Here is a 71,644-nt window from a genome sequence, read left to right on the forward strand (position 1 = left end):
TTTTATGCCTGGCTTCAAGACATGCCCGCTCTTTCCCTCAGCTGATTTAATTTCATGGTCACTCCAGGAATACCAGGCTGTGGTGTTTTCCCAGGCTTCCCAAAGACTTCAGGATATCTGCTGATTTGGAAATCAGTGACCGACTTTCCGTGACTGCAAAGCATTTCAGCCTTGGCTGGAATTCTGTTTCTTCTGGCAGTACAATGCAGTCCTGAGCCACATCTCCAGTTTGGCTGTGTCCTAGGTCGGGCAGGCCCCTGAGCCTCCTGCCACAGAGGGGAAAGCATAAAGCAGGGACCTGTCAGGAGACAGACTGTGCTAATGCACTGGAGTTTTCTCTGTCCATCAAACACTCCTTTTACTCTAGTCCAAGCTAGGATTTTCTGACAGTTTTTGGTGTGACTGGGGACAGAATCTTTAGGGCATCTGGCGTGACATGCTTCCTCTACCTGTAGAAAATAGAAGTAGGCACCTGAGGGCCTCCAGCAGGAGGCTGGTGCTCCCTTGAACAGAGGGGGTGCATCCCATATCTTCCCATTTATGCCCTGATGCTTTGAATTGGGAAAAAAAGATGTCTGCTGGATCAGATGGAAATGGTGTGTGACCTGGGCATATTCCTGAATCTATGGGTTGGGACACTTGGCAAGAAGAGGGAAGGCATGACTTAAAACTTCTGCTTAAAGAAGAATTTTAAATAACCAAGCAGCCATTTAATACAATCAAAGAATTCTTTTCTGCCCACCCTCTGACAGCAAAACTGGGCTGTCACACTCACAACTTCTGTGTGTCCTAATCCAGATTTGATGGTACTACCATTCAGATTTTGACCCCTTTTATAAATATGAGCTCAGGCTGGTTTTGCTCCAGAATAGCTCCAAGCCTGGCATTCAGGAATCTTCCTGGTGGCTGAGGAAAAGGCATCACTGAGCCCTGGTCTCTCCAGCTATCTGTGAGTCCTCCCCCTGCTGAGAAAACAGAAGGTGGAACTGGCCCTACAAGAATTTGGTGGAGAACTCCGAGTAGCATGAGGCAATTTCAGGCCTCTCAGAGATCCCCAGAGAAGTCTCAGGAGCTTTCTTAGCTCTGACTGGCAGTGGGGATAGAACCAGAGACCTGGACGAGATAGCTGTGAATTTTCAGGTTTCTTCCAGGCAAACTAGGTGTGCCTGTGTTGTCCCAGATGACCAAGGGTAGAGCATTGTAATTTTGACTCCCTTAAATGAAAATAAAAGCTCATCTAACAGGAAACTTTTCTCTCCATTCAGTAATGCTCTCTGCAAAAGTTCTAAAGGAATTGATAGTTACCAGAAGGAAAACTTAATCTCTTCTCCTGTCTGTTTTATTTTCTAATAGGCAAATTATCCTAACAAAGGCAACAGAGGCCTGATCTTGGAATGGTGTGTGGATTCTCCCAAGAAGAAATTTGGGAAGAGGAAGAGATCTTCCAAGGCAGAATCAAAACCTCATTAAAATAAATTAATTCATAGGAAGACCACAGACTGTTCTTTCTGCAGGAAAAAACTGTTTCAGTGTCACTCCTTCTCTCCAGGCTCAGTTTTCCACTTTCCACATGTCTATGGCTCACATTATCTTACTTCTGCATTATTTTTAGTGATTCTCCAGCAAAGGTGATCCTGGGAATGGTCAACTCTCAATTTTCTGTGTTTTCCAAGCATAAGCAGACAAAGAAATCACTTTTCATTTTTTCCTTCCTTTTCTTTCTCACGTTGGTGTCTGAAGTGACCATCACCGCTTAGACCAAAGCTGGCATGAAAAGTGGTTTGCCTTGTCTTGGGAAGAGTGACAAGTGTCATCTCAAATATGTGCTCCTTAAGCTGTCCTGCTGTGCTAATGCTGCAGAGAGGAGGAGGGAAAAGCTGGTTAAAGTTTTCTCACTGTCAGATCTTTGATTGTGCCAGTCCTGACTGGGCATTGTGTTCAGCCAATTCAGCATTATAATGAGGTTGTGAAAATTAGTGACAACATTCAAAAGACTTTGAATTTTGAACATTGAAAATTCCAGAGAACTGGGATGTAATCTGCAAACGGTATGAGTGAGGGAAGAAGGGGAACAACAACTCTCACTAGGAACACATCAGTTTTATTTGAGGATCTTTCCCCAGAGATTTAGCAAGAAGGAAGATAATAAAGCATTTATTGAGTTGCTAGGTGGAGACTATTTGCTCTGTTTTAATTGAAATTATTGTAGGAAACTCTTTGCAAATTTGCAAGTCTTTCAATTAATAGGAAGGGGGAAAATACCCAAACATCTTCTTGTATTTAAGTAATCAATCATAGGTGGAAATTAGAAGTTTGAGTAAGACAATATTTGAATCAATTATTGCAGTAGGTAAGTGTTACTTTATGGGTAGAAGTACCTTTGCCTAAGCTATGTTAAAATTTCAAATAATAAACATTAAAAATAAAGAAATATGTAGGAATCAAGTTGTTTCAAATAATTAATGAATTTATCCAACTGCAAGGCAAGAAAATGGAAATGCTGAATAAAGGTATGAACCTCAATCTTTCACCTCTTTCTAGGCTAAACTGCAGTAAAACATATCTAGTCTAAGTCAATTTTCATGGAAGTTGTATTTTTATGTAGGTTTTTTTGTGAAACAGTGTGAAACTTTTTTTTTAGGACATTTTCTTTCAAATTATTTGGCTATGTGAGATCAAAATATTCTGGCCCTGCGGTATGAGGCATTCAGAGCTCATCTTGCTCAGCTTGTTTGAAAGAAGATCAAGATGTAACCTGATCACTGGTAAAAGGAATTTCATAGTGGAAAATAGGTCTGGCAGTAGGGGATTACAATCTTGTTGACACAAACATCCAGAGATCCTACTGAAGCTGGATGGCATTTCTTGAAATGCAATACTGTTTCCTTGCTGTGAGGGGAACAGAGCTTTTGTTGCATACACATCTAATCAGGTTCCCATCCTGGAAGTGTCGTGGTCTCTGCTGTCCTCTGCCTTTGATTGACTGAAATGTCACAGCCCTGGGGCTTGAGAAAAGGTATTTGATTGATTAAGGGTGTATGAAATTTAACTTCTCTGAGAAGATGATATGACAGTCCTTTCAAAGCCTATAAAAGATACCACAATATTTTGTTGAACAGGTTTCGGCTTGCTTGGGGTTTTTTTTTCATAAAATTTTGAGTAAATAGTTTGTTATTGGGATTTGGAGGCTTTAAAAATTGATGTAATTGCTTTACTGTACTAAAATTCTATTTATTTTCTTTGTCTACTTAACAAAATCCCCCAGGAGCATTCACACCACATTTCAAAACTGATCTCTGTCCTCTTATGAACCCGAAACATTTACTGTCTTAATTTCCACTTTCCTCCTGCAGCCATTTTCCAGTGTTGTACTGGAAATGATGTTTCACCATCTGCAGGTTGAGTCAGGTATAGATTAAATGTAGGGGTTTTTTAAACTGGGATTTTTTTGGTGGGATTTGCCTTTGATATTCTCCTCATGCAAATTCCCCATCCATCTTTCAGTGGCCGAAATACCTGGCTGGCATCCCAATAAACTCAAATTTTAACTTCAAATTTAAACTTCAAATTTTATTTTTTAAAAATAAAAATGTTTTTAAATTGTACGGTAAATTTGAAGCTGAGAGGCTGCGCGTAACATGGATTGGGCTGATATTTATACAGTTTCTCGTTCTCTATCTAAGTCACACCTCCAGCTGCTCCTGCTGGTTCCAGCCATGCCTGTAGAGGCTGTGCTTGTGGCTGTAGCCCCCAGCCTGCCCTGCTGCTGGAGGTACATGTGTGTGTAAGGGACAATTGTTCACCTGAGCAAGGAGATCATTGCTGTGCAGAGCAGAGCCCTGCACCCCCAGGTTATCAGGGTGCTGCAGGGTACAGGGCCATGCTGGAAAGCCTGGCAGAGACAAAAGGCTTGGTGGGATCCCATCAACTCTCTGGATATTTCTGAGGTTAGGGCTGTCAGGGGAGCAGCCACTTTAAGCAGGAAGCCAATCTCCTGCCCTGGCTTCCAAACTCTGATTGGTTTTCTGGGGAAAAGATGGTTTGAGTTTTCCTGGTCTTCCTGGTCTTCCTTTCTTTCTGGGAAAAGATGGTTTGAGTTTTCCTGTTCTTCCTGGTCTTCCTTTCTTTCTGGGAAAAGATGGTTTGAGTTTTCCTCGTCTTCCCTTCCCTGCAAGGAGGGAGGGACAGCGCCGAGTGCTTGACAAAGGATCTTTTTCCTTTATGCATTTCCACAAAGAGAAGTACGGAGGACATAGAAGGCTTGGTTCATGGTAGAATAGAGCAGCTCATTGTATGTATTTTGTAAATATTAGAGGGTTCAGAGAACAGAATAATAATGCTTAGCGATAAAATATTTATAGTTTATCTATTTATAAAGCAGATAAACAAGTAATATCATGAAACCAATTTAAATTGTCCTTTTATTTTTTAAAATCTCAAATTGGTTCAGCTCCCAGGATAACTTCTGCTGTAAATTTTATGTTGCATATTTAATACTATTTGGCTTCAAGTAATTATCTGTTTTAAATCCTACTGTTGCAGTTTCCTTGTATGCCCTAGGGCAACTGTGTATAAAGTTATCAAAAAGATACTGTATTCAAAAAGAACAAAATATGTAAAGCTTTGTCATATTTTTACAATCCCATGTATATTTATCATAGTTTCTAATTATTCTTTTTGCTTTACTGCATATTATTAGTTTAATTGAACCATAAACTTTAGACTAATAACACCAATTTGTCTTTCATTATACTTTGCTCTATTAACTTTTACAAATGGGTTCATCTCAGCCACTGATTGATGGGCTCACAGCAACTGTGCTAGATTTCTTGCCCAAACAGCCACATTGCATTTTCTGCTCTTGGAAGATGCTTTTTATTTTTTTAATTTTTCCCCTTCCTCCCTCCCCCATATAGAAGATGTTGTTCTTTATTCTTAGGGTTTAAATACAAGACACACTTTGTAACTTGCCTCTTCCTGACCTTCTGACAGAAACTACCAGCAGTAAGAAGAGATGGCGTTCTCAATTACTTTAAGAGATCCTTTTCAAAATAAAATTTGGTTCAGAGTCCCAGTAAAGCCCTATTATCTTCAGAATCTGAGGAATTTGAATCTCCTAGTGATCTTCATAGGCAGGCATCTCTGTTAAGTGATGGGAGTTGCATGAAAATATAAAATCACATATCTATTGGAAAAAAAAAAAACCTCATAAAAATACCAAAAAACAGAAAAAAAAGCAAATGTGAAAAGCTAATATAGGGCCACTAGATAAATTAATAGTTTGGTTAAGGCCCAGACTTTTTAACAGCACAGTCCTCATATCCCCTTCGACTGTATTCACAAATCTAATTAATATGCAGGATGAAAAATTAGCATTGAAAGTAATCTGGTCTCTCCCAGCTGGGTCAACTCGTATCTCTCTAAGCTTCACAGGCTCAGTGATGCTCTGCCTTGCACTGTCCTGTCACTGCAGGTCAATTCCTTGATCACTGCCCATGTCCTGTCAAGACTCCTGGTCCGACTGTCACATCTTTGAGAAACACAGAAGCAGACAATCCCCGGTCTTTGCTATTGTTATTGAGGTTCTGTTTCTCAAATATCTTGTGACATAGCTTTCCCTCACTCATGGTTTTCTTCCACTTAGAAAAACATTTTCTCTTATGTACTGTCTGTCCTGCTGCTTTCATGCAGGCCTCAAATACAGTTGTCTTTCCAAGAGTCCTTTCAGGCAGAAAAAGAAAGGAGCTCCAATCCATCTTTAGCCAGGCAGGCAACATTTGTAGTGTCACCTAAACATGCAGGAAAATTCAGCCCCTGCCAAAGAGAGCTTCTGGAGTCCAAGTCCCACAGAATATTATGGGAGATATCAAGCAATTTGAATAAAGGAATATGTGTGACAAGTTGGAGATACATCTAAAGTTAGCTGTGTATCATCACATTCACGATAAAATTAATGCAAGCTGAGGGAAAAAAGGGTAGGGAATGGATGAAAACAATGGCAGCTTGAGAGACAATCAAGCAGAATGAGAAGAACACAGGAACAGAGAAGAGACCTGAATGAAGAAATTAGGAAGGAAGAAGAAAAAGAATGAAAGTTAAAACCCCTCCAAAAGATGTGTGAAGAGGCAGGGGAGAAGAAGCAGGGTGAACTGCAAGCCATGCAGTATTATGGCATCCAAAGATCCTCTTCTGCAATAGAAATATGGTAGTTCCTTACTTGGCCAGCAAAAAGGCAAGTGTTCTTGTTCCAAAGCCATGGCACCCTGGGAGGAGTGTCCCTAAACAGCAGCCTTTCCGAGACGGGGGAAAGTTCCCGTGGGAATTTGATAATCCTAACAGTAATATCCTACAGTAATATACTGCTCAAAGCCAGTGTCTCACCAGATAGAAAACTGTGACATGCTTCTCAATTCAGCTTTTACTTGTTATGGGGTAGTAGCAATTGTTAGAGATTGTTACTACCCCATAACAACGTGGGTTGAAGCTCTAAATGTACAGCAAGAAATAGCAGAAAAGTAGTATGGAAGGTTCTGCATTTTCCCATGTCTCCATCACAGTGTTTTAATGTACTGAGATTTCTTCTTTTCTGCACAGCTTTTGCTAGAACCTGTCTGGAGTTCCAGAGTTTGAGCATTTCCAGTGGGTGTCCAGTGTTTTGAGGAAATGTTGTAATGACTGGGCTAATAGCTAGAAAAGAACACATCTTCTCTCTTGTTGGATGGTGTTCTCTGTAACTTCAAGGAGCATTAGTCTCAGTTTAGTGTGGAAGGCAAGGATAACGAAGAGGAAGAGAGCAAGGCAGAGCTGTGTACTGCCTACAGTAATTGCTGTGGCACAGTAAAGCACTATAGTGGCATTTTATTAGGTTAATTTCTATGTCACTACACTCAGATATTCACAAACGACGACCCAGGCTTGTAAAACAATTACATCATTAAATGAATTATGAGACTTGGTAATAAATAATGCATCTGGAGTCTCTGCATTTGCCATCTGTGTTTTGAAAATACTCATAGAATACTGTGAGGCTTCATTTTCAAGTACCTTCGTAAAAACAAGTTTGGCTGCAACCTGCTTGTCTAAACAAAAGCAGAAATTCCCCAATAATCTCATATCTTTATAGGTCATGGCTTCAGAGTAAATTTCAACAATATCACGGTTCAAGAGAAAGCTGTGATAGCTGTCAAGGTTTCCAATCTCCCACAAAGCATTTTTTATGTGTATATGATAGGTCTTCACTGTGTTGTAGCCTCTCCTCAGATTTTGAAATCTAACATGTAATATTGAGATTTTAATGGATTCTTGAATTACCTTATATGCTACTATTCTTTGGTGGCTTTTAATTAGGAAAGCAGCTATAACTATTATGAAGACAAAGAGGCTTCCTTTGTCTGCAGAAGTCACCACACCCTGTACGTCACATAAAGGGACAGCTAGTGAGTGTAAAACCTTCTGCAACAAAACATATCCTTACTGTATCATTGACCACCAGACCGTGTGGTTTGCCAAGATACATTTGTATGTAGATAATCCTATGATCATCTAATTCTTATGTAAAGTAATTATATCTTCACTACCTGCACACTGGAAATGAGAATAAACTTTTTACTAGGCATTTGTTATCTTCTGATGGTGTTTTCAGTATCTATATTTAAAAGGAGAATTGTGAATATTTTTCAATAAATCAGCTATTTTTATTATATCTACAGAATCTGCAGATACAATTTACAGTAGAAAAATATAAGCATTTCTTCTTTCACTTGAAAGAAACTTTGTGGTTATGGTATGTCATAATATCTCTGTGTTTTTCTGACACTCCCAAATCAGTTCAGCTTTACATATGTAAACTTTTATTCTGCTCCTAATCTTAACTGATCAAAATGAAATATTAAATGGGATAAAGCACTCACTGTATTATTCTGAATTAACTGAAATCACTGTAAATGATTTCTTTCCATTTTTAAAAAATTCTCTTTTTCTTTGCCTCAGTTTCTGTGTCATTCTTCCTGGTGGCAGTGGCAGAGGCAGAAAATGGAAAGTGTCATTTTGCTGGAACAGAACATACAATTTTCTGATTGAATTGCTCACTGAGGCCATCCATGTCCTTATTAGTAAGTAATGTAAAGTTCTTACAAAAGCTTATTCTTAGTTTTTAAAGGGCAATATGAGTAATCATTGTTAATAAACAGAATTTTGATCCATGCTACGTTAAAGTGAGATGGAGGAATTAAGCATCAGGAAAAACCCCCATATTATAATAAGTGAAATATATAGGTCCTTAGTTCTTATTGAAACATATACTTAATTCCTATTATTGTTGCTGAAAGTGTATTTGACCTGTCAATTATTTAAAGTGCTGGCAAAGTGTATTGCTGAATTTTCCCCCAAAAAATGTTTACCTATTGACTTTTAAGCTGGCACAAAGTTTTTCACATGTGTAATTAGGAGAGAGGTAGATTACTTCTTCCCATGGAAAGAGCATTTTTTTACTGTGCATCATTTAAACAATTAGTTTTTGGACATAGGCTTTTTGACTCAAAAATTCTGCAGCTTATGAAGTTGTTTGTTATTTTGCTGTGATTTTATACACAATGGAAGGGTGAGAAAAAGGTCAGCAATAACTCTGCTGTTGCATTTTCACTGGGAAAAACATAATATTGATCGATAAGAAAATGGAAAAAGCACAACTATTAGCGTCTTACTTGATCTTCTCCGACCTTTACCCTGCCATGTTGATTTTATTCTTAAATGTTATGTCTGTTGCTCCAAAGGTTTGTCCTGTTTAGTCTTTTATTTAATTAATACATGATCTTATTTACTCTTTCTAATGTTAAAACATGAAATTCATTTTTATTCCTTGTTGAACCATTGTCCTCTTTACTCTCAGCAATCCATGCTGGATAACAGCTCCATGTAGAAATTAGCCTGCTTAAAGCTACTCTTGCATCATAATCGATGGGTACTTAAGTTCACCAAACTGTTTTTCAGGTTCATAGGATTATTAGATTTAAGGATGTGTAAACTCCTTAGAAAGAAAATTTAAATCTCATGCTCTGAATCTTCCTGGGTGTAGACTGACAAGCAGAATATATGGTATTGAGCCCCAGTACTTTGCTAAACATCAATGTACCTGCTGGTAATGGCTCCAACATGTACTCAAGGAAGAAAGAGCTGTCCACTGCGAGGACAGTCTGCATACATTGCTGTATTTGGTACATGTTCAGTAAAGTACACCCTTCTAGGGGTGGGATGTCCACCACTTCTCTGAGCAACTTGTGCCAGGGTCACTGCGAATGTCTTCCTAATATTGAATCTAAATCTACCCTCTTTGCATTTTAACATGCAGATGTTGGGCTTTTTGGGTTGCACCCCTTGCTGTGGAGCACGTTGTGGCAGCATGGAGCTCACACTTGCTGGGAGCAGGGCACGCCTGTGTCCCTGCACTGCAGGAAGTTGGGCATTCTTGTCCCAGCCCCTGCCCTGGCTGACTCCTTCTTATCCTCACACTCCTTCAGCCCATGAAGCAACCATCGTGTTTGGCAATACTTACAGAAATAAACAAAGCAACCAAAACCTCAGATGGTGAACCTCACAGTATTTACTCCTTCCCCCTCTCCTTGCACTTCTATAAAGGGACTGAAACCCAGCCCCAAACTGACCTGAGTCTGAAGTCATGTGTTTGAAATTCAAACAAAAATATGAGGGATTCCATGTGTCAGTAGCTGGGCTTGTAGTTGTGTTCTAAGTTGGGTTTATAACTTCTTACTTCAGGTGCTCTGTAATGGAAAAAAACCCTGGTCACAAAGTCATTTGCACTGTCAGAAATAAATGAGCTTCAGAAACAAATTAAGCATCCATCATGAGGGCTTTTTACAAAGGAATCTTTGTCATTTAAATCCAAGTGTTTCCAAATAATTTTGAAGGTTGTTCCTGGTAGCATTTTAAAATTTCAGAATGGCAGGGAAATTCTAAAGGATGGCAGGTAAATTTGTACTTTAAAATGATCATTACAATAAACCTGTAAAGATGACATGGAGTTTATCAAAATAATAGGATAATTGATATGAAAAATAAAGGATGAGATTACAATTCCTTTCAGCTGACTTAATTTTATTTTAACATAAAGCAGTTTATGCTGGCCTCATTTCCTTTCTTAAGAGATGATGAGCTGATTAAAGGTTCGTTTATTATTCTGTTCAGGCTGAATATCTGTGCAGTTTTTCACATATTACTACGCAAATTTCTCACTATCATGAGACGATATGATATGTGATATGTGAATGATAAATATCCAACAGAGTAATTACCAAAGTATCATAATTAAGTATGCTTCCACTGAGGCCTCACAGAGACCAGCTCTTGCTCTAGTGAAGCCACAAATCATTTAAAAAAGCATACAAGAAGTATAAAAGAATTGTTGATAAGGTTTGCAGGTGCCACAGAAACAGAACCTCTGATAAAAAATTCATGAAACTGGGTTGCTGGGTTGTCTGTACATGATCCTCTTAATTGCTTAACAAACTAGGGAAAAAAATGACATATTTTAATACAGCCAAATGTAAGACCCCCCACACAGGAAAAAAAATTTGAATATTTAATATTAGGGAGGGAATACTTTGAGAAGCACTGAGTCTGGCAAGGTAATAATACTTTTTCAGTGGAAATATTTTCTCATCTGGCGCTACAGCCAAGAGGATTAGTATAAGTCTGTGGATTTACAAACAAGAAATCATGGAACAAGGGAAGAGAGCTGTGTTCTCTCTCTCCACAAAGTATTGACACCGTTGCCAAAATGCAGTCTGGTATCTATTCTTCAAAAAAGATTTTAAAATCTCACAGAGTGCTCAGACAAGGAACACTAGTGCTATGGGAATGATTTTACAGACAGAAAATTCCACTTTGCAAACAAACCAACAGGAAGCTTAAAGTTTTTAATTTCTCATAAAGAATCATACTCAAGAGATGAATGTGCCCTGTATGTAGTTCTCTAACTACCAGAAGTATTTCCTTTCAGTAAGGCACTTCAGAAGACAAAAATACTCATTCCAGTAATCAGAATATAATGTGATAACACTGCATATAGAAAGACTATTTATTTTTTTAATTTTAACTTGTACATCAAAACTGAATGTTGAGGTTTTATTCTCCTTCCTAAGTGATATTTTGCAGTCAGTCACAAGCCTTTAAACACAACACAATACTAGATGAAATTAAATTGATAGATCATAGAGAAAAACAGATGGTATTCTGGTTTTTAAAATCTATTAACCTCAATGAATCTTGCATAAACCAACACTTCTCTGTAAAAGTCTTTGGCATAATGCCAGAATAAAGGGCTGAGCTTATCATCCGTATTTGTTCACATTATTTTTTTCTCAAAGGTGAACAGTTGTTAAACAAATACCACAGGCTTTTTTTGCAAGAGTGTACTCTTCTGTCATCATATCATTATTTCCCCAGCTCTCTCTTTTTAAGTGCTTGAAAGTTGCTTTAATTGCAAATTACCAGGGCAAAAAGAAGATGGGCACTGAGATCTCTTTTTATGGAACACGCATCTGATTTTAGTGACCTGTGATCTCAGATGTTTGTTGTAAATAAGGGTTGTATAATAAAGAAAGGGTTGATAGAAATATTTGATCTACTGCTGGTTATTCCTCATGAAGCCTGATTTGTTTTCCTCCAAGGTTTTGCATATTTCTTCCACTGTGTGAGGTTAGGAGGAAGAGCCACAGATAAGAAAGTATCTGGAAGACTCAACAAGTTATCTGCCTTGACCTTTGGAGAGCCTTAAAGGGAAGTGTTGTCACTCTGAGGAGATGTAGAGGTCATACTAGGCACAGAGCCAGCCTACAACTTTTTTTAGAGTGTGTCAGAGCCAGGGCAAAGTGAAGACAGACTAGACTTAATCCTTTAACCTAACCTGTCAAAACTGCATCAAGTCAGCACTGCCAAATCTGCAGCCACCTCATAACTCAAAAAGGTATGCATGAGTGCATTTATGAATTTGCTTTTGAAAAGCGGTTTTATGCTTTGGTATTCACAGCATTATGAAACCTGGGCACATCACTGGCTATGCAAACATAAAGCTAAATGCTGCCAGCTGCATGAGCAATTCATCCCACTGAGGAGTAAGATGATATAAGGTTATTGCAGAAGATGATTGTTTTTAAGGGATGTTTACTTCCAAATGTAAAAATTGCAGACTTCGAAGAAACCAGGTTTGTGTTGTTTTAACAAAAATGGTGAAAATAACCTATTTGTCAAAACCACAGTAATAGATAAAGCACACAGCACATTAACCTGATATTTTAGAATCACTGAGTGTGCAAAAAATACTATTCATGTGTAGTGATGATTTTCTAAAAGGAGCAGGGGATTTTAGTTATTTGGGAAATTTACTCATCTGGATGTGTGCGTGCTGGCTTCTGTGTATGTATTTTCTGTGCATTTTGTGTGGACCTGCCAATATTTATAAAAGGAAGCTTCCATGTGAAAAATAACACAAATGCATGCAAAACACGGGGCCATATCCTTACCACTGCAAACTAGCTTGGCTGACAGTGGCACCAGAGCCACGCTCAGACATGACACTTGTCACAGCTCTCTATGTGTCCGTGAACTTTAAATCATGAATATACCATGATGCAAATGAAAAGTGCTAGAAAGGTAATTTTGTGCCATTAATCCTTGAGGTTTTCCCTTAGATGGGTAAAGCACAGTAACAATTTTACCTCTCCTCAAGGAGAATGTTGTGAAAGCTATAGCCTGGGCACAAAAAGGGTCTAAAGTATATAACCTTCTCTTGAAAGGTAGGATTGTAACCTGCAAAAAATGAAAAAATCTAATTTTTTGATCCTGTGTCTGACTCGTGCTGAAAACCTACAACCAGGTGTAAGAAAGAGATCACCTTCCCTCCTTTATCCTTGGGGGTTTACATGCTCAGGAGCATCCTGCAAGCCACAACATAGGCTCCTTGTCTGACACTGGGCCAGGCCAGGTCTCCAGCCCGTGCTCCAGTGCTTGTTTAAGACTTTAATGTTGGTTCCCTGCAGCACTGCATCCACCTTGACCCACTGAAGTAGATGGAGAACCCAAGTGGACCTTGCCAGGTCCATCTGCTCCCTCCCAATGCAACAGCTGCCACATGGAGGGCAAGGCAATTCCTTCTTTCCCAGGGCTGATGGTTGATACAGTGTGGGGGTTTGTAGGGATTGAGGAGCCTTGAAGAGATTCTGTGTGTGTGTGTCTTGTGGGGAGCTGTGCTGTAAAGAGATGTGTGTCTGTGAGGGACAAGGACAGAGCACAAGTGTGATCTCTGCCTTAATGATCAATTAAATAGGAAATTGTCAAAAGGAAACACAAAAATGTCAAAATTTTGTTAATAGTTCTTGCTTTTGAGCTCAGAAGCGCTGTTAATGGCACTTTGAGATTTTCATGCTGGAAACATCAAAACTAGAATGTGGTCTTCCTCCCTCTGAGAAAATGAGTGTGCTCTCATCTTAATGAGTCACCTGAGCAATTCCAAGACAGGATGAAGAAATCCTGATATTTACTTTCCACATGGAACATGACAAATCTGGAAACCTGTGAAAAGTAAACCAAATCAAGAAAAGAAAATGGAAAAGAAAATATAATGCACTGTTGAAAAGAACTGATGTCTGAGTTATGAGTGAAGTCGAATAAAAATTATCATAAACACATGTGCCAGGGATTTTAATTCATGTGTATCACTGATCTCATGAGTAAATTCCAGTGAGTAATAAAGAATTCACTTTCAGAAGGAGAAATATGTTGGCAGATGTTGCCTGCAGTCTTCATGCTTTCCTGAGAAATGACTGTGACAGTCTATTTATATATGATAGTACAGTGATCATATTAGGCACAAATATTAACTTTTTCAAGTGGATACAAATTGAATAGTCTAGCTGACTGCTAGCAGGAAGAACACAAGAGCCTGTTGCCATCAAATCAGAATAGGATTGAAAAATACTCAGTATCACTGCTATTACTAAGGAACAGAAAGTGTATTGTTTCATGCCTAAATTACTGAGGATATTTAACAAAACTTACACATAGAATAGATATACAGGGATATGAATCATAGTGCTGCCATAAAAGTGAAACCTAGATTATATGTTACTATTGCTTTTGTATAGAAATGAGTCATTTTGAAAGAAAAAGAGGTTTCCAACTTCAAATGCATACAAAGGACATATTTTGACCTACTGCAAGAAGGCCAGTCCAGGTCTCTGGGATCACTGGCAACATAACCCAAGCCATAACTCCTCAAGCCTCTAAAGAGGAGACTTAAAAATTGCCACAGACCTGAATTTATACTCAGAGCTAAGGGTTTCTGTAATTCAAAAGATATTTCGCCTGTTTTTCTCATTCTCCAAAGTCTTTATTCAGGCTTCTTTCCTGTGCCTTTTGTAGAAAACAACTCCTCTTTAGTGAGAATGAATGCTATGAAATGCTTTTTTGTTTGGCAAGTATTAAAGAGCCACATCACATGTTTCACAAGCAATTCAGTAAGAATATCCTGTAAAAAGGCAGAAGTTTCCCCAGGACAGACATTGCAACTTTGGACAGTTTAGAAGGTATATAACCATATGTAAAATTATTCTACAGCTAATACTACTGGTGTAGAAATAAATTCAAGGTGGCTGTGGATTAGAAAGCCTCCAGTAGCTGTACCTCAATTGCACCTCAATATGAAATTATGGGCTTTGTTACCTTGGAATGAAGAGTGGGATAGAAGGCCTTGCCATACTCCTGTTAAGTGTTTGGGTATCATCCAGTAACTTGAGAATGATAAAGAAGAAAATTAGTTTTTATGTGTCACACAATGATTACACAATGAAAATGGAGCTCAAAGAAGACTTTGGCCATGCAAACCTATTTTAGTAAATGGAAAATCAGACTGGGCAAGTTTACTATTTCTAACTTGTTGTCTTTTGTCTTGCCCAGGTACTCCAATGACAATTATCACTAGCAACTAAGCATAGCGTTCATACTATCTAAAGTATACAGAGGAAAGAACTATTTACAGGTGTGACTCAAAATGTTGAATGTGGTGCATGTTGCTTTACTGAGAAAGTTACACAGGAAAAGATATCAAGAGAAAACCAGGGATGCTTATCAAACAGCTTCATGGATGTAAATGTGTATTTGCTTCAGGTTTTTAAAAGTTTTTAACAGGTAGTCCTGCAGCTGAAACAGAGAAAAACGTGTGGTAGCAGGAGGAGCAGCTATCGGCCACCCAGTGCCATGGGGTGGTCTGTGCTGGCAGAGCTTGTGCTGTTCAGCTGGCAAAGGAGGAGGCATCTCCTGTGCCAGTGAGAGATGGTAGCAGGAAAGCTCCTGTGTGGGCAAAAGTCCCAAACTCTGTCCCTTTTGTCTCTGGAAATAAGAGGTTATTCCAAGGGTCTTGGTGTGCAATGTAAGCCTTTGTTGTGAGCCCATTCCCAAGGGTGAGGTGGGTTCTTCCTATTCAGAAATTGGTGGGTTTACTTGACATTATTCCAGGGAGACAAACTTTTTATTCTGATCAGACTCAGAAACACCCTCTTCCACCTCTGACAGGAGCCTGATTGCTCTAGTGCTTTAGATCTGGGTTACTTGAAGATATCAAATGAAGCTGATCAGATGCTGAAGGGCTGCCAAGATTACAGGCCCCTCGTCCCTATCACTTTTGTTATTAATTATGATAAAGCTGTACAAGCTGCAACCTGGTCCATTCAGTGCAGACACTGGGACAGCTTTCCTCCCTTATAGTCCCCTCTTTTCACTTCTCCAGCTATTCTTAGCTTGGGGAACAGTCCCTTGTGGGATGATTGTCATCTGGTATATATACATTGCAGCAGCTGACTCAGATAACCAGGAAACTACAACCAACTCCCTCCCTGTGCTGGGAACTCAGCAGTGGAACAAGAACACAGCCATGGACTGCATTTTATGGAATAAGAACAGGTGTTTCTGATGCTTCATTACTTTTCAGATTAAGACCATAAAGACCTTTGCAAAGCAGTGAAATGTAGACAGATACCCAAACTGCAAAAATGAGATCCAGGTTTATACACAAAGAGATGTCCTAGGGACCTTGATGATGTTTCTATGATTCCTACCTTGTATCATCACTGGCAGGTGATGGTACAAGAGGTCTCTGCCTCTATTTGAATTATAAAACCAGCATACCTTTGAAAGTCCTGCTAGCTCCCTTACACTTTCTCCTATTGGTCTTCTTTTATGATTCTATGATCTTCTGTTAGTGTGTCTGTTCATAGCAAAGCAAGCAGGGCAAAATTATTAAGTCATTAATAACCCCAATTGCACAAGGTTACCCCATCCACAAGACCCTTTTCTGAAAGTCTGCATTACTAAATTCATTCTGGTCTGACTTCTGAAAATATGTCTTCCATAAAAAAACCTGAAGGAAAGGAGTAGAAGGGTTACAAACAACAATGTGGCAGGATCTCACAAAGATGTTGGAGCTTTGAAGCTGGGAAATTCCCTTCTTGTGTCAGTGAACAATTCTTTCAGCTTGAAATGGGTGTGTAACTTCACCCCAAGGCTTTAGCTTCACAGGCAGTTGGGCCCACAATGTCCTACTGCAGGCAAAAGGAGGAAATCTGGTATCCCCCATCCTGGATTCCTATCCTCTTTCCCCTGTTCTTCCTCCCCTGACTCATCTTCCAGTGTCTGCTCTTTTTGGTTCCTGTGCTGATACACATCATCTCACTAAAAAAGGAAAAACCCCTTTTTCCCCCATAGGTTACCTTTCCACTGTTTTGGTGGACTAAATTAGCTGATGCCAGAGCACCCTTGGCCTCTGTATTTTGACCCACAGAGACAGCTGAGTTAGAGCAACACCCTTCTATCCCCTGCAAAAGTGGGAGAAGAGGCTGGGGCACTGTGCCTCCTGCTCCTTGTCCTTTCACTGCCTAACAAAGGTTTGGTTGCTCCTTCTGTTGCACCTGAAGGATGGGGGTAGGCTCAGCCCTTGTTTTATATAAAACCCCTGGCTACATTTGAACTTGAGGTCTTCCTTCTATCAGCCATTCCAAATGACAGCACTGCTGTTTAAGCAGAGCACCAGAAGCAATTAGAGGAAGTGGTCAGGGCAGATCCATCACAGCCCTCTGTGCAGAGTCCCTTTTCCTGAAGATCTGATAGAGCTGCTCTCCTTAGTGGCCAACGAGCTGTAATTTCAGACTTCTCTTGACAGCAAATATTCCTGCCAGCTTTGCAAGTCTCTGCATTGTTCTTGTCACAGGAGCCATCCTGTCACTGTTTCTGCTCTGGGGTTCCTACAGCTTTCTGTTTGCAAAGTAAAAATCCCTGGTAGTTAACCTGACTTGGTCCTGGTACTGCCTTTTGCTCTCAGCTTTTGCTCATTACTGTCCAGCATTCAGCTAACTTCTGTTCCTTTTGGACTGACCTCACAAACAAACCCTGCATTTCAGCAGAGTTACAAGGCAGTCAACACACCAGGGCAATGTGCCTTAAGGGCCAAGTCTAGAACCCAAGGGTCAATGAAATTGTCTCCTCACATTCAGAGATGTCCCCAACAAGCTCTGGCCAATCTCCCAAAGCCTCAGTGCACAGATCTGTGCAGATCAAATGCAGCCTGTGGACAATAAGCAGCAGTGGGCAGCTGTTCACACTCTGGAGGAGTAGGAGGCATGAAGCTGTCACAAGGGAGCATGGCCAGTCAGGAGCTGGTATCAGCTTTTTCTGCTTATCACTGCTTGCCTTCATCTGTCCTCATGTCAGGTTCAAAACACCCCTTTTCCTCAGGTACTGAACAGTAAAAACATAGATTTTTTTTTTTTCTTCTTTATTGTAGGGCCATTTAAAGGAAATTACTTGCTTAAGAAGCCACTCAGCTTTGAGGAGCTATTTACAGCTACCACTGTTATGAGTGAATGGAATCTGGGGAGAAATAAGAGCAGCTGCAAATGAGGTTCAGGCAGGGAAGTTTCTCTGGATATAAAAGGAGGTAGAACAGTGACAGTGAGGAACTGACAGAAGAAAGAACAGCAGCATACCTAGTGGGAACAGTGCCAGTCCAGAGCTAGGATGAGCGATAAGGGGCATGGGAAAGGAGGGAGAAGAAGAAAGAGAAGATTATGATTCATGAAAGCAAGCCAATTCACCCTTCCTAATTCTGTGGCATGTTCCACTTTGAAACCTTTAGTGTGGTATCAAAGCAAGGGCTGTATCACACAGCCTGAGCAGCCACCCCAGTTGCAGGCTAGCAGGAAAGGGAAGCAGTAGCAGCACGCCTGTTAGGATTGCAGGATGCTGATAGCAGCCTTGCAGGGTGGAGAGGTATGCTAGCAATGTCTCCCTTATTTCAACGGGTGTGAGAGGTATTTAGCTCCTGGCTTTACTTGTGAAGATTAATGCTGCTCCCTCTTAACTATTGCTTTGGGGAAAGTCCAGATCAAAAGACACAAACCAGCTCAACAGAGAGTGCTGTTCAGGGAGAGACAGAGAAATGGCCACCACATGTCCAGATTATTTCATACTTAGGTATTTTATTTGAAGCAGTGCTGAGAGCTCTGTGTTTGAATTAAGAGAAGTTTGAGAGTGCTGCTGGAACAGCTTGGGAGGAAGCTCCAGCCAGGCTGGGTTACCCATAGGGGATGTGTCCTGGCAGCCATGTCAGGGGACCACACCTGAATGCCAAGACAATCCCTGTTTCTTCTGTCCACCCTATTCTGCCCTTGAAGGAAATCTGAACAAGCAAGGAAGGAGTCAAGATCTGCTGCAGCAATGCCTTGCTGTCGGTAGTAAAGGCACTGGGGCTGGGAGAGTGAAGGCACAAGCCTTCAGCTCAGACAAAACTTCAGTGGCAGCAATTCTGCTGAGGTCTCCTGTCCAGCTCAGCTCCTGGGACTTCCTTCTGAGTGTTGCTAAAAAGAGTTTCAATAAACGGATCTGTATTGAGACAGACCAGCATGTTAGAATGAAGCAACAGCCAGTGAATAGGAAAGCCCTGGAAAGTACTTTCCTAAACTCACAGCAAGAATTCGGGATTCCTCTAACCCATCATGGATACTGCAGATCAGAGGACCTGCCATAGGAGGCATTTCGGTCCACTGGCTGTAGAGTAAGTTGAAGTTGATTAGGAGAAACAGCTTATTTTTTCACTTGTCTTCAGGTAGTTTCCCTGCTCTTCTCATTATGCAGGAATAAATTCTCTGAGGGGCACAATGAGAAACCTGAAATTTTAAAAGTAAGAATCTAAGATTAGTCAGTAAACCACATCCTTTGGCTTAGGATGAGACACTTTAGTTACTGCAAAGAAACCCAGGATTTTTGAAATGTTTAAAATCCTGTATTTCTGTTGATTTTGATGTGTTAAAAAACCACACAAACTATTTGTTAATCTTCTGCCTATGAGTGTAATCAAACATAATCCTTTGAAAAAGGAAAGTTTTGGAAATAATAACAGGAAAGGCACAAGCTGTCCTAATTTTCCTGTGTCTACTGCCTTTTTATGCTTAAAGCATTCTATGCATTCCCTTAAAATTCCAAAGCCTTTGAAATATTTTTTGCTTTGCTCCTATTTATAAAGAGTATGCAGAGAAGAGGCCAGGGTTATGGGTTTGCATGATAAAGCTGAAGATGCAGCTCTGCATTTGAAGACAAACCATAACCTGACATTTGTTCACATAAATGATATGATTAATAATTGTGAAAAATGATCCAATTTGTGAAAATTACAGTCAGGTCATGCACATTATGGGGAAAAGAACCAAATTAATTATGTACAGTATGTAACTGTCAAATAACAAAATATCTGTAATGAAAAGTCAACAATATATGAGGTTCCAGCTGATTTCTGTAAATTTTTCAGGGTGTTCATGTTCCTGGGATTCCCAGACTCCTGTACTCCAGCTTATCAAGCTGTATGTGTAAAATTTTGGGCCAGGATTTCAAAGAATGTTTTATTGAGGATTTTTGTTCTGTAGAACCAAAACCACAGTCTGGCTACCCAGGGCTGCATCATCCTATGAAACTGGGGTTGCAGGGCTCAGCAAAACTCCTACCAAAACTGCAGGCAATTACTGAGTTCCTGGCTTTGGAAATCAAACTTGTTGTGACAAATAGGTTAATTATGAATCACTTGTACACTTGAAAAGGTCTAAAGAATAAACAATCTTTAAGAATTTTGGTCAGAATTGCATCACCAATCCCTTAAATTATAATAGTGGAGTCAAAGATATTACTGGTCCACTGTAAAATTGCTTTCATGTGAAAATTCTGTGAATTTTTACTGTACTTATTTGGTTTATAATTAAACTATTTAAGACTTTTTTAGTTTTACTTTCTTTCCCAGAGTGTTTAAAACCATTACGATATATGAATTGTGCTAATAATTAAAACACAAGCAGTAATGAATGAAAAATTGCTAAAAATGACAGCATAAAAGCCCATCTGCTTTTTAAAACTGTTTTACATAATCAAAGAAATCAAAAAATGGAAGCAAGTATATCAACTGTGAAAAGTGAGAGCCTCAACTTTCAGTTGAATTAGCTGATATCTTACTTTTAGGTGGTACTACTGTGGCTGAATTTAAATTGTATTCCAATCATAACTTTGGAAGTTGCTAATAGAAAAATAATTATTTTTAAGTACCTGATCCTAAACTTATAAATAGGATTTTTTACTCCAACCCTGTTTTCAAAATAAACTTTATGACTCAATGTGTACATTTACTTTAAAAGGGAAAACACAAAATGCAGATTAGGAAGAATAAAACCCCATTTCAGAATAGACTGGGTGTTCACAACAGACTCATTGAGTAGTTTGATTTTATAGTTAATGACCAGGTATTTCCATCTGCTTAGTTTTTCTTGTATGACTACCTTAAAAGAACTCTTGCCATATGTCATTTGAATCCTTTGCGGCCTTTGAAAACAAGAAGAAATGAGAAGACTATTTAAGCAAGGTTTGTAAATATATATGTCTGTCCATATGTATTAAAGTATACAGATAATTTTTATCTTATGCCATACTTAAATTTATTAAAAATAAATGAAATGTACTGAATTTTATTAAAGCTAAAGTATGCAGCTTATGCAGTTTATTTAATTTAGCTTTTACTGTCATGTATCTGTTAGGGAACTAGCCCAAATATTTATTTTAAAAGAACGAGAACAAAAATCAGAAGTATGCCCATCAGAAACATTTCCTTTTTCACTTATGTTCATGCTGAGAGATATTCAGAGATATATTAATATCTGACACAATTCAAGTAGGGTTTTTTTCTTTATATAAACAATGAGAATAATTGTGGTAATAAAAAAATTTATTTCACTTAAACTAGACAAGGTTATACAAAGTACTATGCATGAATTATCATGCAGCTTCCTAGAGCACAACAATCGCACCCTGAATTACTTGCTCATTTCTTTCCTAACCTGTAGTCTTAATATTGTCAAACTGCACTAAACAACAAAGACCATGACCGGCATTTATGTATCTGCCTGGTAAAAAAGTTCAGTCCAGTTCAGTTAAAGCAAATTACATGTATGATGTGTCACAGTGAGAGAAAGCAGATTCTGTGATCCTTGTTTCTTCCTGTGCACTTCAAAGGGGCAGGGCCAAAACCCAGTGGGCAGGTACAAAACATGGGAGAAATCAGCATTCAAGAGGACCAAAATACCGAGCTTCCAGGCTTTTAAAGCAAATTTAAAATCAATACGGTCTTTGTAATTGCCAGTTTCTTCAACCAGGATCTTCAGGACCTTGCAGAGGAAGAAAGGAGGAATGGGATGCCCTAGACTGGCCTGAGCAATGCTTTTCCATCAGTATTATTTATGCAAGTGTCGAGGCCCAGATCTAGAAGGATAAAGAACCTGCTTAACCACTTTGCAGTTCAACAACCCCATAGAGTGAAATGTGCTGCAGAAACAGCTCTGAAATGAAGGTAGCAAATTTCTCAGAGAATTGCCCAGCCTTTAATCAAAAGCCCCAACACATGTGGCAGCCTGTCATTGCTGAAGCTGTTAGATAATGTGTTACTGATTAACAGCATATATTGTGTTCTTTTCAGAGTGTAGCCATGGAACGTATTCAGTCTTAAATTAGTCTTACTGTTGCCACAAAAAGATTTGGTGATGTGGGGTACACACTAAAGTACCTTCAGTTTTTATCACACACTTGAATCTGCATGTGGAGTGGATCCAGTCTCTTTGCTCTGGCTTTGAGGAAGGAGGCATCCTTTTTGGAAGCTGGATGCAATAATCATGGCCACACATCCCTCTTCAGTTCAACACGTCTCACTGGTAAGAAATGTGCCAAAGCCTGTCTTTAAGACTGCTTTATCTAACTCAGTTTTGGAAATATATGCAAAGTCAGGAACTTATCCTTTTCTGGATCACAAACAATTAGTATATTACTTCCTTCTGGCAGAGCATTAATCAGGATAAGTCAAGAGGAAGGCTCAGACTCTTGTCTCCTTACATCTCATTGCCTGAAGAATTTATAGTAGTTAAAGGCAATGGAATGAAAATAAAACACTTCCTTACATCTTCTTCTTCATGTTGTCCTATTTGTAGAGCTATCTCTCTACCAGTCAGCTGCCTCAGTGACAGCAGCTATCACAGCTCTGTTACAATGCTTCCCATCCTATTCTCCTGGCCATCTACAGTGCCAGCTGCTTAAAAATAACATCCCCAGGGGCATTGCAGCTGAAATGAAGTATGCCCAATGGAAGATTCTCTGCAGCTGTCTTTGCAAGGATCCTTCTTCATCTGTACCTCTCCCATGCCCATAGCCTCACACAGCAGCCATGCACTATGGAAAAACAAGCTGCTGTTATTTCTTGGTCCGCAGAATCCCTTCCTGTGCTCAGCTGACTTTGTATAAAATTTAGGAACATGCTTCCAGTGAGCAGAACATTGCATTTCACCACTCTCCTGAAAGTGATGCATCACAAAATGAAATGTCTCTGATCCACTCTGTCCCTATGTGCCCTACCATGGGGATTTGAGAGAGGAGAATGTCAGCAGTTGCTCACAGTCTGTCAAGAACTGGCAGCATCCTTTCTCTAGCAATCCTAGCAGCAGCACTGGGAAGACTTCAAGACACATCACGCTGTCCCCACCCCGTGGGTCCCTCACACTCAAGAGTAACATTTTTCATTCTTCGACATCTAGGCCTGAAGTTAGGTTGTGAAGAGCTTGGGATGTTTGCAGAGAGTTGGGATATTGATGTATCTGTACTCAGCTTGGGAGATTACCCTGAAAGGTAGAGCACAGGGCTAAAATTCAGCCCAAATCATCTCTTTACGAGGCTGATCAGAGAGAACAGTAAGTAAATAGGTTGATTCTCCCATGCATAGTCCGTTTCAGACTGATATTATAGTACTGTTTGTCTGAATTAAAAATTGGCCATTTTCAGTGATATCTTTGGCTCAGTTATGCTCTTCAGGATTAAGAAACTATACTTTTGAAATAGTGGCAGCTGTAAATTAGTTCTACACATGTCATGTTCTGTATATATCATATTTTTTTAATTGTTATCAACTGGAGAAGGATGGCATGAAGGAATAATTAAAGAGTTAATTAAAGCCTTTCTAAAAGCAAGATTTGGTGTTTGCAGGAAGCACTGGTGGATATGTTTCAAGAGGCTGAAGCATTATCTGCTTATTGTTTGCTTTCTTCCAACTCATACTGTATGTGGGCCGTCCCATTCTCCCAGTTTTCTAGCAGTCACTTCCAGCAACTAGGAAATTTTATTTTCTTGATGCACAACTCAGTTTCTCTCTTGCTTGTTTGCTTTTCAGCTTTTTCTGTTTTGTAATGGAGATTCACAACAGAATAAGATGAAATATGGTATGCATCTTGCTCATCCATTGATTTGGGATCAGGATTTGGTGTTTGTGCCCTTTTGTTTTGCTCTTACCATGGAACAGGGCTCATTTCTCAGAGTCAGATGAGTATTTTAAGTTGTCTTCAGTCTACTTGCAAAATTGGCTCTTTTTCTTGCTAATTTTTTGTTAGTACATTATAATTTGAGTGTTGTATGTCCTTCATTTCAATTCAAAAGTCTTACTTTAGGATCTTGGCAAAGTTTTTTTCATTAAATGTAGTGAATGTGTGAAATTGATGTGTTGTGGCTGTTTCCAGGATTACTTTTCTTTTACACAGTTGCTCAAAATTGCAGAATTCAGCCCAGTACAGACAATGCCTCCCATGCACAGTGGTAGGCACAAGCTTGCATCTGTGAGTACAGGTTCAAGTGAAGGACATTTTTTCCTACCTGATTTTTCTTCCTTTTTCATCACTTCTCCTAAAAAAGGAAAATTCAAGCAAAGGAAGAGCAACAGCAAAGATTTGTGCAAAGCAAGAGCATAGTTGTGTTTGAAGACCTTTTACAGACTAGGCTGCGTGGCAGCAGAGGGAAAAAGAGCAGTTCTGTCAACCAAGAGAGGCTTTGCATTCCCCCAGATGGGAAGATGAAAACTCTTGATGTTTCTCTCTATTGTGTCACTGTCAGAGGAAAGGGGCTTAGTGGGAATGTTTGACACTAAACCTGGAAATAAGTTTGAGAATCTGACTTCTGGCCTCCATATCTGTTTATTCCATTTGCTTCAATTTAATACAGAAGTAACATTACATGAACTGGCCAGCTTCATGGAAGCACTCCATTTATATATCTAAAATCCTTAATCTAAACCTGTTACGTACTGTGAGGTTCCACTTATGTGCTTTGTGAGTGTTGTTAACCCCCAAATTTCCATGCAGGAACTGTGTCAGCAGCGATTTACCCTTCACACACAAGGATCCCTCCTGTTGTCTGACATGTTATCATAAATATGGAGAAGCTCCAATGAAGCTAGTCTGAGTTAAAGTTGACTAAATCTGATGTAAATGATGGCAGAAATCAGTACTGGGTTGAAAATGGATTTTAAACCCCTCCAATTCCTATCACAATAATTTCTTATCCCCTGTTCCTTTTCCTCCAGCCTTCTGGCATGGTGGGACTTTCTCACCTTACTTCCCCAGTGAAATCAACATGGATACATTTTTGTTGTTGTTGTTGTTATTTATTTCAGCTACTGTGTGCCAAACCTGCCTATGGTAAACAAACTACAAGATTGTCCAGGCTAGTTCAGATCTAGTTTACCTTTACCTGTAAGATTATGAGGTTGTTCCTTTAAATGAGTTGGTTTCTACTCGTTTATCTCTGAAGGCTGTAACCAAAGAATTAAGTCGCATATACAGGAATTTGTGGTAAATAAGACTCCAAAACATAATGCTATCAATACTTTATCACATATTTGACATTGGACTAAAAGACAACATCTCCCAGCTCCTATCTCCTTTGCTTTATTGGTTGGAGTATGGTGCCACAAAGAGTGTGGCTTCAATCCCTGTGTGGGTCATTCACTTAAAAGCTGGACTTCAAGACCCTTGTGGATTCCTTACAACTCAGAATATTCTGTGATTCTGTGATTTTTCTGCCACTTGTGTCACAAGGTTGGGGAGAAAATGATGGTATGTCCAAAAAGAGGGTAACCTAATGGCATGAAGGCTCAAAAGCAAAGCATTCTGTTCACAAGGCTACCAAAGCTCAGTGTCATGAGGGCTGACATATGTGAGATCATCTTCACATACAGTGTTCATGTGAGCTGTAATCTAACAAGGATAGAGGAAAAAAATATCATACTGTGATCTATATACAGGAAGGAAGGAAGGAAGGAAGGAAGGAAGGAAGGAAGGAAGGAAGGAAGGAAGGAAGGAAGGAAGGAAGGAAGGAAGGAAGGAAGGAAGGAAGGAAGGAAGGAAGGAAGGAAGGAAGGAAGGAAGGAAGGAAGGAAGGAAGGAAGGAAGGAAGGAAGGAAGGAAGGAAGGAAGGAAGGAAGGAAGGAAGGAAGGAAGGAAGGAAGGAAGGAAGGAAGGAAGGAAGGAAGGAAGGAAGGAAGGAAGGAAGGAAGGAAGGAAGGAATCCCACTCACAAAGGATTCCCAATCACCTCCCTCTTTATTCATTTCTCGTACCATAGAAGTGTTCTACCTCTGCTTGTTCCCTGAGCACTGTTCTACCTTTCCAGTAATTTTCCCCTTGGCAAAAATACTGATATAGTGAATCTGTTTGTTAGCTGAGCACCTTCATACTGAGGAGAGTAGAACTCATTCTGAGTGACTTCTCAGGTCGTTAAAGCCCAGTATCAATAGATACCATGATAGAGAGCAGAACTTTAGGAGACACCTCAGCCTTTGATGTAGCACTTCTTCTGTCATGACAGATAAGGTGTTGGTTATTCAGCTTTGTTCTATATTTCTAGCAAATGTTTCAATTCTGTTTCACAATACAATGCACATAAAAAAATATCTGATGAAATGTCAAGTACATCTTTTTTAATTGTTTGATTTTTGGCATTCTATAGGAGTAGTATAAATTAAAGAAATACTGTTGAAAGTAGGTGTTTCCTTGGTTCCATTTCATTGCCACCATCATTCTTTGCAGTGTTTCAGAAAGATTTCTGAGGCAGTCTTTGAAAAATGACCTGATTATGATTCCACATAAACCACTGAAAAAATACTTACCAACTACTACTGAAACCCATTTCAAAATTTAAATAATGACATGCTGATTTGGAGAAAGGAAATGGAGGTAAAACTGAGAAGAGAAACATTTTTATGCCCTCACTTTTATGTAGCCAAATAAATGAATAAAAGATTTTTTTTAATGTCAGGGAAAAACCCCAAAAACATTAAGAGAACACTTTCCTTCAAGATATTTCTTTCATTTTCATGCTTTCCTTAAACTGGGATGGACAAGAAATAGCTCTTGAGCACTGTAAGTAGGTCAATCACTGTTCTCATGCCCAGACCACATTCCCCACTGTGGGAAGCAGGATACCAGCGGGGCTTGCATATATGCACTCTCTCCAGGTCTCACGGAGGCTTCTTTCTTTCCTCCCTGAAAACAGTCCCATTTCTCATTGGAGTGGGGGCACACTAGGAAGCAATTACTATCATTTTCTTTTGAATTGCTCCCAAACATTTCCTCCTCCCTTGGTTCTTCATGTTATGTCTTAAATGTGTCTTCAAGTTCTAAGCCAAATTCAGGTTTTGCTGTATACTCATATGGTACAGGAGACCAATGATTTATGTATTAAACTCCTCCAAACACATACAGCTAGTGTGTATTTTAAGGTGACTTTTTGGGGGGGTCTAAAAATCGAGGATTATTACCTGCTGTGATGCCATTTCACAAGGAGGATGAAGAGAGCACTTCCCAAAAGTCCTAAGCACCTCATAGACTTTTTGACATTAAATGTGAGTTGAAACATGCCAGATGTCACATTTCAGGGCTGGTGCTTTGACCATTAGCTATTCTATTAAAAATAGCTTCCTCTTTAAGAACAAGCACAATTACTATTTTTTTAACCACACAAATAAAAATGTATAATTTGACCATTAACATTCCTTCATTCTTCAGTTTTTTAAAGGATTAAGTTACATGCTCAACCCTCAAGAGACACAGGACTCAGGTCCAAGCTCATTGCTTCAGAGACTGAACAAACTTAATCTAAGTGGGGACCAAAACACTTTGACCTTTGGCTAAAACACAGTGGTGTTTGAATGATGTTTTTTCACCTCATTCATCTAGAAGTCCCACTCATTGAAACAATTTCTGATCTCTCACAAAACCAGCAAGTTATAATATTTTCTTGCATTTCACAGAATTTCTGCATGAAATGGTACAATGTGAGCATTAACTCTTTTCTTGGCATTTAACTGGATACACTTTCACACATGCAAGCCTTCATATTATTTGAAGGTCAGATTTAAATGGAAAAGGCAAACATGTAGCAAAAAGACTGTAGTAAGTCAGAGTCTCCTTCTGAACCATTATATCTTAAAAATATATAGTCAGTCCTGTCAAGACAAAATCTTCTTGGACAAAAAATCTTAGTGTGGCCAGTGGGAAGGAGCTGCTACACTGGGTTGCTTAACTACAAATTAATTATGTTAATTTAATAGTCAAATATTCACTCAAGATGAAAAGAAATGTGCTCCTGGACATTAGTGGATAATGTGTGAATAATTTCATCTATCTGTCTTTTAATTAGACACCTATAAATAAGCTGGCTGTTGCAAGGTGCTCTGTAATTGGGTTACCTAAACACAAGTCCTTTCCTGGATCATCATATGCAATTACGTGCGATAGCTACAGATTGTTAATTGCTACTGTTTCTTCTATTATTATTATTATTATTGGTATTATTATCATCATCATCATCATTTAAGGATCAGGCAATATGCCCCATTGCAATTTTGCATGCATGTCTGGGAAAAAAAAGTAGATGACATAAATCGCATGCATAATCTCAGGAGACAATCATTTTAAATCTTAATTGGCTGCCTTTTAAATATCATTTAAGGTCTCGTTTTCTCTGCCTCTCTCTCTCTAGTTAAGAAGGTGTTGTGTCAAAGTCTATTACCTTGCTGGACGTCTCGCCTCTAAGTTTTTTTAAAAAAATAGAACCATCAGCAGAGGTTTGAGAGGTCGATAAAGCTTTTAGATTTGGAGATGTTTTCAGGGAGCCCATTTCCTGCGGCTAAGAGTTGTTAATGGAGCTTAAGGAATTATCTTATGACTCGGGCTGGGAGAGCCGTATATTTCTTTGCTCCTGTTCCCTTGTCGAGGCTGAATATGCTCCTGTCAAACTCGCTTAATGAAAAGTAACGCGTCGCTGATTACAGTTTTATTTGGGCTCTATGTAAAAAGCACTGTTAATTTAGCATCCCCTCCTTTGTGTGTTTGAATTTGCCATGGCTGAATGATTTAGAGTCTCTCAGTTTCAAGACGTTTCTCTATGATTTTTTCCCCTCCTCCTTCTTTCTCAGTCTGCCTTTATATTTCTGCTTTGTACAGACATACGAGCTGCACGGCTTTCCCTTTCAGCCCTGCAGCTTCCTCTGAAGCAGCAGAACCTGATGTTTGACTTGTGCTATTGAATCAAATGGTAAAATTAGTTTCTCACATTTTTTTGTCCATATTTTAAAAAAATCAAAACAACCAAACAACAAGAACCCCCAACCCTTTGGAAAGACCTCTGCATTTCACGGCTGATCTAAATCAAAAGGTTTGTGTATTAAAGCAAGAAACTTTTTGCCTCCCCCTTAACTGGCGCGTCTCCTCTCAGGATGAGCAATGTTTTGGTGTGAGCACACACAGATTTACCAGACCCGAGATACAGCCTGCTCCCTGGTCCAGAGAGCCCGGCTCTTGTTATACAGCGGTCATAAACTTACTCAAACTTGTTTTATAACAACAGTAACACGAAAATGAAGGGATAAAGTGTTGATCCACTTTTCTTTGGGCTTATGGTATTTCAGTGCGCCTGTGTTTTGCCCACAGTGTTATCACCTTCTTTTTAAGTCCAGAGGAGGGAAGGAGTGGGGGGAGAGGGAGAGTGTTGCCTCCCAAACAGCGGGATGTCCGAACTGAATCCTGCACCCAGCCAAATCCGGCCAGCAATGACTTGTAAAATGACTTTTGCGGCTTGCGGGGTCACCCGCCGAGAGCCAGCCCAGGGAGGCCGGCGGGGGCCGGCACTCCTCAAAGTCAGGGAGCTTTTCAGGCTGAGAGGCGTTTTTGGCTGCTCGTTGGACGAGACCTCTCCTTGCAGGCAGACACACAGAACCCACACACACACTCGGCTGTCTCTGTGTTAGGAGAAAAAATGGAGTTCCCTTCCACTCCACAGAGCCTCTGTCGCATGGAAACCGAAGCCCACCGGGAGCCCCCGTGTCCCCTCCAGTCCCTGCACATCCAGCAAGGCTGGCACAGGCAAACCTCCCCGCTTTAACATCACCCGCGCAGCACTCTGAGGGGTTCGTGCCCCATCCCGCTTGGCTCTACCAATGGTTTGAGGGCAGCCCGAACGCTCGCCTTCCTCCCCTTCCCTCTCCCTCATCCCCGTCTCTTTAGTTTGGCTGAAAATAATTTGCTTTGTCTAAAGGGTTTCAGAGGCAAAGCTCGCCGGCCGCCCCGGCTGCATTAAAATTCCTGCCGGCCCAGCCTTTAGCTCAGATCGCGGCTCCCCCGAGACTCCACTTTCGCTATTACTGTCAAGTACCCTTGACTCTTTATTTTTGCCCTTTTATCTATTACAACTAATTCGAGTTCTTTTGCCCTTTTCAGTTTAAGACGTGGGCTTTCTGTAAAGCCTCCCCCTGCCACCGAGCTCTCCGGGTGCAGAGCCTTTAGAAATTGAGGGGTTTACTGTCAAAATGAAAATTTCACTTCAAATTATCTCGGCTGATGCACGTTTTCCAGGCCGGGGGCTCCTGTCTGAGCCTTTTGACAGCCAGATCAGCAGAGGGGTTCAGTGATCTCGATAATATCATCCAAGAGAGCGAAAGTCAATACAATGACAGGGAATATGACTGGATACAATCCAATTACGGCTGCTCGCAGAGAGGGGAAGGGCTTGATCTGATCTCCGCACCTGGATTCCTTTATTCAGTCCTTGCACTAACAGGTCTCGCTAGAAACTTCGCAGGCTGGAGTATGTTATATTTTGGCTGAGTGTTTTCTCGGTTGCGTTTATAGTTGTCTTTGTATATTTCCCCCCTTTATTGCAATCTTATTTATTGTGAAGAGGGGCGGACCGACGGGGAGCCGCTGGGGTGGGATGGGCGAGAACGCTGGGAGGCAAGGAAAGCTCTTCTGCCTGTGCCCATGTCAGTTTGGTCCTGTGGGTGCTCTCGGTTCATCGTCGCACCGGGCGCCCAGGCTCAGGGTTTTGGGCCGGCCCGGGTAAGCCGGTATCTATTGTTGCCTCGCAGTTTCTTTTCCAGCAGTTCTCCCTGTCTCCCGGTCCGGGGATCAGTAAAGTGTGTTCCCATTCCGGGGAAGGAAAGGAAATCTTTTAAGCGCCTGTTATCTAAGCGGTAAATTGGCTGCGAGTGCTCCTGAATCACACGTCGAGAGCGCTCTTCCTCCCTCTCTCTTTTTGTTGGCTGCACTCTATTTAATGTCAAAATGGTAAAGCATCTGTACTGAAGTGCTGAAATATTCATGGCGGATCAGCGATTCTCCGCACTGGCAGAGGAGCTGGAAAGCTAAAACGGTTCTTTAAAAGATCAAATTTTCCATGTGAATCAATTGCTCCGCGCACGGCGGAGGCGACGCCGCGGCAGAGCCCGGCCCTTGGGGGCCGACCCCCGCCCGCCCGCAGCTCGGGAAGGAGGGGAGGGGGAAGCGAGGGATGCTCCCGCCCCGCCGGGCCTCGGCGGGCAGCCGGAGCCCCCGCTGCCGGCCCGGGACGCGGCCGGGGCCCGGCGCTGCCCCGCGGAGCGCAGCCCAGCATCGCTCCTGTGCGCAGCCCAGCATCCCCGGGCTCCGTCCTCAGTCCCGCGGCCGCGCTGCGCCGAGCCTCTCTTCCCCTCTCCCGGCAGCCTGTTGACAGTCCTTGGAATTACCGGGGTCGGCTCCGAGGGGGAATTTGAAACATAGAAGTTGTTTGTTGCCCAATGCAAAACGCCACCACTTGTGTTACCTCTGAAACAGACAATTTATTGGAGTGAGCATACCCTTTAACATATTTTTTTTTGTCAAGATAAATTTGTGCAGTAGGTGTAAACTTAGTAGAAGTGCTGTTTGTGAATTATATGCTAACAAGGAAATCAGGAGGAAAAACTCTCGAAAAGTCTTTACAACTAATGTCGGCATGCCTTAAATTAAATCTGAATTAAAATTTCCCGTTTGTAAACTTTCGGATGTAAACTTTTTAAGTAGGTCTATACTATAGTACGTGCTTTTTGGACATGGAATTAAATAACTTTCACGACATTGATCCCTTAAAGTCGCAGCCAGGAGAAAATGTTCAGAACAGCAATGAGCAAAGTCTTTCCGTTGAACTGAGCAAACTGAACTTTAAATCCTCGTTTATGTTGTTTGTGTTAAAAAAAAAAAAAAAAAGGAAGAAAAAGTTTTTATTTTTAAATTTAAACTCTTGCAAGTCTCTTTTCAGTGTAGCTGACTCTTCAAGCGTTAGAAAGTCTTTTGCCCCTCGGCGGGCCTGTTAGGAACAAAACATTTTGCTTCCTGATTTGGGAAACGCCAGAAACTCTTTGTTTGAGTCATGGTGGGCCAGGTTTGAGAGCTGCCCCTTGAGCACATTGGCGCCGTTCCCCACCGCGCGTCCCAAGGCGCCCGTTTCCAGAATGGCTCCTTTGGTGGTAGCCCAGGAAACTGTTGTGTTGCTCAGGGCTTGGTTTAAAGTACTGTGCCTGAACAGGGGGTCGTGAAACACCCCGTCCACCCAGTTCCTGAGGTTGGTCACCGGCGAATCCTGGTGCCTGTCCATGACGCTGACCGGGGCGGGAGCGGCGGCGGCGGCCGAGCCCCCGGGCCGTTTCAGCATGCAGGAGGGGTACTCGGCCTGGTTGAGGGAGGTGGCGGTGTGCGCCAGGGACCAAATCCTGGGCTTCGCCTCCAGCAGCTGCTGCCCCTGCTGGAAGCACATCTTGGACTCGCAGCCGCGCTGCCGAGCGCCCAGCGGGTCGGGGCCGCACTCCTCCGCCGCCGTCTTCAGGCAGCTCCGCGCCCGCTCTGCCGCCGCCTCCTCCTCCTCCTCCTCCTCCCCGGCGGCGGCGGGCGGCGGCATCTTGGCGGGGAGCTCGGCGGGCCGCGGCGGGAGGCTGCCGCCCTGGAGCGGGAGCGGGTGCGGGTGCGGGTGCGGGAGCGAGTGTGGGAAGGGTCGCCGCAGCTCGCACTCCGAGCTCTCCGACTCGGCGGCGTCCAAGTCCTCCAGGTCGCTGAGCTCCAGCTCCTTCTCCTCCTTGCCCGTGGGTTCTGCGGGGCGGGGGCGGGGGAAGGGACAGCAAAAACAAGACACACGGTCACTGTCGGCGCCGCACTGCCCCGCGGCCGCCCCCACCAGCGAGGCCCGCGGCCGCCCCCACCAGCGAGGCCCGCCCCGGGGGCGAGCTGCCGGCCGAGCCCCCGCGGCCGCACCGCTAAGTGCCTGGTTTTAGCAGGGTACCCTCGGCTTTCCCGCTCTTCATCGCCTCTTCCTGCGAACCCTCCTCCTCCTCCTCCTCCTCTTCCTCGTAGGGCCGCTTCTCGTCAGAGCACTTGTTCCGCGGCGGCCAGGTCATCTTGTTCTCCTTCTTGAGCCGCCGGCGGGCGTTGGCGAACCAGGTGGAGACCTGGGTGAGGGTCATCTTGGTGATGATGGCCAGCATGATCTTCTCGCCCTTGGTGGGGTAGGGGTTCTTGCGGTGCTCCTGCAGCCAGGCCTTCAGCGTGCTGGTCGTCTCTCGGGTGGCGTTTTTCCTCCGCGTCCCGCCGTCCATCGTCCCGTACCTGCGGGCACAGGGGAGCCCCCGGGATGTGACAGCTCGCTGTCGCCCCTCGCGCACCTGCCCAGAGCCCCGGCCCCGCCGCTTGCCTGCGGCACCCCCAGGAGGGCAGCTGGACCGGAGAGGGGGGAGATGGATGAGGACAGCTCGGTTTTAGGAGGGGTGAGGACAGCTCAGCTTTATGAGGGAGACCAGCCTAGAAAATTCAGCAAGAAGGAAGGGTTCAACCAGCAGCAGCAGCGGGCAGGGCAAATTGTGCAGATTTCCACTCTGCCTAGGCGGTGGTGGCAGAAAGAGGGAAGGAATCCTCTGCTTTTATTTGCTGTAAAGTCAATGTCAACATTTCGGGCAGCAGGAAAATCCTAGCAGCTTGCGAACTCAGAGAAATACCACTTTCCTCTCGTTTTATTAGTCCTCCCCAAACAAAATTCATTGGGGTGACCCCAGGGTGTAAGTGTTAATAGAAATATATTTCCTCTTACTCCTTTTATTAGTAATCTCCTTTACCCTTTTGTTCCTGAAATTGTAGGAACCTAACGCAGATGACACTGGGCTGCGACTGAATATTTAATGCACATCCTCCAGGAAAGGTCACTGGCGCCCAATGGGCCTCTGAGCTGGGAGCGGCGTGTAAGGGGGTTTGCGCTGCTTTAAAACTAATAAATATACACGGGATGCCCAAGCCTGACTCCGCGCACGGAAAGATAATTACGGCCCCGGTAAAGAGGGATTGCCCCCGCGCTACCGCCCGCCCGGGGGGCGGAGGACCCCGCGTGGGCGCGGGAAAGGGGAGGCGACACGGCTGGGGCCGGGAGATGCTGAGAGGCGAGCGGGCAGGCTGGCGGGGCGGGGCGGGGATGGCGGGCGGGGGTGGCGGGGCCGGGGGCAGCGAGCGGGCCGGGCTGGGCACGGCGCTTACCTGTCGTACTGGTACTGGCTGAGGGTGTGATCGTAGGGGTAGTAGGCAGCCGCGGGGGCGATGCCCGCATGCGCAGAGCCGCTCCCGTCCTTCGCCTCCAAACTGTTCTGCAAGAGACGCCGCCCGCCGCCCTCAGGCCCCGCCGCCCTCAGGCCCCGGCACCGGCACAGCCCGGACCGCGCTCGGCACCGCCGCCCTCAGCCCCCGGCTCTCCTGCCCGGCTCCCCCGCCCCGCGGCCCGACCGGACCTTCGCGGGGGCCCCTCGGCCGCGGCGCCCAGCGACATCAATAGGGACATTAACTCGCGCTGTTACGGTGCAAGGGTGAAAAAAAAAGAGGGAAAGAAAAAAAAAAAAGGAAAAAAAAGGCTGTGTGGGAAGACCGCATCTTTTTTTTTTTTTTTTTTTTTTTTTTGCAAGCCTGGGTATGGGTCGCCCTGAGCTGCCCGCCCGGACGGGCCCTCGGCAGCTCGTCAGGCGCGACTTTTAATTGCGTTACCGTGAGGGGCGAGCGCCGGGCAGGCGCAGCTGGGCTGGGCCCGGGGCGCGGCGGGGCGCAGGAGAAGCGCCCGGGGCTGCCCCCGCCCGGGGAGGGGATCCCGCCGAGCCGCCCCCAGGGCCCGGGAGGGAGGGAGGGAGCGAGCATCCCCCGGGCGGCTTACCAGGGAGTAGAAGGCGGGAGCCTCTGTCCCGTAGGTCACGTAGTTTCCATAGCCCTGGGGCCCGGCGTAGGGCCCGCCGTAGACGCCCAGGGCGGCGGCGGAGTTGAGCTCGTGGCGGGCGGTGGCGAGCAGGCGGCTCTCGTACACCGGGCAGTACACGGGCGTCTGCGCCGAGGCGGCCGCCCCCGTCTCCGCCAGCGTGCGGCTGCTGGACTCGCAGCAGGTCGTCAGGGAGTTGGTGCTCATCAGGAACTGCAGGGAAAGAGAGCGGCGCTGAGGGCGGGGTGGGGGGAACTTCCCAAAGTGCAACCAAGTTTGGGGTCGGTTGCTTTTGGATTGTGTGGGTTTGGTAGGGTTTTGTTTGGGTTCGGTTTGGTTTTGGGTTTTTTTTTTTTTCCCCAAATCAGGTCGTAGCTTTGGGGTGCCGCCCGCCCTCCTGCCTCCTCTGGAGTATTTTACTTCAGTCGTGATAGAAACGCTCTGCAGAAGCGCAGAGGTGCAAGTATTTTATGAGTTTTTTAGAACGACTCCGCAACAACAACAACAACCAAACGCCCCGTGACTGTGGATGTTTAATCCTCTATAATACATTCCTCAGGCCCTCTGCATTTAAAAGCTAACTTTTCCCGGGGTGTTTTCACAAGACTGGGGTTTACACCGTTTTCTCCTCTTGCAGCACAATGATCCCCATCTGCGTTTTTAAACCCTTTTTTTCGAAGTCATTCATGCATATTTATTTTGACTGCAGATTTGTAGCAGCCACGCACGCATCTGTTATTAACCTGCTGGTTTAGAATATCCCATTCTTTTTCTACGGGCCGGACCTCTGTACATCCATGTTTAATTGATAAACTGTGAATTTAATCGTGAAAGGAAAAAAAAAAACAAACGGGAGGGGGGGCGAGGTGCGGGTGGGGGTTGGGGATCTCCAGCTCCCCTTCTCACCTCTCTCATCTCTGTAATCATCTCCCACGCGTCTTTATCACCCCCAAACACCCCGAATCCCGCGTGTTTCGTCCCATTTTAAAACTGGTGCCCGACACAGAACTTGGGTGCCTTGTAAAGCTGCGGAACAGCATCTGCTTTGCCGCTACCGCAGGCGGAGAGGATCCCCTGCAGCCCTCATCCCGGACGGAAGGCATCGATAAGGACTGAAATTCAATCAATTAACGTTGGCAGGCAAAAAGTCTTACCTGGGGTGCAGAGGAGTAAGGGTAGCCAAACTGAGGATAGGACATGGTACAGAGGCTCCCAGTTATCTAGAAACAAGGCGAGGCGTCTGATCTGCACGCTATTGCAGCCTGGCTCGGCTCTGTTGTACCAATTGATTGGTAACCACAGGTCCCTAGATGCTTATAGGACGAAGCAGAAAACCACATTTAATTTATTTACATGAAAACTTAAACTTTTTTTTTTCTTCTTTTTAAATATGTACGGCGATTTTAGCACCTTCCCCGCTACAGCTACGACACAGAAATAATTGTTACATGTAGGCTCCAAGGCTGGCAGACGTGACGGCAAAAACAAATACTTTGCACCCACGGAAAAATACAAGGTGGGAAGAAGAAAAGTGATACAAATGCATCAGCTCACAAGCACGTTGTTTTAAAAGAGCCGAGACCTCTGACGTCACGCAAAACCTACTCAAATTAACCTGCCTGTAAGTTTAACACTCATTTTATTTTCGGGAATCTTTCCCCTGGCATGGAAAATAGACTCTCCAGCATCGCCTTCAGCCTGCCTAGCAGGGGAGAAAAGTTTGGGAAGCTCTTCGGTGGCGGCAACGCCTGCTTGCAACACATATATTTCTGCGGGCAAGGGAAGGAAATGGATGTTTTTAATCTGAAGGATCAATGTTGTATCAGCTATTTTCCCCACCCTCCTTAGTCTCTGAAAGGCTAGTAAGCACTTTTAATTAGAAATTAATTAATGAGCAGCTGCTTCTTCCCACCCCACAGTAATAATTAGTCTCAATTACAAACAAGACATATGAAGGGACACACGACTGAGTCTTCATTTAAGATTTAATCAACAGTTAAAATTAGCGCTAACGCTGACAATAAAGCACATGATAAGCAAGCCTCCTTTTCTTTTCGGCTTTTATTCCAGGCGTGTGATTACAGGTAGAAAACCCTACAAGCGTCTTCGGGGGAATGATGGAAAAGATGTGACTTTTCACGTTAAAAAGACTTTGATCCCATCTCTAACTTCCAACACGCCCTCCTTCCCGACCCATCCCACGGCTGCCATCAGCCTGCCTACCCTCTGGGGGTCTGGGACCCCCCTACAGGAGCGGGCAGCGATCCCCCCCTGCCGCAGGCTCGGAGGGAGCGGGCCGGGGGGGAAGGTGCTGGCAGCCCCAGCGGCTCTCCCCGACGGCCGCTGCCACCGAGGCAGGGCGAGCAGGCAGCCCCCGGCTGGACGGAGGAGGCGGAGGAGGCAGCTCCGAGGCTGAAGCTGCGCTGCTGGTGCAGCCGAACGCTGCTCCATGGTGTGCAGACTTGCTCAGAGAGATTCCTGGGTTCAGACATGTGAATAGCCCCAGGGTCACACTCTAATTAATGATGATATTCTCTTCTTCTCCCCAGCTGGAAGACTGCCTCCCAGAAACGAATCTGCCCACACTGACAGCTCGATTGAGGGTGATTGATGACTATCTGGAGACCACAGTACACATAATATAATATCTGCTGCGTAATTGCTTTAATTTACAGATGAAAATACTAGTCCTCAGATCGAGTTAGACTACAACGAGAGGCGTTTTATGGCGCTTTAGAGTGTTTGCAAATAAAAGATATCAGATACAGTACATGCAAATTATCCTGACAGCTCAGTATCTGTAGCCGGGAGAAACGTATAAAGAAAGGGAATCAAATGACATAAATAATCGGTTTGGAATTCTGTATTGATTTTTGGATGGGAAGAAAGAGCTTTTTCTTTCCTCACCTGAAATGTGAATTCCTTTTTATTTCTGAGAATATTAATAACTTTGCCATTGGGTTTCTTTTATAGAAGGGCTTCTCTATCCCTCCTCCTGCACTATATCCCGGTGCTGCCAAGGTATAATCATACTTTTTAGCCACTCTTTACCAGCAGCTTCCTTCTGGTGCGGAGTGCTGATGGACCATTGCATTGTTTGGGAAGAAAAGACACCCAGTGTTTACACAATGGTCTGCATGCAGCGTTCCGTGCTGCTCCCTCTGCCTCCTGTGCCCATTGCGCTGGGGGATGTTTGTTTAAGCTCCGGAATAAAACTCACCGGTGCTAGGGAAGAAAATAGTTGCACTTATCTCAAGAGCGGCTCGGTGTAAAGCACTATAATTAGCTGGGAGATCTGGAGAACTGCCTGAAGAAGTCCTCCCAGTTTTCCAGGCTACAGTTTGGGAAATGTCCTGGAGTTGTGGTTTTTTTGGTGTTTTTGGTTTTTATTTATTTTTTTCCACTGCAGATGTCAACTCCGCAGTGGCCACAGTGCACTACAGGTTTTGATATTTAGATGAGTCTATTAAACTTTAAAATACAAGGAGAAATTCAATATTTATAGTCCTTGTCTATTTATATATCACAGTTGTCTTTCACTGCGCCATGCAAATACTCTGGTGCCCATTTTTGCGCTGAACTTTCCTGTATTAATCATGATAATTATTTGTCATTTTTCTTTGCAGCCTGCCTGCTCTATTACTTTACCCCCGGTCAGCTTTGTGTCAGTTCCAATCTGTATTCCCTAGAAAGCAGTCATTAAAAAACCTCCACCAAAACAAACAAACAAAAAGAAAAAGCAACAAAAAAACTTAATAACCTTAAATGGTGAAAGCTGACATTACGTTCTCCCCCAATGCTGATGTGTTGTTTCACTTACAGTCTACAAATAATGGCCCTTTGTTGATAAGAAACTCAACACAATTATATTTCATCTTGAATTTTTGGTGCCAGAGCACAAACATGCATTAAGCCCCACAATGATTTAAAATAACCTTTGTGGTTCTTGCACATAAACAAGGTAACACTGTTCAAATCCAAGCAAAGACGCTTAATGCTGTGGGCTATATCCTTAAGCATTTGGAAAATGCAAGTCTTTGCTGTGCAATAAAAATTGATCCTCGTCAAAGCCCCTTTCCTGTACAATGCAGTTAACAGCTTTTGAGAAAGAAACACACACAGCTTTCTCCAAAGTTTGAGCAAGGAAACCCATCACGATCAATAGGAAACGCTGGAGAGTTCCCCTCTGCTCAGAACCAGCCTGCACACTCCGGCGAGCAGGTATTTCCCATCCAAAGCCCATCCAGGTCTCTCTCCCAGGGTTATGAGCTTTTCCTCTGAGTACCTGGAGCCAATGCTCATACAAGTTTTATTGTAAAAACATGGAATGAGAATGAAAGAGTGTGATGCTGGAACAGGCCACAGCAGGTAAAACAGAACCTCTTCAGGACTCAGGCTTTGATGGACGTCTTCAGGGACATGATCTAGAGGCAGTTAATGCAGCTACACTTACTATCTGCATTTTCATCGCCTTCTCTTTTGGAGGGGTTATTGCCACTCCTGGAAATATTTCAGCAACGGAATTTGCTTATGGGCTAAACAGACTCTAGCGAGCTCTTCCAGTCGACTTTGCTTTGTTTTCATGCTACAGACTTAAAGCAACATTGACACCACCTGATAAATGCTGTGAAGATCTACGTGTTGCCCATTTGGAATCTGACATGGAACCGTGGGCAGCCTACAGCATTTTAACGTAGGTTAGCTCCCCGAAACTTGCTATTGGCAGTAAACATGATTGTTTTTATTTTCCCTGAGCCAATTTGAGGTGTAACTGCACCTCCTGCACTCTGAATCGAGGAGGCAATGCTTCCGACCTGCACAAACCCATGCCATGGCTTGGGATTGGCAGAGCCATGATGACCAACAGAACAGTTGCATAAGAAGGCACTGCTAATTAATTTACTCAGTTTACAACTACATGTAAAATCAGTTTGTTCAAAGCTATCCATTTGAATGCTTTCATTTTGTAAGTCTTCAATCCTCTTGGCAAACAATCTAGATTAAAGCAGAAAGGCCTCACATGCTCATTCTGTTCTTTGTATTTATTAACTTTTCACACTTAAGAGCTAGAGCCAGCATTCTCATTCTCTCTCTCTCTCTCTTACATGCACACCTACACACACACACACAGACACACACAAAACTTTTCAGCAAGAGAAGTAAATGCTGCAACCTGGGCAGCTGCTTTGTGGCAATAGATGGACCCTACAGCATGCTCACATTTACCTGCTCAGTGCAGAGCATTGCAACTACGCCTTCACTAGCAAAGCAAGATTGTATAAGACTTCCTTTCCCAGCTCCTGTACCCCCAGTGCTGCAGATCCGCAGGCATTTAGACGCCACCACCTTGGAGCTCTCTGGCAGCCAACAGCTTCAACTTACTTCCCTGCTAAGGTAAAACTTTCCTGCTTGCAAGGTCAAATTCTATTTTTTAAAGTTCGCCTTAAAATCCAGAAAGTTTGTCTCAGTACCTTACCTTAGTGCTCGCTGAATATCATATCCACACCCCCTTCCCAAGAAATAACACACGCATGTTAAAATACATTTACCCTCTGTCCTAGGTAAAGATTGCACAAAGCCAAATGATTCATCACGGATAGTTTCTCTTCCCTCCAGCAGTTCGGTTTCAGCTGCCTTGCTGCTAAAGCAGGCTCCGAAGGAGAAGGGGGGGCGGGGGGGGGGGGGTAAGCCCCACCGCTCCCCTCCACCCGCCGCTTCCATAGAGACACGAACACACACACACACACTCACAGGCATCACCACCAAAGGAAGAAATTTTTTACCTGCGATCACGCCAGGCTTCGGCTAAAACCTGGTAGCGATGGCTGTGCCATGGCAGGGCTTGTCTCCTCTGGCGAGCGCTGGCTGGCGCGGCAGGGAGCTGCGGGGAGCTAACGCAGACATGTCTCAGTGCGCGGTACCTGCGCGGCGCGGCACGGAGCCTTCGGTCCCCAGGCGCCGCCGCCACTTCACTAACCCCCTGCACCAGAGTGACGCTCAAGTGAATAGTTCCACCGATCACACTCTTTCCCACTGATTAACACTTTCCAACGCGACCAGGCATTCCACTTCCAACTTTTCCCGTTTTAAAGCAGAAGCAGCCAGCGCCGCTTGCTTCCGCGGGTTATAAACGCCGTCTGGGGCGTGGGGGACACCATAATTAATAGCAGGTTAGTAAAATTAGTGCTGCCACTCCAATTGTTGTCCTTGTTGCCAACAATAATTGCATTGATTCTGGAAGGACACGAATGTCCTCCATTTAACCTAATGATCTGCGGGTTGCACACGCTGTACGGCAGCCGTGGCGGTGATTAACTGCGCGCACCTCCAAACTATCATTTATCTCCGCGAGTCACGACTGAAAGGCGCTAAACTTACAGGCAACTCTCCCTGCCTCTCTCGCCGTCTTTGTTTCCCTCCCGCTGGAGGAGGCGGGCTGGGACGTCGGCGTAGCCCTGCGCACAGGAGACGGGCACCTGTACCTGTCCCCGCGGCCGCCTCGGCTTTATTCATAGCCCGGGGGCAGCGCGGCGGAGCCGGGCAACGCGGAGCTGCCGGGGACTGCCTGGCCCAGCCGCGGGGAGGGGGCAGGGGGGCGGCGCGGCACCGGGGACCCGCTCCCTGCAGCGCCCCCGAGGCGGGCTGCGCCGCCCTGCCCGCCCTGCCGGCCCCGCAGAGGCTGCCCGGGCACCGGGGGCTCCCTCCGGGCGGAGCTGGGGGCGGCCGAGCGGGGAGCGGGGACAGCCGAAAGCAGGTCGGGGCAGGAGCGCTTGTTCCCGCTTGTCCTCTCCGTCCTGCCGTGCCCGTCCGGCCGTCCGTCCCGCCCGGCCTCAGCCCGGGGCTGCCACTCTCTCCCGAGGAGAAGTTACACGGGCCGAGGCTGGGCGAAGGGGCGGCGAGCTGCCAGTCCGAAACGCCTTTCCCGGTGCGCAGCCTCCCGCCACCCTCCGTCAGTGCCGGGCTCGGGCCCGGTGTCCGGGGCCGCGGGATCCCCCCGGGAGCCCGTGCATGACAAGTTCCACCGCGCGCCCCGTACTTTCTTTTCTTAATTGTTTGTTCAGCAGGAAAAGGGACAAATCGGGATTGACAGAAGGGGGAGGAGGGATCAATATCATTCCTGTTTAAAGGCGTGAGCCTGGGCAGACGTCTCAATAAGACAGAGGAGGAGAAAAAGAGAGTATTATATCCTACCTAATTAAGCGAAGACAAAGAGGTGTGGGGAGAAAGGTTCAGCAGAGGTGGGGTGGCAATAGGAATTTTTAATCCGGTGTCTTCCCACAGTAACCACCAAGGCTGAACAGTAACGTTAATAGGGAACATCTGTACATCGACAGATTTATTCTTGCCAGGGCTCTTTCACGCCTGTGTCATTTGCATGGCCCCGTGCTCGTAATGTTAGACACACGCTGCACCTTGTAGTGCAGTGACAAGGTAAATCTGATGGATGCTGAAACCGGGAAATCCTCTTCTCTTTCCCCTTTCTCCCTCCTCGGACTGCCCTTGCAGCTTTAAATGTGGGGAAGCCACACGGAGAAAGAAAAGGTGAGCCTTCTCCCCATCTGCGCTTGTAAACAGAAAGCCAATCATGCCACGAGCCTTTGCGTTTTAAAGCGAAGTAACAAACCCACAGGGACGTGGATGCCCCGGTTGCCGGCCCAGGCTGCCTCTCCTCCGGCGGGACGAGGGCTCTGCCGTGCCCCCGGCAGCGCCGGAGCCCTGTGCGCCGTCCCTGTCCCGGCCCTGCGGCTCTGGGCTTTCCCTCCCGTGCCCCGGGGGCCTGTCCCTCTGTGCTACCCCCGGGCTGCCTCTGAGCCCGGCCGGCTGCCCCGGGGCAGCGCCCGCCTGTGCCGGGGAGCCCCGCCGGCCCCGGACCCCGTCCGGCCGAGCCCGTGCTCTGCAGGCGGGGTGGCACCATCCGCCGCATGGAGCTGACACCCCCCCTTCGGCCCTAGTGTGCTTTGAGGGGACCGGGACCTCTCTGCTCTCCAAACCTTTCCCCGTCCCAGCGCCGAGTGCTCGGACAGAGGCCGCCCCCGCTTTTCCCGAGTTACAGCGGGAGAACTCCGGCGGTGAGGTGCTGGGGGTTGCTGGGTTCAGCTGCCTCCCTGACATGAAATATGATGTTCGAGGGCAGGAGGCATCGTTCAAAGAGTAATCTTTTATATTAACAGCTACAACCAGTAACAGTACATTAATATGAGTCTTTTGTAATATAACAACCTCAGGTCCACGAGATCAACATTTTTAATTATTCCAGTGATGCTTAAAGGAAGTGAGCAAACTCGAGTCTGTCTTTTCCAATTTGCTCACGTCGACCTGCACATCTTGGAAATTGCCATCCATTGCCACTCTGACCTAGGTAGCAGAAAGCTCGGAGGCTTTCTGTCAGAAACTGGTCTAGCCAGGCAGGAGGGCAGCCAGGCTAAGTGGAGCTGGAATCCCAGCAGACATGCAGGCAGGTCAACCATAGTGACATGATGGACACTGAGGGAGCACTGGCCACTGATAAATCTGGGAAGATGCTTGCAACAAGAGCAAAAGCTTTTGGGCAGCACTCCCAAAAACCATGGGCCAGAATGCAAGGCCAGAGGTGCATTTGTAGATCTTGCTTAATGCTGTTCATAATGTTGTTAGGTTGTCTTTCTCCTTTTTTATTTTTGTTTAAATGACAAATAATGCTAAGGTTTCAACCATTTTTAATGTTTCAACTATTAAAAGGTGCTCTTTTCACTGTAGCAGTGCTGTTGGTCCCGTCTATCCTCGCATTCTTTGGCATTCTTTCCCATTTCTGTAGCTAGAGCAATGCCCTCTCTGCTGTGAAAAGGCCATTATTAAATGATACCAAGTGGTCATAACCCTTAATTTTCCATGTCATTAGACAAACAGCACTGGTGATAGCACCACATATTTCCATTCAGAAAGGGAATATAATATAATTTTCAGTTTCAATTCATATGGCACTATCGCTTTATTTTGAAGACCTACTTTCTGAGATACCAGATGGGAGAAAACAGCAGCTTGATCTCTTACTTTTTTGGCTGTTATTTTCCTGTAGAGGTTACTAAATCACACCTAGTCAAGGAATAATATACTAATGCATGTATCATAACTCATGTTCACTATGAAGGTCCTAGAAATACATTAGCTTAATCATGAAACCTCTGAGATAATTTACTTAACTGGAATAATTTCACAGGAAAGCCAATATAATTCAGAATGTAGTAAATACATGGATAGAAATCAGATTTTCACTCAAACTATTTTTGTCCTCATCTGGTTATATGGTGCCAAGTTATGTGGTAGCCTCAGAGAAGCAAGGTTTGTCTTAATTTGCAGGGATCCATACAGGTACATTTCTTTTCCTTTTCTCACATTAAATTCATTATGTGATGTTCAAAAGACTGATGCACACTAGAAAACCTTTAGGCATTTCTGTGTAACGGGGATGGTTTATTAAAAGGATAGGTTATTACTTTGAACAATGACTTCAGTGCGTATGTTAGAATGTGAAATGTTTATCTGGTACTGGCCTGTATTGGCCAGAATCTATGCAACTAGACTTTTATTCATAAATGCATGCCTAAGCTAATAAACCACATTTATTTTCAGATCCTGTGTGGCCATCTGAGCGTCTTTTGGAATCCACAAAGATGTAGGTTTGCGATTATGTTTTAAGGAATTTTGTAAGCAAATATTACTGTAATTCCATTTGTGAGCCCATGATTTTGAAAACATATTTATTTTGTGTTAGAAAAAAAAAATTGATGCGCTTAGAGAAATAGCTGAGGATGTTTTAGTGGGCTCAGTATTTGGATGGGTGGAGAGGATTATTTTTTAGTAGGAAAAGACCATAATTTCATAGACTTAGAAGCAGAACCAAGCCTCTTGGAAGATGCTGAAAAGGCAGAAGACACCAAGTGAGTCAGTGGCACCAAGTTCTCCTTCCTGCACGGAGTGTTTGCTGCAGACTTTGGCCAGGTGAGCCGTGCTGCTGAGGTGGGGCTCCAGGGAAGGAGCACGGCAATAAGCTCCTTCCTCTATGTTTCACAAGCGAAGAGACGTGGGCCAGGGGTGTGAATCCATGGATCTTCCTGTGAGTGAGGAGTTCTGCAAAACTGCAGGTACAAAACTGATCGTGAGCCGCCACTTCTTGCACAAAAGGGATCACAGAACAGAGCTGTGAGTGCCTCAGAAAACAAAGATGCAATTAAGGCAGCGTTTGTAGTTTTCAGTTAGGGTTATCTTTCAATGCAGGATGAACCATCATTTTTTTCCCTGCTAATTATTTTCATTAGCTGTTTTAACTCTTCCTGAGAGTTCTTAATAATGGCTTCAGAGCAGAATGTGTAAAACTGAAAATTATTTATGGCAATGATTAGAACTACAGAATACTAATATGGGTAGTCAGGAATAATTCACCATAGCAGGAAAAGCACTATTTAATTGTTTAATATAGAAGTTTAATTGTGCTTGCATACAATTATCATGTAAATATCACTGTGATCACTTTAAGAGGTTATTTCTAAGTGTGCCAAAATTCTGAAGCAATCTGAAAAGAATTAATTTTTTTCTTACCTCCCTTCACAAGTCTCTCAAGTGTACTATATGTTTTAACTTAAACCAAAATATAGCCAAAGGCAGACAGGAGTTCCAACAGTGACCAGTGTAATACTCACTGCTTTTAATTACTGTAACAATAAATCACACAGGAATGTCCTCCAGGTACTAAATGATTTTCTAAAAACATTTGAGAATATTTTTGAAATTCAATTAATTGAAGGCACCAGATAAAAGGTACACATTCTTAATGGCTATAAAATAACCCTAAGGGATGTAACTGAGCTCCAAGCTTAACTTCAAAGTGTGACAGAAATACTTACTGTATTACTTTAAAAGTATTCAGATCAATGAATCAGTTAAAATTACTTATACATTTACCAACCTTTTCATTTTCTTTCTGAATATGATAGAAAGAATTGCTCTCATTTCCCAGGACACAAAAAGCAGTTGAGACCTGTAAAAGAAATTGTAATTAAAGCCAGCCTTCAGTCAAAATTGGTATTATGAATTTTTGGTTGACACAAGATAAAGGGGCCAGCGAAACATAAAAGTGGCTTGATAAAGCATACATTTAGACATTTTATACTGAAAATTAACTGGTTTGTGGAGATATTTCAGGGTCTAGGATTAAATCTGTCCTTGTTAGGCCAGTAAGCAGTTTTCTATTGAATTCAATAGCAGCAGTGACTCCCTGCAATCTGTATTGTGAACAGCTGTGTGCACCTAACTGGCTCTCTGATTATGGGCCAAATCTGTTCTTTTTTTTTCCTTTTTGTTCCTGCTCCTAGGATTAATCACAGTACCCTGAACACCCACATGGCTTTGCAAGGTGCTGAAGATCTCAAGCAGTCATGGCATGCCTTCAGCTTTTGCAAGCAACCCTCTGACGCAGGATGCCAGCTAATGCTCAGTGGGATCTACCTCCATGAGTAAATACCTTGACATTTGGCCTGTAGTTCATGAGCATCTGAGGTTGTCGTAAAGTAGAAGTGTTTAAACAATCACCATTTTCTGATTTGCAAGGTGATTTTATAATGCAGTGTGACTCAACAGCAGGAAAGTGTTAAGAAATAGGTAGAGGCTGAACTGTTGCTACCAGCCAATTTTTTTTTTTGGCAGAGGTGCTCTGTTCTGCAGGAGGGCTCCTCCTTCTGCTCTGTATCTCCACCATGCACCCAGCTTTGAAAATAGATCACAGAGCCATGGTCATTGTACCATGGAGATAAGGGTTAACTTCTAACCTTTGCAAAATTATTGTTTGTTATAAACTTGTGTCACAGTAAACTACACATGTATTATTTATTAGTGCAGAAAGTTTAGAAATAAGTTTAGAAACCAGAACTCCGCACACATGTGCATTCATGTACATCTATGTCTGTACACTTGCATGTACACAGAGAGAAATCATGTAGAGAAGTGTCTGTACTGCTTGGCAGAGCTATATTTGATGAGAAGACTGAAAACACTCTACTAAAGACTAATTGCAATATTTTCCAATGGGTATTTACTTACAATACTCATTGATAATTTTGTTAGCAGCACATTAACATTTTCTCCATGTTTAAAACACTTTAAACTGAGACAATAAAAAAATGACAGTAAGGATAAATGTATCTATATCCCTTTTGTTTCTTTTCCTTGAGCATTTGAAATCATAAACATCATTGGAATTTTTGAGCATTTAATATTGTTGTTAAGTCATGACCATGTAACTATTTTCTATAGCTCCATGCAGTAATTCCCCACCCTGCAGGTGTGAGGTGGCTGGGAGGATCACTGAGCCTTGGAAACATCCACAGCAGATTGCAGTTGAAAAAAATACAGTCACTGACAATACATGTGTAGTGTAACAGTAATTTTAAAACTGTGATAAGCATAACACAACACTAAAACCACCCACAAAACTCAGGTCTCATCAAAGAACTCTGCTTCATCAGAGTAATAAAATAGTAAAAACCATTTTAATCAGGAACTGCAGGCTGTAGAGTCAGCCTGATAGGTTTATTTTGACAGCAAATACCCATAACAATCGTAACAGATGCATCCACCAAATTATCATGTGTGATTTGCAGCCAGGTTAAAGTCAATTCTACATAAAAAAGCCTGAACTCGCTGTTAAATGTTTGCTCCACCAATTACTCAAACTACTGTTAAGAAGTATTTTGGAACTTTTCTTTGGAGACTTTGCAGTCAAAAGATTTTTTTCCCAAATAGTTAAGATTGCTTATCTCAAGAGGGCAGTTTGTCTGATTAGGAACACAAGGATTAACAAATATAACTCCACAAAATCTGAGAAATTGTGGAGAAACCCTACATTTCTCCCTCTTCTCCCTCCTGTTTTGAAACTCAATAAATGCTTGAACATTTTCCTTTTGTTTTTTTTTTTTTTTGACCTGTGGTGAAATGGTGGCAGTCATACAGAAGAGATGAAGTAAAAACAAGTCAGAATATTGGCTTAAGATTAAAGCTGGGTAAACCTGGGATAACTTGTCTAGAAAGTAGAATAATTTCATTGCAAATACCTGTCAAACAAGGTTGAATATGGTTCACAAAGGAAAAGGTATGCTCATATGTCTACTTTTTAGGTTTGCAAGAGCCTCTGCAGACAAGATATGAAATGAAATCATGTTTGTTGCAAGGCACTGTTTCCTCTGCATTGTCTTTTCCAGTTAACATTCCTCCTCCTCCTCTCCCAAACATCTGATTTCATAGCAGGTAGAGCTCAGTCCTAAAGACGCAGACAGTGGGAGACAAGGGATTTCTGCAAAATCCTCATTAGTGTTGAAGGAAGAGCCTGCTTTGGGAGGATGACTCAGATTCCTCCCTTTGCCCATATCCAGAGGCAGCTGTGGGAGGTGAAAGACAAAGAGCAGACACCTGCAGCCACACACGTGTCCCCAGAGAGCGTGTCCTGTTTGACATTTAGGCCTTGCACAAGGCTCCCCAATGTGCTCTGCTCCTATGCCAGCCCAGCTTTTCAGCTGGAAGCAGAGCAGAGTAGGACAAGCACTGCACTTGGTTCCTTATCCAGGAACCCAGGAAATGTCAGTACCACACTCAAACCCAGCATGCTTGGGGATGTAGCAGAGCCAGGAGTGCATTGGTGGAGCTGGGCACTGCAGCTGCTGTGCATCACCTGGAGGAACACTCACCTGAGGCGACACAACGGAGACAGAGGTCACTGACAGCCCGTGGCACCGCAGGCATTTCCAGATGCTCCAAGCTGCACAAGTATGAAGGGATGACAATTACCAGCCTGGCCAGGGGCCTGTGCCAGCTGCTCGTGGTCAGCCAAATGAAGAAGTCAGAGTGGACAAGCGTGAGAAAATCTGTCCCTCCCATTACAAAAGTGCAGGCACCCTGGGGCTTGCCCAGGCTCAAAAGTGGGAGCTCAGCTGATTTCTTGCTTTTTTGCCCACTCTCACTTCTAGCTTTAATTCACTATTAAAACCTTGAATGGCCAAATCTATTTTATTTGTTCCCTGTGTGACTGTTGTCAGCTTGCAGTTTTTGATCAGGTTTTCTTTCCCAAAGTCAGATAGCCACCTTACATCGACGTGTACAGCAAGATCTCCTAACTCTGTCAGCTCCTGGGCCTCAGACGGTGCTTTCTGGGCTTGCCAAGCATTTGTAGGAAGATTTGCTGGAAACATCAATCCCAGCTGACTGCTCTTTCATGAAACATAAAAGATTTGAAACAGAAAGCACAGTGGAGTACAACATGAGAAGATCTGAAAATGAAAAAGCTATAGATAGATGCTGAAGACTCCATAAATGTAAGTAGCTCTTACAAACCATATTTTTTCCTATTTAAAGTATTTTATGTGAATTACACTGGTGGGAAAAAGCAGATGGAGGAACCGCAGTCAATCCTGGAATCAGAGAGGGTCACAGGAAGATTGGGAGGGCAGCTTGTTGTTCTGGTCTGTGTTATGACTCTCCTTGAGATATGTCAGGACATAAACAGCTTTGGGTGACATAAACAGCTTTTTTTTTGAGCAAATTGAGAGTCATATGACTGTAGTAGTTGACCTCTTTGCAGAAGAAGTAACAAAACCAAAGGAAATTTTTTTGTGCCTACTTAATGAAATGTATTTACTTTAAAGGATCCTAGCTTCAGTAATCACTGATAAATGTATAAGGTTCTCTCACCCACCACTTTTTCTCTACAAAGTGCTGTGGCTTGGTAGATAACAATCCCCAGAATTGATCGCCTGCAGTTTAGAGAACTTAAACTCACTCAGATCAGCTTTGCAAAGGTGCTTCAGAATTACCAAAAGACATAGGCAGAGGCGAATTTATGAATTTATAAAAATACAGCCATTAAACTGCAGTTTAGGAGTCCAGTCCCAATTCTCTTGTCCTTTCATTTCTTTCTTTCATTGAGCCATACAGGCTTCCTCTTGTCTTGCCTTGATTGCACTAAAAATCCACATGAAACTCACTGAGAAACAGGACAATTATTTTTTAAAATTTTGAATTCCACTTTTTATTGTTTTGTTATTTGTCCAGAAGTCCACACACCTAGGAAAATTTGTTGAATAGTACAATTTAAAATTGAATATTTTATAGATAGAGGGAGAAAAAGAAAGTCAGTTTTAGCAATACAAATAAAGAATGTTTCTTGTGTTAAATATGAATCATGCAATTAGTGAATTCCGCTAAGGATAGTAATTGTTCATTACTTTAGATCTGGAAGCTATTTTGAAGTGCTTTGGAAAGCTGAGTGAGAAGAATATTGTTTATCTTCAAAATCAAGTTCAAAGAACTTACCTTCAAGCAAATGACGGCATTCCCAACTAGGGATGACACTACAGAGTAAATGCTAGAGGGAACTTAAAGCAGCCTAATATAGAAGCTTGGCTGAAATAAAACTTTGAAGATGTTTCCCAGAAGTTGATAAGAAAAAGGTTTATGGTAAAAAATAGCAAGACAGATGAAGTTCTAGGACATTCCCACCAAACACTTTTTTCTTTTTTACATGTGCACTGCAGAAACCATGTGCCAGTGCAGCTGAATCCCATCAAAGGTCCCATGGAAGTCTAATATTTTTCTTTTCCTTGGAAGTAAAGGTTTGTGTTAGCAGTGTATAGATCTGTGTGAGTGGTACAGGTCCTGTGCATGTAACAAATTTGGTCTTGTTTCCTCTACCAGGTTGAACTTCATGGAGTTAGCAATGGATGAAATGAGTAAAATTACGTGGCCTGTCCCAAAACACTTTAAAACACATAATTAGCAGTCTGGCTTTTTCAGGATTCCAGAGAAGGGCAGTTCTACAGGTAAATAAAATGCCCAGGATCTTCTTACTTTATCAACCCACAAGATTTGTAAAGACAAAATCCATCTTGGGGCACAAGCCAACTGATGAACTCAAGCTGGTTTACGAGAGGGTTTTTTAGCCTTCCTCTGCAGCAGATGGTACCAGTCAATGTTAGAAACAGGACACTTGATGGATATACTGTAGTTCTGTTTCAGAATAGCCGTTCCCATGTTTCTTCCAGATTCCCCTGTTCTTTCTCCTTTCTTGACTGCCAAGATTATTGAGGATAGTTACCTCAACACAGAACTCATGGTCTCGCTTTTAAAATTTCCATTGAAGGCAGATTTATTTGGACTGCTGTTAACCAGCCTAGAGGAAATTGCCCTTCTGGCAGCAATATCTCTTTGGGAATCTGTCAGCGTTAATTCTTTCTTTAGCTGTTGAACCAAACCAGGAGTCAAAACACACGTTTAGGAACCCACGGAAGTTTTCCAGGGTTTCTGAGTAACAGCAGCTTCCACTCTGGTAAGTCACAGATGATGCTCAGCATTTCTTTGACTAGGTAGCATTTTTGGAGAAAGCTCTTAAATCTTTTATCTGTCAAGGGATGGAACTCATTTCCTTACGCCTGTATTTGCAGAAAGAGATGCATAAGTGATGTTTAGGAAGGCAATTTTATTTAGAGATTTAACAAATACAAAATTAAGGTAAGATTTAGTAAGCCAGTAGATATAGAAGCACAAAAACCTCTTGTAATTCTTCCCTGTTGCAGGTAAAACAGAGCAAGTCGTGTAAAATTTAGGTCTTAAGGAGCAGGAGAGGAACCTGAACTCAAGTCTTCTGTGAGTCTGATTGAACATATGCTAATAATGTCCCTCAGTCAAGCCATTCAGATTTTAATTCCAAGTTAGAAATTCTACAGTAATTTCTTTTTTTCTTTTAGCAATTGGAAACCTTTAGAGTAGAGGTAGACCTGAACTCGTCCTTTCAGGGAACTTTTCACTAAATGCAGCCTGATTTTCTACAGTTATATTGAGCTGTCTGTAAGTATCTGTAGGGTCTGAAAAGAGACAAAAGAAAGGTAGACTGGAGAGCTGTGTGGCAGAAGATTTCTTTATTCTGAAATCCAGAAATAATTGAGGAATTAAATATAAGGGAAATATATATAAAAGAAAGACTATTTTTCTTCTCAGTCCTTGAATACACTGATCTAAAAGTTTTAGAATGCAACAGACTTAAAAGAAATTTAAATGAGTTAATCTTTTATGGAAATGCTCAGAAAATTATATTCATTCTTTGAAAGTACAGTCTGCCCTAAACTGAAAGAAACCTGCCCTAAATTGAAAGCAAACCTGGTTGCAGTTACTAAAACCGGACATTGTTGCAAATGCTTCAAAAATTATAAATACCTAGTATGTAGACAGAAGAAAAAAATTCTTCTGCACCTGTAAGTGTCCAGTAGCAAATTAGATTAGGTTAACGATATGCACCTGACTAAAGACCAAAAACCAGAAATTGAGGTTTTGTCTAACATTTGGTCCCTCTATCATTACATTCTCTGAATCTTTGTTGTTTACTCAAGGCCAATGCTTTAGACAAAGATCTATTCACACATGTCAGAGATAACAGAGAACTCCTAGAAGGGAGGTTGAGAAAACCTCTTGAATGCTTACTGCAATTTAAGTTTTTTGTTTGTTTGTTTGTTTGTTTAATAAATCCTAGTAGTATGGACTGTATCTATACCAATCTGGCAAGTAGACCAGACAAAAGAAACTTTGTCCTGCTTTCCTTTGAACTCATATTCTTTGATCCATGATTTTTATAAATTAGACAGAGGCTTCCTCTCAATTGCTGACCCAGGCATTGTTATCTATTATTTGGTTATGTAGTCTGTAACCATTAGATTTTTATTTCTGTAGACACAGGTATGCCATTCTACAGATTCCAGTTTCTTTATGTAGAAAAATTATGATTCCTTGGGCTGCTTCTTTAATGTTCTTCTTGTATACTCTGTTATGGATTATGTTACAGCGCGTGTAATTTTCACAACACTATTTCAACTTTTGCTAGTCTATTAATAATTGCATTAGAGTGCTTTTGCAAAAATCAAGAATGTACTTTGCTTTAAAATTGCAAGAGAAAAAAAACCCCTTTGAATAACTTTATATCCAAATAAATGTGAATATTGCTCTTTGTAAATTCTCATTATCAATACCAATATCAATATCAGAGGGCATCTGTATTTTATAAAATTTTAGCACTGAGAATATTTGGCTCCTAAAAGTCTGCCTGAGGACTAGGACAGACATATGTTCCTTTGTGAGTGGAGAACATTCAGTTCCAGTACTGGATTAGGACTTATTATCTTGCCCAGAGCTGCTGCCACCAAAAGCAGAAAGTTGTTCAATAAAATTTTGATAAGTTTTCCACAGAGATTTTGGCACTAATTCCCTGTTCATTGGGTGACATAAACAGTCCCCAAAACTTCTCTGTCTATTATGATAGGAAGAACACCTTCCCCCTTGTGCTGCTGAGTATTTTTATCAGTGTAACTTGCCTTCTCTGGCTGTTGAAACAGACCCTACAATCAAGACTTTCTTTTTTTCAGGGCTTGTGGATTCCCTACAATCTTGAAGAACATCAGACTAACCTTCTCTTGTTTACCATCCCCTTTCTGGTCAGCAGTGTTTGTCCCTTCTTTGGAAGTCTTTATTCCAAGACTCTTGCAGTCATTTGAACAGGCTGCTTTGGCAATTGTTTTCTGGGCTTCCTTCCTTCACTTTTCCTGGCAACAGTTCTGGACCACTTCTATTGCATCATTGCTTCAGAATATTTTGGTTGAATTTCTTTTCTCTCCCAGTGAAATGTCTTGTGAAGCCTTTTAAGAGGTGGCTGCTAAAGTATAAACATACACATTCTCTTTGAGGAATATGGATTTATACTCATGAAAATGTTTCAATATTACAGAAAATAAATTTTCTAATTACATAACGAGGATATTTGTTTTCTTTACGGCTGCCTTGCTGCTCATTGCTCTGTTAGCTTAATGCAAAGGATTTTATTTTTTTTTATGCCTGCTTTAGACAATGGGAATGGCATGACTTGTGGGTGTTTTGAGATGAGAAAGGTAAGATAAATTTTTGAAAAAGGAGGTGCCTGCTAACCATCTTGTTGTCATTACGTCCCATTTCCTATTTTACATCCCTTTCTGGTTCCATAACTAGAGGTTCTTTGGGCCAGATATTTGGTTTAGACCTTTTGGTTAGAAGAAAGTTTTGGATGGACAAGGAGCTATGTTGGAGTCATTTGTACCCCCTGTCTCCTGACCATGGAACTGTAATTTAGCTACTGAGAATAAGCCGTGATTTTTTAAAAATGGACTTTGAAAATAAGGAGGAGATTATGAGAGACTAAATTAGTTGTAAATAATTATTTCCATAGAAAAGTAGTTCTGTGATTCTGTGGAAACGACTTACAGTCATCTTAGTAAGTTACTAATTTGTTTACCTTCAAGTAAAATCATCTCTCTAGAGCCAGCCAATTTTTATACTGAGGTGTAGAAGAGCTGTCCTATGTGGCAACGTGATGGATAACTTCATTATACAACTTAAGAAGCTCTTTTTCCCTTTCTTGTACCTTTTCACACTCTAGTTAATCACCTCGCCCTGGTTAAACCAACTGACTACTTCAGCATTAAAAATACGCAAAAATAACATTTTACTGCACCAGGGCCAGATAAAGACAGTCTTTTCCATCTGGAAAACAGACAGCCTAGTTTAAATGATTCTGGTTTCTCTGCCTGATGTGTAGTCCAGCTGATGCCATTTCCAGCCAAGGCATTGAGTCATGTGCTCAACTTCCATCCCTTCTCCATCTTTTTTCATTGTAAGAATATAGTGTAAGGATGGCTGGTCTGGGCTGTCCCTGTCTTCAGTAGTGGCAGATATTGACTGCTGAGTGTTTATGAACAGAACAGATAGCAGGAATTTACAGCTTCCAGAGGTCTGTGGTTCAAGGATTTTCTGGGTCGAAGATGGTGAAGTTCTAACCAGAACTGTCACTGGGCCTGACTTTGCTGTGTGGGCTGACATCCTGCTCAGCCTCAGCCCATCCCCAGGGAAGTGCCCCGAAAGTTCCCACTTCTCCATTGTATCTAATGTGAAATGACTTTGGTGTTTCTTTCACCTTGCCCTGTTAATTTTCCATCTTTTTGAGATGGAGAGCAGAATCAGACCTGGCCGCAGAATTCAGCATATTGATTCACTTTAGATTTGTACAATGACATATCAAGATTTTGAATTTTTTTTTTTTTCCTTGAAATGTTTTATAATCATGATTTTAGTTTGTAGTTTCATAAAACTGGGTGAAAATTGTTTTCATCCCTGGGGTCTAAATCATGTACAACCCTTTTACAGAAATTGCTGCAAATTTTCAATAAAAAATGTATCTGTTTGGGAGATTGTTCCCCATCACTGAGAACAGTTTTTTAGTCTTCATAAGAGCAAGGATTTGTATCTGTAAGACCTGATCTGCCCTTCTCTTAGATATTGAGATGGATTTTCCCATTCCAAGACAGGGTAAAATTCACTGCTGCGCTTTCTCTGTGTAAGCAATGCTTGCCATTTCTCCTTAAATTTGGATATTCTGTTACCAAACAGTAAGAATAGTGCTGAGGCACTATTTAATGATGGTTATTAAATGACTCTTTTTCTTGTTACTTTTCAATTGAAACATTTTTTTCCTCAAAACTTTTGTATAAAAGCAGTTGGAAAAAAACCAATATGACATCACATTTTGTCATCATCAATCTTTTGCTATGCAAATTGAGATGCCTACAGAACTTCAGAGTTCAAGGCCTGCCTGCACGCAGGCTTATACAAACAATGAAAGATTTACTATGTGAGTAATAAGGAAAAGATCAATGACAAATGAAAGTAGAAAAGGTTATAGATAGAAAAGAAAAAAGAGGAAATGTTGATAACAAAAGGGAAACAAAGGGAATAGTGACCACATGTGGTAAAATATTTTCATGAAATATATTTTTTTGGAAAATATGCATGAAATTCTTTTGCTTGAAACTTGTGCTTACTTTAACATCCTGACCAGCTTTGAAAATTAAGTGTTTTACAAATAAATATTAAGGCCATAAGTTGACATCAAAGGTTTGCTTCAAAGAGGCTCAGAGAGGATGCCTGTGCTAAAATATAGCACCAGGGAAGAAATATAGTGAAATTCTCTCAGGCTACAACTATCCTCAGATCAGGATCTTTGATAAAGGTCACACCTCTATATTTAGTGGGCTCTGATTTTTTTTCCCCCTTTTCATTGACTCCTGATTCCTTTTGACTTGCTCTGAATTTCAGCAATCCTGTGGCCAGGAGTTCCAACGCTTGTGTGCTCACTGATTGAAGTATTATCTTTTCCTTGTTTTGAACTTGCCACATGCTGATTTCATGCTGTGATTCTTGCCTGCTGGCATTCACTGGAAAAGTACACTCAGGATCTAGTAACAAAAGAATGGAGATTACTGTATCAGGACAAATCAGGATGGTAATATATTTCCCATTAAGACAACACAGGCTAGACTGAGGTCATGTTAAATCAAAGTCTCAAAGCTGCCACACTTCCCAAGACAGAAAATGCCATTCTTCCTTCTGTTGCAGTAGTGTCCAGTGATCTTCCCTAAATGAGTTTCTGAAAGGATTTTCCATCTCTTTTAAAGACTCTGGTACAGTTGGGCTAAAGGCAGGCTTTGTGTGCAAAAATAAAATAGACTTTAGGTGCACGTGTAGCTTGAATGTAGAATACACTGCTCATTACCAACATGACTGAGTGGCAAATCCAGGGAGAAAATTCTCAGGCTTAAAATTACCACTTCTTTTCCTGGCTGCTTATGCACCCATTGAGGAGGCTCTATTTACAGGCATGTTCTTTCACTCTGCCCTGCTGTTATGAGTGACTTGATAATCACAATAAATTCTGATCAGGCTTCTGACCATGTAGAGTTTGTAAGGAAAAAAACCTGTTACTCCTACTATTCAACTCACAATAAGGCTGGGGAATAAGAATTTGAGATACCAGTTTTCAAGAAAGAGATGTGTCTCTACGTGTAATGAAGGACACTAAACCATATCCAAAATTATTCTTGAAAAATAACAACGAAAAATGTTATGAGACAGAGTAGGTTTTGAGAAAAATTCTGCACTCAGATCCTTAATGGCAACATTAGGTTCAGTGTCCGTTTGGAAAAATAACTTTCTACTTTTCTGATTACAATTTGGGCAGAATTATATCATGAGGTATGATAAACAGAAACTCTACATGGATTTAGGGGAACCTATATCAGGGTCTTAGGGAAACCCCAGGAAATCATAAATAAGAGCACTATGCTACTTCATGAACAAATTGTTCATGGCACTGGCCACTACCTATCAATGAAAGCTTTAAGAATAACCTTCTTTGAAGGTAATTGTCTACTCTAATTTTAGTCAGACACCTGTTGGTTAATACACTGAATAATGATGTCTCTCCTTAAGGAATTTTTACTCTGTGGAAATGTCCCTAGTGTCCCTGCTGGTTTTCATCTGCTTTCAGCACAGTACACATCTCCTGTAGGTTTTCTGTCATATTTGCCACTCTTTGGATACTGTTAGATCATGTTAAATGTCTCTTTGTGCCATCTTCGGGCAATTGAACACCCCTCTTCCATCCTGTTCATTTTTGATCTGTTGGGTTCAACTGTATCTATCACAGTGAGTTCTTCTGCTTCCCTTCACACTAGGAAAGGATGAAATCCCATTTCTAGGTCATGAATATGCCTTCCGTTTTATTGGGGTTTTTTGTGCTTTTTTTTTTTTGGTTGCAATGAGGAGATGAACAAGAGTTCACAAGTTGCTCTTGCTTTGCATGTATTATTTTATTGGTCTCTTACATGTTTCCTGTCCAAAGGAAAGGATCCTGGTCCTCAGCCACCCTCATTTCATGAAAATCTTATATTATAGTAGCATTTACATTCTCTGAACACCTTCCAGTTCCACTTTATTATTTGTTTCAAATGAAGTGGTTAGACCTAAGCACAACATTCAAAATGAAAACAAATGACTGGTTCTCAGTGGTATGCATTAATTTGTGGTGTGTTGGTGTCCACAAGATTCCAGGCTGCATTAGGTTCCTTTGTGCTGTATCCTCTGTGCTGTGCAAACACGGAGGAGCTCTTGCTTGGAAGATCTTCCAATGAAATTTTAAAACAGATGTTAAAAAGGTGAATAAATTACAGAGATGAGAAAGGGAATGAAATGTTTTATGAGCAGTAAATGCAAGCCCAACTAATCTAATTGATGGCATTGTATAATTTTTTCAGGGATTATTTTAACCTAATTTTTGAATACATTTTAAAACTCAGTCCCCCAAACAGTTAATAATTATATTAAAGGAGATGCCAACAATGACTCAATGTCTCCTGTGCTCCACTCCCAAATGATTGCAATTCACTTAGAGCTCATGAAGGTGTATCGTCAGCTCAAATCATATTGAATGTTTTACCTCCCACTGTACATTAACATGCCTTTGTTAACACAGAGTTCTAACTGCAGTCAGGCAGCACAGTTGTCTGTCTTTTAAAGTGCCTCTGGAATTCCACACAGTTCTTCCTGGTTTTCAGTAACCTAAATTATTTTGACATCTGTGAATATGCCACCTTGGACTTCACCTTTTCCCAAATAATTAATAGACACATTAATTAATCATTTCCCTGAATATTTAAAAGAGTTCCAATATTAGCTCTATTGTTTATGTGAGGAACACAGTACAGAGAAAATCACAAAGCCAAAATGTTAACCTGCTTCCTGGGTTATTGCCTGTAAAAATAACCTTTAGTTGGTTTTTTTGAAATTAGAAATTATTGCTAAATAAAATCTAGAGGTAATTTCTTGTTCCAGGTTTGTCTTAAATAGAAGGAAGTTGCAGACTCTGGTTATTCTGAGATAAAGGGGAATACTAATGCCAAAATGAAAATGTCTTTAGAGAGAAAATGCTGATTGTACCTCTTCTGTTTGAAATAAAATGTATCTGCAGGTATCAAATGCAGGAATGTGTCTTGGAAAAACTGCGTCTCAGATAGGAAAGATAATTCAGCACACAGGTGAAAAACAGTCTTAATTCACATAGAAGTAGATTTGCAAATCATTGACAAGAACAAGGAGAGCATTTGATAATAAAGCTCCAATAAGTGCTATTTTATTCTGAGAATAAATTTAAAAATGCGGCTTTAGATGGATTTCACTGCAATATTCTTATTTAGAAATGCCAGGTTTAGCTCTGGACCAATATTAATAGTAATAGCAGTAATAGTTATTTCAGAGGTAAGATGGTTACATCTTAGGAAAATATAACTTTAAAAAAAAGGAATTTGGTCAAAGTTTCTTATTTTACATATTCAAATAGCAGAGAATCTCTATTTTTGAAGCAGCAGCCTTTTGATGCAGAAAGTGGCACTCTAAATTGCCTCATGGGGCTATTCATACTTGCTGTGGGTTTCAAAAGCTTGAAGCTTGTAAATTCCTATGGAAAGCATCAGAGATCAGGCAATTTCTAAAAATCCACAAAGCATCTGTTTGCATGTCCCTGTGTTGAAATAGTGGTAATGTCATATTAATTTCTGCATTTTTGCTTCAGTTTCTAAATTATTTACAAGCTTTTAAATTTCTACCTTGTCCCACTTTAGTGGGACAATGATTGAAGACTCTCTTTTTGCCATGACAGAGAATTCAGTTTATGAGAGTAAACAAAACTGAGTAAAACTGGGAAAATCATCTCTGAACATATTAAAGATTAATTAATGGATTTTCTGTGGAAAGTAGATAGAAGTCACATTTCAGGTAATCCATTCTTGTTTTTTAGGAAGAAAATTGCTTTCTTATACACCCCACCCATTTAGAAAGAAAAAGATTCAGGTGGTTGTAATACAGTTGGCACACTAGTTACTATCAGTAACTTTTGTCAGTTCTACTGCCTGCATTTTGTTTTCTGCCCTGATAGAGTTCCCAGGTACAAACAATACTTTACACAGCTTTGTTGGTGGCAGCTGATATTCTTTCAGTTCTGAATTTCATATTACTAAAAAGACCCTGGGAGAAAAACTTAGGGAACAGCAAAAATAATCCAGATGGAAACAATGGGAGACAAAATTGGTTTGTGGGGACAAAGTATAAAAGTGAGGCATACACAGCTTTGTCAAGAGGTGACTGCAGAGGAAAGGTGGAAGGAGAGAGCAGTATACAAGTAGAATATAGTGGCTGAAGGTTTTCTACTTCAGGAAATCCATGTGGGTTAAGAAGATACAATTATAAGTAATATAATGAAAGTGAGAAGAGAAAATAAAGCAGGTATATGAAGAGTTCAGTTTGTGAAGCAGTTTAGTGATTAAAAGCTTAAGTTAAGGGAGGATTCCTTCTAAGAAAAGCTGTGGTACGTGTGCCGGGTGAGGCTGGGTGGGATTCGGCTCCAGATTCAGCAGAAGCATTGATAGTGGAGATGCTCACATGTGAGTGGGAATCTAAGTCTTGTCAGAATCCACGGGGCTCTGGGACTTGTTCATTTCACTCACTGTCATCTCAGTTGCCATCCAAAAGGTCTGACAGATCTAGCACAGCTTGTGGGGAGAGTTGTGCCCCACTGGGCAGGGCAGGTGTTGGTAGCAGGAACCTGCTCTGGGGCTCCGTGTGCTACCAACCCTGTTGGCAAAATCTCCTCCAATTTAGGGGAAGCTGAGCCTCCCCCACACCTGGCTTATGTGCAGACACCCACTGTAAACACCCAAAGTGATGCTTCAGAGTCCACAGCTCAACCTGCCTCAGCTGCGTTTTTCATTTAATCTTTCTATGACAAGGTAATTTCTGTAGTTAAATCATAAAGTCATCTACAGATTATAAAATAACCTCAGCAAATAAAGGATGTGGAAATTAATTCTGATGTGCAATTAAAATGTATTTTCTCTTACAGCGATCTTAGAATAACATGGTAACATTTTAGTGTTTAACTCAATGAGATTTTTACAGTTTTGAAAATGATTTTCATTTTTCCAACTTCTGGGAAATCTTTTGGGGTAGTAAAAAAACTAAGTGAAAGTATTCCAAATCCCTTCCTATTACCATCTCTGTTTATTTTGGTAATGTCACAAGTTCCATGATTCTAAATACCTTAATTATTTAGCATTATCTGAATAATATGTAATAAAAAGAGACAAATCATCATGTTTTTTTCAGTAGTAAGTGCATCATACCTGAGTAAATGACCTGACTTTTCCATTAGAGATGACATGGCATGCTCAGAGTACTCACACTCAAAAGAAATGAAGATTTATTTTTAACAGTTTGATGAACATTTAAATACAGAAATGCTTCAGCAAATCTTTCCAATAGCTTTTCTCTTTTTGTATCTAGTTCACATTATAAATAGATTTTTACTTTTAAAATATCCTGATATTTTAAGAATCAAAATATAAGTGTGAATCTCAGAATTTAGTACATGTAATGTTTAGGTAAAATGACTTTCCACTGTCACTAGCTGCCATGGCAAAATAAAGTTTTGCTAAAAATTTGAGGACAGATGGAGAGAAAAAACAACAGTAAAACCACTTGCTTATTTTCAAGTAAATTTTAGTGAAATATGATTTGATAAATTTTACCATCTACGTGACATGCAGTGAAGTCAATTAGCTATTTTCTCTGAGGACTAAATCTATTTGTCTAACTCGTGAACAGCCGCTCCATAACAACACATTATCAGGAAAGCTGAACCTAACAGCTCAGCCTTAGTGGCTGGTCATAAAACCACACTTCAAAAAGATGACAGAACCAAGATAAACTGTAATTCACAATGTAAAAACAAACCAAAAAGCTTAAGCCTTAGAACAAAATGTTTTATTGTCTGAAGCTGAGAGAATTGACACGTTAATATTCTGTATTGTGCTTTGCTCCCGCTTTTATCTTCAATAAAGGATGACAGTGTTACAAAGTTCTGGAAGAGGTCGAGTACTGTCACTTATATCAAATGTGGTATCAGCATTTTTCTTCAGTGGCTTTGGAACAACATTAGCTGCTCTACCTCAGTTTAGCAAGCGCACTGACTGCTCTGTTTGTACCAGCATTTGATTCTTGTACTGAAATTTGAGGTAGCGCTGAGGAATTAAACACTCAGGAGACAAGGGAAATCCCTATTTGGGGTGTCTAAAGAAAATGGTAGTTGCCTTTGAATGTATTTTGTTATTGGTTTGCCCTCTTTGTCAGTGTATTCCCAAGCACTGAATCATTATGTAGGTTGCAATCCTTTATCATGCAGTTTCATGGAACAGTTTGTTAGGACTGGGAAATGAAGGACTAACCCAGCTGTTGAATGATATGCTGGCAGTTTCTCATGTTTGGCTCTCAGGCGGGTAATGCTCTGTCTGAAGCTCTACTTCAGGTTGCATTTAATATTACTATTTTATGTAACTTGTTTAACACTTAAAGGTATTAAAGAGAAAAACTCTTATGTTAAATAAGAAAGTAACAAATTCTGGCTGTGTAACAGCTGTCAACAAAGCAACCTTGTGAAGGAGGAATTACCTGAATGTCTTAGCTATGCATAGTAGCTGGGGATACATGACCTGGTTTTTTTTTGTAATTAGGTAGCTGTCTTACTTCAGCACATGTACAGGACATGTCAGTGTTTGTTTTGCACAGGGATCTTTGCTGCTAATTTCACGTGACAACAAGATTATGCAGCTTAGTGCACAGTAGCAACATAAAGAAAAGGACTTTGGTTTCTCTTTTCTGATCTCTAAGTTAGTAGAACTTGTCAAATTAATCTGGATGAAAGACACTGTGATATATATTTCAGGAACATAAATAAATGTTGAATATCAGTGGATACTTGTGGAAAATTTCTTACAGAGCAATCTAAAAGTATTAGTAATTATTGAATTATTAAATAATTTTATGTAAGTAATTTACTGTCGCATTCTCTTACCTTCATTTGTGGAGCCAGAAAAAGCCCTCTGTTTTTGCATACTAGATTGCAAATCATAAATTTAAAGGTACTGGACTGATATATACAATGTATATGGTACTGGACTGATATATTTGTGATGCTAATGCTTCTTAAAAGAGGAGACATGAGCAGAAGCAATCAGCCAAATAAATTTTTATTTTGTGCCAATGCACTAAAGAAATCTCTAATGACTCCTTTAAAAAAAAAGTAGTAAGAGAGCTTGTTTTACAGTGATTGTACCTATTAGGGAAACACAGTAGATTCGATTGGAAATAGGATACCCAAAGCACTTGTGTATTTAAGTTTGAGGACAGGCTTGTGATATGATGACTCCCCAAAGTCTTTGTCGCTGTAAGCAGGAGCTGAACAAATAACAGAGCGAGTGGGATGCCAGGGGTTAAGGAGCCTTTCAACTCCAAGATATTCAGCAAGTGAGAACAGGGAAGCACTGATGAAGGTGGGGGTTGGGGAATACAGTGCGCTGGTAATTTAACGCTTCCTTTGATAGAACAGTGCTCTCTTATTGATCAAAAAGTTACAGATTTATCGGAGACACTCAGATAGACTTTTGGTGCACTGTATAATCTATTCAAAATTTTTTGATTTTTACACCACGTATGTTCAGTCTCAGATCTAGTACTCCACCAATTATTACTGAAGTCAGGATATTTCAGGTAAGTAAGAATACAAATCCATTTTTATTGTTCCGAAAATATACATTAAAAATAGCAAAACAATTCTGCACATTTTCAACAAAGAAAATAAGATCTGAAAGCATAAACCTAGATACAGCAATTGCAGTGGGAAACAGAGTAGAAAAGGAAGCTTAGTTCCTTCAATCAATAGTCTTCTCTGTACCTTTTGTGCATGCTCCAGTAGTTCTTCCATCCTTCTGTATTAAGCCACTTTGTAGGATTAGGACAGATGAGTGATTATAGCTAAAATCTAAACCCCACTGGGATTAGGTCAAAACTTTCCTAATCTCTTCCTACTCCTTCAGTGATAACATTCTGTTTTTCCTTGAAACAACCCAATGTGGGGTTCTCAGTCCTGTGTGCCACAAGTGTACTGAGGGCTTTGCAGGACCCACCTCAGCATATTGTACCCAATTATGCCCCATTCCATGCTTAGTCTCAGTGGAATTTCAATAGGATTACAGTCACTCTAACAACTCGGAAATACCTGAATTTTCCCTGAGCACTGGCCTCCAAGTCAATAATGCTGCAAACTCCTGTTAGGAGGACATAATTTGGTTCTGGGCTAGAGTTTGTGCTTTGGGATTTTTTTTTTCCTCAGAGCCAGAGTAGCCAGAGTAATGTAGAAAGGTTTTCATGCAAATGAAAAACAATCTATACAGGAACACTTCCCAAAGGTGAGCACAAAGGGAACATAGTGCAGCATGTATTTGGTAAGTCAGAGGAACACTGGCCACACTCTTCTTGTGTGTGTGCAACAACACATCTTCCTCCATGGATAATTCCACTGATTTCAAATAAGTAATTATGTTTATTAATATAATTATGTTAGCACAAGAGCTCTCTCTAGTGGAGCCAATGATGCTTTACTGGTTCTGTTGCTCAGATACTGAAAAATAGTAGAAATGTTTAATCCTAATATCTCCCAAATACAGCTAGTGTCAGAATGGCATTACTGCCACACAACATTTAAGGAATTCTGTGTTTATGACATAATTTAAAAACATAATTCACAAAAGGTGCTGGAATTAAGTTTTTGCAACTCACTGACATCACTGCCCTCAGCAGAGCTTGGATTTTTTTTGAAGGTCTTAATGAGCTTGTTCAAGAAGAACATGGGATTGTTTCTGAATGTCTAATTGTGTTTGTCAATTCTTATTTTCTACTTTTAATTTCTGAGATATGGTGACTTGAAAAATTGCTGAATGCATTGATGCTGTGTCTGTTCCATAAGGGAGCTATGACACCATGTTACAGCTATGTCTTTCATCCTTCTTCTTAAAGAACAGACCAAGCCCCACAGCCAGGTGTGGCAATTTTTAAGAAAACATTGTACTAGGTAGAAAATTTCAGGTCTGACACAAATGGTCCATCCAAACATCATTTTCTGTCAGCTGTGTAGCTGGCTTTTATGTCCAGAAGGAAGCAGACATTGAGAGAAAAATCTTGGAGATGTGTGCAACATAATAGCTCATTTTATGTTAATTAAACATTGGTTCTGTTGACTTACAGGGTTCCTTTGCACCTACTGGTAGTGGGTAAAGGGAAAGAAAAATTTATGATACTGCTTTTTGGAGAAAGCAAGAATTCATTTACACTGCATGGTTTTTAAATGTATCTATATTTTTATTTTAAAAGGACTTTTCAGATTCTGATGTGTAGATTTCACACATCAAGTGCAGTTGTTTTTTCCTTGGATTTTGAAAAACCCCTTATGAACTGCTAAAGAGATAAACTAGTTCTGCTATGGAAACTACACTGCTTGGCTTGGAAATCAGCTAAACTGACTGTAAAAATAGCATGTTTGTCTGATGGAATATGGTAAACAGAGAGGTGCCCCCGGGTTTAATGGAATGGTCAGTGTTGTTTTAACAAATTAATTTATGCTAGTGAGTAGTGAGATGATAGCATCTGTGGCAGACAGTTATCTGGATTAGGTACTCTCAGGAAGGATCATGACAAACCAGGTAAGTTGTGAGCTGTGGAGCAGTTGAGGAAGTTGAGGTAAACCACAGCTGGAGGAACCAGAGAGCTCTCGTAGCCTGGATGCTCCATTGTCTTCCTTGCAGATCAGGCAAAGAAGTCTACATCCGCCTTAGATAATAATCTTAGTGGGAGCAGTTAAAAACTGTTCCACTGAAGCAAAAAGGAAATTTCTCAGGATGCCAGTGCTGAGGGCATAAAACACAGAGGGTCTGAGAGTTTTCTCTTGGCTTTGTGGTCTGCCAGAAGAACTGGCAGATATTTCATGAAGGATTTGCAGCCTGGAAAGCTATCCTAAATGTAAGCAACTATGCCATATTCTTAAAGAGGTTGGTTTTTTGTTGTTGCTGTTTTTTTTTTTCTTTTTAAAATTATTTTAGATAGCAAAATGTGGATTCATTTTTCTAGTCAGTATCCTGGTTGAACTTCATGGATTTTCAGATTGTTGAGGAGCTGGTGGTCCAATTCCCTCATTTTCTCCAGAAATCAAATTTTTCAGAGAGAGGCATGTACTTCTGTCTGTCATATCCTCTTCATGTGCCTTGCCCATGATGGGACTTGGGCTGAAGAAACCATCTAACAGCAACCAGTAATTTTTTTGTGGAGTCCGTTGGATGAAGAATTCCTCTGGAGTCTCTGAAAATCTCAATGTCTGCAAAACAGCATTTATTTGCCTCCTTCTTCCTCCTGCCTGCTCCATGCTGTAACTAATGATCTTTACAGATTTGGGTGTTAGCTTTTTATGATTTGTCTGTTTCTTATAAACCTTTAAGACTCCTTAAGTAGGAATCATCCTTCTTGAATATCATCAGAGGCAAAAGGGGTGGTATTATTGTAGACATTTGCAGTCCTCATCTCTGGCTTCTTTTAGAGGAGAAAAATCTGTACCTCTAAGGGCTCAGATCCTTGTAAAGTAGGTCATGTGAATCCTGACTAAAATGCCTTATTTTATGCCCAGTTTGAGTAGGAATAGAAAAGTGAAAGGATAGTCTGCTGCTGCTACCATCTTCACGACCAAGAGTTTTCTTTCCCTTTTAATATGATAGCACAAAATTACTCAAGGGTATTACCAAGAATCTAATAGAAAGCATTTTGGAGGGCTGAAGAAATGCAACTGAGAGACTGATCTGGCTTGCAGCAACGTTGTTACTGGTAAGGAGAAGAAGAGCATGGCCTGTCTGTCCATCCTGCTTGGTTTTGGCAGGGCTGGCAGGTGGAAGGTTGTAGCTTTTCTCTAGGACTGAAAACAGTGATATGGCCATCACCTGAGCCTGAAACTTTAGCTGTTGAAATGGTTACTTTTACACCTTTACTTCCTCAAATAGGTGTTCACTTCAGATTTAATTTTGCATGTTGGCATTTGAAGAAGAGCAAGCCTCCTTCATGCCTGCCTTCTTTTATTCCTTTTCTTATTCGATTTGTGCAATACAGAGCCAGGAACCCTGACAACAGGAGATAAATTTCAATTTCTGGATTGAACAGTTAGTGTCTCGAGTGTTTTATTCATGGGCACCATATGCAAAAAGTGTGTAGTTTTTTTCTATTGTGGAAAAGTAATGTTATGTTCAGAACTGCCAGAGTTACTTGAATTTGACTTTGCTGTGTTTTCAGATGAACCTAGAAATAAATGGAAGTTGAAAGAAAAAGCTACATGTTAAATACATAGTATACCTGTAGTTTTAATTCTTTTAGGTCAAAAAATATTCAAATGCATTCACAGTATTTTTGATTGAAAGAATTTGTAATTGGATTTCCAAACATGCTGCTTTCATCTTGGGCAGTACAATATGCACTTTGATAATAACATGGCAATGTCATTAGAAAGAAGTCCATTTACTAGTTTAGGCATAAAATGAGATACAGAAGACAATAAAATGCTTTCTAACATAATGCACCTTATTTTTTATTGTATTCAATAGAAGCATGATGAATAAGTAATCTTATAAGAGCATCAGAAGTACACCTTGGTTGATCTCTTAGAGGTGTTGAGATTTTGCTGCTATTGAGATTATTCATAATTTCTAATAAAGGGCATAGAACTTTATAATAGAACTTTATAATAGATCAAAATATGTGCCCACAAGGTGCTTAGATCATCATGCTGGAAGAGGTAAACTTCCACACTTTAGAAGTAATCCAAGAAAGAAAATTAAATGAAGATGAAAAGTAACATCTTCAAAATTACTTCTTTTTTAATATGAAGTCCATAAATTATAATTTCCTTATTTCCATTTATTCACACAGTTTTACTTTTAGTTGAGCTATACATTTATAAGCTGTTCTGGGCATAAGCTACATTTCCCCCTATTTTTAATGGTATCTCATGCAAATTAGATTTGCAGCAAACTAATCTGGTCCAGGTAGTAAACGTCACTGCTTGAATTATTTTATTCATCCATTCCTTTTTTTTCTATAGCATTTATGCAATTACCACTGCTAGTGGGATTCTCCCCTCCCTCCCCCCATGAAATCAGAAAAAATTAAATCCAAGGAACCTAAATAAGGTTTACAATTTTCTTCTAGTCTTTTAAAAAAAATTCTTTTCTCAGAGAAAGAGGAAAATATATTTATTTGCTTTCAAGACATCCAAAATTTAAAGTTTAATAACAGAAAATATGTAATTTTTCTGAAAATAGCATCACTTATTATATGTATAGGAAATTCTTGAAACTGGGTGATTTTGCAAGCTCAAAGACAATAACAAAGACATTGCCGTAGTTCTTTGTCAGAAGGTGTGCATCTCTGGATTTGGACTGTCTGCATTTCATGCATGGCAGGTCTGTCTGCTCATTAATAGAGACATTCTTAGGACTACAAGTCCTGATTACAAATGGTATTTGTTTTGCATTTTTTGTTCATGGAGAGAAAAGGAACCTTTTGAATTGGTCCTTGCTTCTTTTTAAAAATACATTTGAACGATATACTTTATTGGAAAAGGTATTGCAACATGAAATCTGGGAATTGTTCTAGCTTTTGAAAATATGCATTGGTACTAATGTTTTTCATGTTAATAATATATTTTCTCTAAAACTGGTGAAACTGAAAATGGTTGGGACCTCCTTTTGCATATTGAGCTTTCATATTCTGAAACTGACTTGATGTTAAAAATTGCATCTACTGAATGACAGATCTTTATGAAAGCCATGCTTCCTCTTGAAAAGATTTCATTTGAAACCTTAATGACTCAGTCAGAGACTTGAACCGTTTCTTGCCAAATATAGTCTCTGAGAGTCCTTTTCTGTCAAGTAAAAGGCTGGGTATGAATTCAGTTTAAGGACACAAAAACAAAATTGGGATGTATTGTGAGAATTTACAGGGGAAAATATCAGCTGCTATAATGGCTGATTAGTAGAAATGTATTGCTCATACAGAAAGTATATCACAGTTGGATTTCAATGCTCTCATGCTAATTGTTGCTATAGTGAATTGAGTCTTCTGTAAACAATAGCCAATGTTTTCCCAAATAGAGTCCTTTCAAAGGAAATAAGGGTAGCAGAGATTTTGAGATAATTTTATTCAAAAAATTTGATTTCTTTAAAAATAAAAAGGAGTAATTTCAATGTTTTCAGATAATCTTTGTTTTCCATGTTGAAACTGTTTTCATATAGAAAACTGTGAAAACTGAGTAAAAAAAAGAGATTCAGGTAATTAAATGTTGAGCAGCAGCATAGAATCATAATTCTAGAATTTAGAAACTCCTCTATATTAACTTATAAACATAATACTATCCTTCCTTCTTGTTTTGTGAGTGAAGATAAAAATTAATTACTAACTACACTGGTCCAATTGTGCAGCTATTTCACTATTTCTCTTGCAAAAGCTTCTTTATTTTAGCTGGTCTGCCTCAATTCTAAAGTTCAACTTATGTAACCAGAGATTTTGCAGATGAGAAAAAATTATGTAAGACTCATGTAAAATGCAGGGAAGAGAAATAATTTGTAAGCAAATAAAACTTGTTTGGTTATATTTTCCCATACATGTTAAAAAAAAGGCTTATTTTGTGACAGGAACAGATTTATCCTTGTTGCACTGCTTCCTCATCCCAGAGAATGAGAAGAAATCCAATAGTGACCTGTTTTGCTCAGTTCCTTTGCTTTACTGGAAGAGTGGACATTTTTCCCTCTCAACAGATGCTGTGCCTTACATACAGAAGCAGTCCATGCTTTTGCTTTCAATTATTCCCCATGATTTGCTAAACCAAAAAAATTTTGCTCTGAAAATTTGCTTAGTTTCTCAGATAGACTACAGCAGAAATGATGGTGTGCTGTGGTACATACTGTGACTTGTAATTTATAAAGTCAAATTCTGTCTACAAAATAAGAAACCAAAACCTAAATCACACCTCTCTCAGATTTTCCAAACTGACCTGCAAGTGACCTGAAAAAGTGAGAAGAGAAATTATGTGCCCTCAGCAGTGTTTGCTTTTAAAAAATTTTAGAAAAATAGCAAAAGTTCCAGGAAAAAGAGCGTCCCTCTTGTAACTCTGAGAAGGTGAGAGGACATGTGACAAGAGCTGGGAAATGATAGGGTGGGTTTCATGCTGTGGCAAATTATGAGAACACCTTGTCGTGTTTGCATTTATTTATTCCTAAATAAACAAAAAATTCAGCATAAAATTAATACTGGCCAGAATTGTTGCTTGCAAAATTGATCTTTGTTAATGAAACTTGCTTCTACTCTTTGATGATGATAAATACGGTGGATAAACAAATAGGTGTGATGCACCTAGGCATTTAAAAGCCATTTGACTTTGTACAGCATGCTGTTCTAACTTTAAAAACTCCTGTCACAATACAATGTCAATAAAACACATGTTCAATAGATTAAGATCTTTCTGGCTGACAGGTAATGCAGGAAGCTGTCAATGGAAAGCTGTCTTGGAGTGTAGGTGTTTCTCATGGTCTTGTGCAGACACCAGGCTCAGCATGGTGTAACATGTCTCAGTGATTGTAAAGCTCACATGAGATCACTGCTGAAAGATTAACTGAATGGTAAACAATCACGAGGAGAACAATCTGGTGTAGAGACTGAGCCACTTGTCCAATGCTTAATCTTGATTTATTCTCTCCATAGGGAGCCACTGGTATCAAATGTGGTTTGTGACATACATTCTCATTCACAAGATATCAGAGTAGTTCAGCGATGAGTTGCGGCCTCAAAATCTATGAATTGATGCAGTGGTGGCATCTCTGTGCTGAAAGCCACAATGGAATAAGGTTAAGGGACTGGTGGTAAGATTTGGTGAATTTCTAATAGCAGGTTAGGGAGATCTGGCAGATTACATGTGGAGATGCCTGGAAGAGGTTTTCAAGTACATCATGAAGTTACCTCTGAGATGAAGGAGAAAGAGCTGTTGTCCTTGCTGGGACATTGAAGTTCTTCATGAGCATTGGGACAAAATATAAATTGTGATGAGAAACATCAGTTGCCAATTATAGTTATTTGGGTAATAACTCATGCTGGTGGTATTTATTTTCAGCATTCAAGAATGCTGATGAGTAAATAACATGCAACAGAGAATATCAGACTTTGCTGCTATTTCTGGTATCTTAATCTAAACTTTTTTTCCTGGGGTTGTGTGTGTGCAACACTCATGGGGCTTGTAAGTAACATTTTGCGTTCTGCTCCAATAATTTAGTCATAATTTTGTAGAACAATGTGTTGATGTATCATTCTGATCCTTTTGTAGCAGCAGCGTCCAATGCAAGTCCTTTTTGCAAGTAAGGCTTCTAGTTTTCTGCAGCATTATATTGGCAAGTATAAGTTCTGTAATTCATTTATTTAGAGATAGCTGGATCTAGGTGATTATTTTAAATGAGGGTCTTACTGAATAAAAATAAAAGAGCACAAAACTTATTAAGTGTAATTACCTAGAAAGAGGATGGACATGCCCCTTAGAGTTTCAGGATAACCAAAATGGACCTTGCAAACAGGTGCACAGGGAAATTCAACCCTTAGATATTTCTGAACCTCAATGCCAGTTAGTTTCAAACTAACCTTTGGAAAAAAAAAGGAAAAAAAAGGAAAGAATCAACTGTTTTTGAGAACGTATTAAGAAAATAGTCTTTCACTGTTAGTGAGATACAGTTTTTCTTTGATTATAGAAAACAAGGTTGATTATTTTTGTTATTGTTGTTTTACTTATTTCATCTGAAAT

The 71,644-nt window shown here is 41.3% G+C and overlaps 1 protein-coding gene and 2 long non-coding RNA genes across 8 annotated transcripts; 1 reads left to right on the plus strand and 2 right to left on the minus strand.

Annotated features, from left to right (window-relative positions):
* Positions 1 to 31,527: 31,527 nt before the first annotated feature.
* Positions 31,528 to 41,502, minus strand: IRX4 (iroquois homeobox 4). 4 transcript variants are annotated; one of them, XM_063164311.1, is made up of 7 exons: positions 41,341 to 41,502; positions 40,746 to 40,843; positions 36,117 to 36,275; positions 34,924 to 35,175; positions 34,263 to 34,369; positions 33,025 to 33,347; positions 31,528 to 32,834 (listed from the first exon to the last, which is right to left on the minus strand). In XM_063164311.1, the coding sequence occupies exons 3-7, from the start codon at positions 36,159 to 36,161 to the stop codon at positions 32,062 to 32,064; spliced, it is 1,500 nt and encodes a 499-aa protein (XP_063020381.1). In that variant the 5' UTR covers positions 36,162 to 36,275; positions 40,746 to 40,843; positions 41,341 to 41,502; the 3' UTR covers positions 31,528 to 32,061. The 4 variants fall into 4 exon arrangements, with proteins under 4 accessions (XP_063020381.1, XP_063020370.1, XP_063020376.1 ...); XM_063164300.1 differs by having other exon boundaries at positions 40,746 to 40,853; XM_063164306.1 differs by having other exon boundaries at positions 40,746 to 40,942.
* LOC134422348 (uncharacterized) lies at positions 40,290 to 47,751 on the plus strand. Of its 3 annotated transcripts, none has more exons than XR_010028801.1 (3): positions 40,290 to 40,356; positions 44,572 to 44,614; positions 46,311 to 47,751. It is a non-coding gene; the product is annotated as an uncharacterized LOC134422348 (long non-coding RNA). The 3 variants fall into 3 exon arrangements; XR_010028799.1 differs by lacking the exon at positions 40,290 to 40,356 and adding an exon at positions 41,012 to 41,132; XR_010028800.1 differs by lacking the exon at positions 40,290 to 40,356 and adding an exon at positions 42,394 to 42,504.
* Positions 44,454 to 48,809, minus strand: LOC134422342 (uncharacterized). Its single transcript, XR_010028798.1, has 3 exons — positions 48,675 to 48,809; positions 45,905 to 45,976; positions 44,454 to 45,077 (listed from the first exon to the last, which is right to left on the minus strand). It is a non-coding gene; the product is annotated as an uncharacterized LOC134422342 (long non-coding RNA).
* Between the last annotated feature and the right edge of the window lie 22,835 nt (positions 48,810 to 71,644).

This window comes from Melospiza melodia, chromosome 1 (assembly GCF_035770615.1).
Source record: "Melospiza melodia melodia isolate bMelMel2 chromosome 1, bMelMel2.pri, whole genome shotgun sequence".
NCBI lineage: Eukaryota > Metazoa > Chordata > Aves > Passeriformes > Passerellidae > Melospiza > Melospiza melodia.

Coding starts and splice junctions, on each gene's coding strand:
- IRX4 (XM_063164311.1), bottom strand. CDS start 36,161: ATGTCCTATCCTCAGTTTGGCTACCCTTACTCCTCTGCACCCCAG. Junction 35,176..36,116: donor CTTACTCCTCTGCACCCCAG/GTAAGACTTTTT, acceptor CTTTCCCTGCAG/TTCCTGATGAGCACCAACTC. Junction 32,835..33,024: donor GAAGAGCGGGAAAGCCGAGG/GTACCCTGCTAA, acceptor CCCGCCCCGCAG/AACCCACGGGCAAGGAGGAG.